This window comes from Dama dama, chromosome 16 (genome assembly GCF_033118175.1).
Source record: "Dama dama isolate Ldn47 chromosome 16, ASM3311817v1, whole genome shotgun sequence".
Classification (NCBI taxonomy): domain Eukaryota; kingdom Metazoa; phylum Chordata; class Mammalia; order Artiodactyla; family Cervidae; genus Dama; species Dama dama.
Window position 1 is genome coordinate 23,583,638 of NC_083696.1, and position 72,089 is coordinate 23,655,726.

A 72,089-nucleotide genomic window follows, 5' to 3' on the forward strand; every position below is an offset into this window, starting at 1 on the left:
CCTAGGCAATGAAGCCTCCATAGAAGAGTCAAAATGATGGGGTTCAGAGAGCTTCTGGGTTGGTGAACACGTGAGGTGTGGGAGAACGACAAGCGCGGGGAGTGTGTAGAAGCTCCATGCCCTCCCCCAAGCCTCATCCTGTGCCTCTCTTCCGTCTGGCTGTTCCCACGTTATACCCTTCTCTTAATAAACTGACAGTCTAGTCAGTAAAATGTTTGAGTTCTACGAACTGCTCCAGCAAATTAATCAGACCCAAGGAGCAGGTCATTGGAACCTCTGATCCACTGCCCCAAAGCTCGGGTGACAACTTGGACTTGGGGACTGGCATCTGAAGTGCAGAGGTGGTGGGCAAGTCTTGCAGGACTTAGCCCTTCGCCTGTGTGACCTGATGCTATCTTCAGGGAGGCAATGTCAGGATGGAGGTGCTTGGCAGTGCAGGAAACCCCCGTACACCTTCAGACACACACACACACACACATCAGAATTGGATGCAGAACCCCTTCAGATACTCAGATGATTGAAGGTGGCCACCTAGCTTTTCTGAGGGATGGATGAAGCAACAAAGGAGGAAGAAGGAAAACGACTAATATCCACCGATTAGCTAATACAATGCTTTGCAATTTTAGGTTTACAATTCTGACTAAGAAACATTTTACTTTTCAAAAAAATATATTATTTTATTGTTGTTATTTAAAATATTAAAAACATTTTAAAAATGCTAATAGAACAACTATAAAAAATTCCTGCATTCTAAATCAAAAGCAAATGTATCAGTGCATATATGCACTATACTTACTGTCTTATTCATCAATAAATATAAGAGGAACTCAAAAAAAAGAGAAATATGTTTCACATTGTACTGCATGTACATGATAGATACAACTGAAACAAAAGTTTAGTGAAAAAGCTTACTATGTTTGATAAAGAAAAATTTAAAAAAAGATTAATATCAAGTATGACTTTGAAACGATTTAAGTTCAAGTCCCCAATAAATCATTTAGAATCATGACTTACTGAATTGATTGTCCTTCCCTCTAACGGGTGGCAACTCAGATTTCCAAACCAATCCATAAACTTGTACCAGATGCTAGATGCCGGGCACGACTCATTTAACACCCACAAAACATTTTTGAGGAAGATATTAATAGATCCATTTTGCCAATGAAAAAACTGAAAGCTCAGTCGCATAAGTGACTTGGAGAAATTCTTTGCCCAATAAAAGACCATTCTTGTTCCACTCTCTCAGCTTTGCTGGCAGGAGTGGACATGTGCCCTGCTGGGGGTGGCAGGAGCTCCCTGGCACCGGGCTTGTACCAGGTATCTGCTGTCAGTCTCTTCCATGTCTAGACCCAAGAATGCTGTGCAGTCTTTGAGTAGCAACCTCTCCACGTCTCAGCTGGGAGCATCACTGATGGGTGATCCTTGATCACTGCTGATCCGAGGATTTGGCCAGAGCTTCTTCAGTGGCTTCTTTGGTTTGATTTTTGTTTTGAATCACTTTTTAAAGGGCAAGGTCTGGAGCATTGCAGGTTGTCCCTATTGTTTCAAATGGAATAGTCCCAGATTCAAGACTGGGTGGATCTTAGTCCTTCATTTCTCTGCAGAATCTACTCTTCCTGGAGTCTGCTAGGAACGGGCTCTGACCTAAAGCACTGCATCTTGCTCCTGAAAGAGTGTGCAAAATAAACCTACTCTCAGGAACTCTTTGCCTGGAATTTCTGCTTTTCAATCTGAAACCAAATTTAAGGAGTGAAGTCAAAATTATATCAGAGTCCCTTCCTTTCTTTTTCTATTCCCTCCAAAAATATCCGTCCGGATTCCAGCTGCTGCTGGTCCAGGGACCCGAATTGGAGAACCATAGATGTAGTTAGTGTTCCCCACATGAAACATCCCTAGGCTGATCTGAAGTCTATCTGGGGCTCTCTGCACTCCAGGGGAAGGGGGTTTGTGTAGAAAGATCACTGTGGTCAAGGTCAGCCTGCACTGAGATGTGTTTGAAGTTGCTATCTAATACCTCCATCCTTTTCTGAAGGCTGGTTCCCTCCCAAGAGCTGGAAGCTGGTGATTGGCAGGTCCCCAGAGTGTACCCACAAACCTGCTGATGTCCATCCCATCTGTCAGAGCATATGCTCTGAAACGCACAGGCCTCCCACCAGGAGCTCATTATTTACAAATCACTAAGCCAGCAGCCGGGAATGTCTTCTCTTGGCCGCTGCTCTCTGTGGCCAATACAAGCCTGACAGGTGCTACCAGCATCCCAGAGGTCCTTCTCTTCCTCCTCCAAGCCACTACCTGTGGGTGCTCACAGAGATGTCTGTGCACAAAGGCTCTCCTGGTCTAAGTCAATGCCTGGGAAATTTTGCACTTATACCTTTCTTTATGATAATTATTAGTTACAGTGAGGACTACTCCCCGGGCAAGATCAATGTTCTCTTTTAGTATCAAACACTGAAACGAAATGCCTTCAAATCAAGCCCAATCTGCCCATGTCTTCTGAGCACATTTGGATACATGCAGCTTCCCCTGTGGTCTGTGACACCAGAAGCCCAGGGCTCTGAGCTCTTGCTGATCCAGAGGGCATTCAGGAGCATCCCTGGGGAGTGCTGGTGAGCACACCACAGCTGTGGGTTTGGGGTACATCTTGGCCATCTTTGCTTTGGTTGGTTTGCTGGAACTAAGTGACGTGAACACTATTATTGCTATTTGAACACTATTACTATTTGAACAGGCAGAAAAAAAAAATCAACAAGAAGAAAGGACACAGGTTTTTTCTGTTTAATAGTCTAACAATGCTGTCCTGATTTGCCTGAGACAGAGCACAGATGATTTGTAAGCTGCCCTGTGTGCCTTTGGACCGACACAACATGTGTGTGCGCACATACACACACACAGAGCAAGACATCTCAGAGCTATTGAAAACCCTTATATCTCACTTTATATCAACCTTTACTCCTAAATCCTGCAGGCACAGTGCCTTTCTGACAGTAACTTTCCTCTGAACGAGAGGAGAAAATAGACCCGACTTTGCTCAATAGTTTTCTCCTTCAAGAGTCACCTTGAAGGAGAGGCAGATCTCTGCAATGAGCACTACCTGCTGTTTTTGCAGAACGTCTGACTCTAGCACTCTCTCTGAGCTGTGGCAGGCCTGCCTCTGTCTGGCTCCTGATCAGGGCAGAGAAATGGAGTGAGAGCAGGGTCTGTAGACAGGTGTCTGTCTTCAAAGAGAACCAACATGCTGAGCTGAACATGGGCAGCCTCAGGGCAGGGGAGGGAATGAAACGTCAGGAGCAGGGAGATCAGGCTCCTTTTCCACTAAAAATAATATCTAGAGTCTCATAAGAATTCTTCAGTGGCTGTAGATGTGTCCAAACTGGAGGGTCTCACCTACAGCCTGAGCCTGGGGAAAAGGAAACTGGATATGTAGAGACTATGAACGTGACTCAAATAATTAACGACCAAAGTCATGTTCCCTGGGAGCAGCATGGGGCAGGTCAGAGCCGTGGTGGGGCCCCTATTTCCAGCTTTGGCTCTGGTCCTGGCTGGGGAGTGAAGAAAGCTGAATCCACAGGGCTGAGAAGCTGGCATCTTTCACAATGGAAGGAACACTGGCATCAGAAGGCCTGTTCCGAGGTAAAAGGGCAACGTGTGGGTACAGTGGCCCTGGCCCAGAATGTGGGTGAGTGAGCAGGGCGCTCGTCTCCCAGGCACCCAAATAAACAAAGACAGCAAGACGGATGCTGAAGCCACCCCGGGGCAAGTTTCTCTGTGTTCCCGTCAGAGTGGGGTTCAGAGATGACACCTGGTTCTGCCAGAGCTGCAATCCCAGGGCTCCAGCCCCACCAGCCCGCAGGATGGCTACACGGGGGCTGACGGGGCTGGGAGCCTTCACATTTGCTCTGTATTTCACCTAGTCCTCGATGACACAATCAACAGAAAGACCCAGGGCTTATGGAGTGCAAGCCCAGCTCCTAGGTGGCTCATGAATAACAAGGACGAGAGCCAGGAGTCAGCCAGGATGAGGCACCTGAGCTGAAGTTCTGAGACGTCCAGTCACCGTCCACATGGAAACGGTGTCATTGACATTGGATCCAGAAACTGTGTTTGTGGCTTTAGTTTATAAAGCCTTCCTGGACATACTGTCTCAGTTAGTTTCCTGAGTTGGTAATGATAGGGGAGGCAATGTGCCCCATTTTACAGATGAGGAAACTTGGGCTTAGAAAGACTGGTAAGCAGTAGGTTAGGTCTTTTGGGGAAGGCACCAGACCCTCTCACTAGAGATCTGTGTGCGTCTATATCCTTCCATTGTTTCCAGGCTTTTGAGTCTGCAAACTCATTTTGTGTCTGCTGCTAAATCGCTTCAGTCGTGTCCGACTCTGTGCGACCCCATAGAAGGCAGCCCACCAGGCTCCGCCATCCCTGGGATTCTGCAAACATATTTTAATCAGGAAGAATTAAATATCAATTTCCCCTCACATCACCTTCTTATCACATGCCCCAGGCAAAGAAGATAAGGCCAGAGTTCTCATTACTTCAGAGGAAGTTCAGTGAAGTCATGATAACCCTGGCTACTAGCAGAGAGGGTGCCCAGGCCGAGGACAGCTGTGCAGAGACGGGAAAGAATAAGGCACGTTCACACACCACACCTGAGGCAGGCTGCTGTGAGCGAGCGGTCCCCTCCCTTATTCGGTCAGCAGGAATCTGTACAAACAGATTTAAAAGGCAGAACACAGTGCCCCTTGGCCAGGACGGATGGCAAAGGCCAAGGAACCTAGTGGAGCAAAACAGACAATGGAGGGAAGTTCATACAGAAAGAAGGTGCGGTTCCAGGAGGCACTGCCCCACAGCCGTGACCCAGAGGCAGCCCCCGAGGCCACGACGGGGGTGCGGTGGGGGTGTGCTGGGGTCTCCCCGCTGCTTGTTCCTGGTCAGCAGGTGAGTAGGACTGTCCCCGTGATCATCCCTCCTCCTCGGTGAGCAGCACAGAGTGTGGCCCGTCTGCCCCAAAACAGTCTTCTTTGGAGAGGCACCTCTGGGGCAGCTGGCCATCTAAAGCCGATGTGCTTCATGCACATGCAGACACACACACACACACACACACACACACACTTCACACACACACGTATATACTTCACATACACATATACATATATACGTACATACACACATGCACACACATACCTCACACACACACATACCTCACATAAACATACACACACACACATACATACCTCAACACATATATACACAACACACACATACATGCACACATATGCATCTCACACATCTCACACACACACATGTCACGTGTATACACACATGCATGCACACACATACATACCTCACATAGACAGACACATAAATACACCTCACATGCACATATACACACATATCTCACATACACGCATACATACCTACATACCTCACACACATGCATACACACATACATATACATACCTCACATACACACATACAGATAGAAAATACACACAAACCACACACATACTGCACAGACACATACACTTACATATATAAATACCCACACCCCAGACACACACACACATCACACATACATGCCTCACATATACAAGTACACACATACAGACAAAAAATACACATACCACAGGGACACACACTACAGACACGTATAATAACACATATAAAGACGCGGACATAGGACACATACACCTTACACACAGATGCACATGCATCACACACACCCAGACAGCACAGATACACACACCTACTCAAACAGTCAACTGTGAGTTTCTGCTGCCACCCAGAGGCTCAGCTTGGAAGAAGCAGATGGAAGAATGAAATCCCCTTGATATCTTAATTTACCAACGATCTCTGCATCCAAGAGCAACTGCTGATTTTTCCAAATCAAGAGCTAGAGGGGTTCCAGTTAGGGAAAGAATGTTATTTGGATAAGGAATCTGCCTCCTTGATTTAGTAAAATCAATTTCCCACTCTTTTGAGCTCTGAAAATCGTACATATGTGTGTGCTCGCATATGTACTTGTTTGTGAACGTGCGTGTGCACATGTGTACATGTGAGAGAAATCTGTACATTGTGTATACACATATATGTGTGTGTGAACATGTGTGATGTGTCATTTCTGAGAAGACATTCTTGTAGTAAGAATCCAAACCAGACATGATGCCAAAAGCCATGGGAGGTTTAGGACCAGAGGTCAGGGAGAAGAATGGGCAACTTGAAGTTGCAAATTCATGATGGGGTAGAACCCTCTGAGAGCTCGAGCTCATTAAATCACCTGGCTCAGGCTTCCAGACCAATCAGTTTGGAAACCCTTACCAATTTGTGTAAACAAAGCTCTTTCCGGAAAGCCTGAGCATGATTCTTCTCTCAGAATGATCATATCGTCCAGCCAGGGTAGAGGACCACGGTCTGTCTCAAGCGGCAGCTACCTTTCTTTCTGGAAAGGGCCAGACACCTATTGTCAGCTTTGAGAGCTATACTGTCTCTGTTGAAACCATTCAGCTCTGCCTTTGTATCCCGGAGGAAGTCACAGATGACTCATAACAAATAACCATTATCCACATGTATTCTAACAAATATTTAAGGAAACTGAAATTTGGCTTTCATGTATTTTTTATGTGTCATGAAATATTCTTTTTCTTTTAGTATTTTTAAAAATTTATTTAAAAATTCAAAAATAATTTTTAGCTCACAGACCATGCTCAAACAGGCTGCAATGAATTTGGGCCATGACCTGCAATTTGCCAACCTCCGATTTTTGTTACTGACTCTGGAGCAAAGCTCTACATCTACTGCAAATTGACACTGAAGTTTTCAGTACTGCAGAGCTTTCCTGATAGCTCAATTGGTAAAGAATCCGCCTGCAATGCAGGAGACCCTGGTTCGATTCTTGGGTTGAGAAGATTCCCTGGAGAAAGGAAAGGCTACCCACTCCAGTATTCTGGCCTTGAGAACTCCGTGAACTCCGTTCATGTGGTCGCAAAGAGTTGGACAAAACTGAGCGACTTTCACTACTGCAGAATACCAATGCCTCATAATATTATCAGAAAGGTTATTGATATTTTATGTATATGCAGGATCCATTCTTATTCTTGATGGCATATCTGATAAGCAACTATTTGTCTTTCCCCCAAGGGGAACAGTGAAGCTAAGTTCTAATTTAAGCTTCTTGATGACTTCATCCATTATTGGAAGCCGTCGACCATCCAGACAGCAGCATCCTTTAATCTAAGGCTCAGAGAAGGGATTAGAGTGACAATTTGAAGATGGGTTACTTGTGATCTTTCCTTTTCTTTTCTAGGCTAGGGTTGCTGCTTTGAAGACTTACAGATCAAGAACATTGTAGAGACGTATTTTGCGGCTCTTTGCCTTCTATGTGAAGTCTGCAGGTAATAAGAGCATAATGTCTAGAAATATTTACACACAGTTAATGTGTCAGACTATGAGGGATGGAGATGTGAGTATTTGCTTAAATTTGGAGTTTGAGAACCATGTACCTTGAGGTTTTTTTTTCTAGGTACTATTAGATTTTTCTGTTTGGGGATTTTAGTCAATTTTTAACAATGACAGTTAACTTCACCTTTCATTTAAACAACTCAAAAATGTGGACATAGTTTTTGGAATATAGTTTTCTTTAGCTGTCTCTGATCAATTCTGTTTTTTTCTCCTCCTCAAATTAGTGACACATTTTCTGGACTTTTGCTTATAATTCTTTTCTTGGTCAATTTGTATATCCTCATTAATTTTCACTACACCTCAGTATGCATAAAAGGAATAATGTTTCCATTTTCAGAGGGAACAAGAGAAGTTTGAGGCGCTACCAGGGAGCCTTATGAATCTGGCTACTGTTTTACCAGATGACCTCAGAGTTCCTTCCATCCCTAATATTTTAAAATTTCACAACTTTCTGAATGTGCTACTGCATTCTTCCATAAAAAGATGGATTGAAATTTTATCCCTTAAATTTATATCATTATAATTATGAAATGTAATTCCTTTCATGTAACTTTTTTTTAATAGTACTAGTTACAATAACACACCCTGATATCATTTCAAACTTGATTAGAAAGAACATTAGTGATACCACCGAAATCTCAGTCCTGAAGTCATGTTTCCATGTCTTTTCCCAAGAGTGCAATCTTTGTTGACCTCCTATGTTAGACTGAACTATGTCCCTCACACTTCCCAACCAATTAAAATATCTAATGTGACTGCATTTGGAGACAGAGCCTTTGAAGAAATAATTAAGGTTAAATTAGGTCTTAAGAGTGGGGCTCTGTCTGACAGGACTGGTGTCTGTGAGAAGAAACACCAGAGATTTCTCTATATGTCTGTGCAGCTAAGGGGCCATGTCAAAAGCATAGCAGGAAAGCAGATTTCTGCAAGCCAAGGAGAGAGACTTCACCAGAAACTCCTTTATTTCTGAGATTAATTTTAATACCATTCTTTATTTAACCCAGTATATCCAATACTTTTATTTTAATATAAAACCAATATAGAAATTGCTAGTGATATGTTTTACACTTTTACAGGAAGTCTTCAAAGTCTGATGTGTATTTTATACTAACAAAGCTTCTGATTTTGGACTAGATGCATTTCAATTGCTCAGTAGCCAAGTGTGAGTTATGGCACCATATTGGACAACAGGGATTCATGTCATAGTCCAAAGTTTGTTGTTCAATATGTTCCACCATGCTTGATTAATACTAAATAGATAATATGGGAATGATCAGTTAATTAGCTTACAGGTCATTACAGATAAGTGCTCAATGGCAGAAGTCTTTTGAAGGCACTGTATACTGGTTATGAATATGTCTTTATATTGTATTTCGTATTTCCTTTGACTCAAATATGGAAAAGGAAAGCAGAATGTAAAAGAAAAAGCAAACACTTTTCTTAAAATATTAGTGCTAACAAGTGTGGTAAATTAGATTTATTTTAGAAATATTCAGTCCTTTCGCTATACTTCCAAGAAAGAGTATACCTCCCTGTTCTATAATCAGTTTGGTCATGTGGCTTGGGATTTAGCACTCATGACAGAGTAGAGGCTTGTAGAATGGTTGCACAGTTGGGCTCTCACACGTGGGATAAACTCCCGGTTCGGGAACTGGATGTCAGACACATGGTACAGAGCTACCCCAGCTGACTCACCCAGTCAAGCCCAAGTCAATACACAAATGCCAAAGAAACTTAAAATTTTGTATGCTTCTGAAATTTGGGGGTCGTTTGTCATGCAGCATTATTGTGGCAATAACTAGCTGATAACTGTCAATTGAGGATTAGTCAAACAAAAGGTACACTCTGAAATGATATTATAGGTCATTGTGCAAACAGGTAAGTGTATTTTTGCGGTGGCAACAAAAACTTGTTTTTTCAGTGACTTAAAGCAGGCAGCATTTCTTTACTTCTCACTCCTGCGTTTGCAGGTAGGCTGTGCCGGTTCCCCGACAGGCTGCAGGTAGGCAGATATCTGATTCTTGTGCGTTTTCACACTGAAGAAAGAATCGGGGACCGCTATCTGGCACAGACAGCAGGACAACACAGAATGAGCCAAAACAAGCACGTGTGCTTATGTCTTTTGCACAGCCAGGAGACTCTAACTCCACTCTTCCACTCTCATCCCCATAAACCAAAGCAAGTCCTTCTTCCATCACTCATGGGACAAGGATATCCATCTTCCAGCGGCAGGTTGGGAGCGTGACAGAGGGAATAAATATTTTCTGAGCAATAGCAAAATCTCCCAACACAAGTCATATAACCATTTAGTTTGCAGCTTTTCAAGAACAGTTTGATTACCATAAATGATACATTATGATGCACATTATTCCATAATAATGATATTGATATCTAATACCACTTTCTAGGATCTTCACTGAAGTTCAACTAGTTCTCAGAAATTCTCTTAGAGTGACATGCACATAGAAGAAAAAGAATGAGTGAAAGCTGCAGTCACACTGTAAAAAGAGCTAGGAATATTGGAATGAATGATTATCATTTTCTGTATCCTGAGTCCATCTGGATGAACAAGCTTGCTTTCTGATGTATAACAAGGACATGTGGCCAGGGAAAGCTGTCTGTCATATCATCCCCTGAAAGCTGCTATCATCTTACTAGTCTCCAGTGACTTTTTTTGCGGGAAGAATGACCTCAGCTCTGCTGTTTTAGAGTGACTTGCACTCATTCGTCCTGATGCAACCTATGGCCTCCTTTTCTTTGAGGCAAGAACAGCTGTTGCACAGGGGCCATCAGCCTAGGAGCCTCACCTGTCATGTGCCTGGTGCCAGGGACCCTGTGGGAAAGGCAGGGCCGAGGGACAGGGGAAGAGAAATTATTTAGGAGGTAGGAGAGAACCCAGAAGAGTGATGACTAATATGATCCTCTGAACACGAAACCACATTTGTACTTCCCACAAACATGACTCAGTATTTCACCCAGCATAGCTCCTTACTGTGGTGTTGCCTCTCAGTTGAGTTGTAGTGGTAGTTTTAAAAAGTTCTCCTATTTTATTTAACATTTTAGTCAGATTTAATGATATTAAAGCTACAGAATATAACTTTGTCTCCTAAATTAGGATGTACCGCCTATTTTCCTGTTTTATGAGTATGTTCTCATTAATTAAAAAAATAATTTGAGAAAGGAGTACAAAATTCCTCCTTCCTTTTCTAGGTCTTCCACTGTAACACCTCTGTTTTAATTGTCTAAACAAGACTTTGTGATTTACAGGATTGATGAACATGGAACTTAGCACCAGAAACTACTATTATCTCCAAATGTATTCAATATTTCGACCCTCTTGCATCACTGTTTTGAGAAAGAGACCTTCAAATAAAACATGTGATATTACATGTGCTTTCATCATTATAACTAATTTAATTGTCAATGTATTTATTTAGAATTATGTGTTCTTAATATATGTATGTGTTACTTCTTTATGAAAGAGCTTCCTCTGAGATGCTTTGGGTAAAGTGGGTATTTTGACTTGGAAAACTGGTAAGGACATCATCTCAGTGCACATGTATCTTGTGAATTTAAAGAAAAGAAGAAGAGTTTTGCGATTGATCTACTGATTCATCTATTTATTTTGATTATGGTAAAAACAACTAAAATAAGATCTACCCATTTAACAGATGTTTAAGAGCATGATACAGTATTGTTAACCACATGCCCAGTGTTGCACAGTGGATGGCTAGGGCTCATTCATCTTGCATAACCGATATTTTATATCCATCGAACAGTAACAACCCATTCCCCCTCCTCCATTCCCTGGCAACCACTATGCTACTCTGCTTCTCATATAAGTGGACTCACAAAATACTCATCCTGTGTTTGGCTTATCCCACTTAGCACAAGGTCCTCTAGATTCATTCGTGTGGTCACATGTGGTAGAATTTCTTTCCTTTTTAAAACAGTAATTTTTCATTGTTTGTATCTCATCTTTTTTTTTTAATCCATTGTCAATCATGGAAACAGTTTATATCTATCAACAGATGAATGGATAAAAATTATATTCAGCTATTTATGTAGAAATTTTCCTTGGAATATCAGATGATGCTATTGCTTTCAGCAGGAATGAAAAATGAGAACCACGCCTATCAGAATCCCCAAATTCCAAATAACCGTGATTCCAGAAGCCTGGCCTTCCTCTGAGGTTGCTTTTATTCCCTTAAGGGACTCTGCAGCCATGTCCCAGTCTTGGCTGTTAATGGCATGACTCACCCAGTGAACACACCTGCTCCTTCTGGATTTGAGTCAGGAAACACTGGACATTCTTTTGAGGATTTGTATTTATAGGAAATGAAAACTGTCAAAGCAGGACTGTTGATTAGCAACGTAACATGAATCTCCCAGAAAACAAATTTAAAAGCAGAGTTCTTCAGTCTTCTCTTTCTCTTGAAATCAAAACAGCTTCATTTCCTGTCAGTCCAACAAACATCTCCAGGATGTAGAGTGATGCTCTATGGCATGCTGCTCAATGTTGTTATTTTTTTTCTCTGCTTGAAAGTGAAACTGAAAGTCGCTTAGTCGTGTCCGACTCTTTGCGACCCCATGGACTACCCAATTCATGGAATTCTCCAAGCCAGAATACTGGAGTGGGTAGCCTTTCCCTTCTCCACGGGATCTTCCAACTCAGGGATCAAACCCAGGTCTCCTGCATTGCAGGCACCTTCTTTACCAGTGAGCCACAGTTTCTCTGCTTAATATGTATCTATCTCAGTTCAGCCACAGAGCTACTACAGAGAATTTTGTTTGACAATAGAAATATCAGTATGAATGTTTTTGACTTTCTTCTTCTCTTCTCATTTTGGGCTCTGTGACTTGGTACAAACTTAAGACCTCAGCTACCATTTCAGCATTCAAATTGCTTACTAGACATAACCATTCAGTTTTAGCATAGTCACAAAAGTCCAAAACTTCACTCATCTTTTCATTTCTTTAAACTTGGTTCTTTCTCTGGAGTCTCTGGCTATATGAGTACTGTCCACTTCAGTTAGGCTTTTTGTCATCACCTCCTTCTCTTTTTCCACATTCTCACTAGTTGACTCTTTCATCTGGATCATCTGATGAAGTCTTTGGAACTGTTCTTCCAACATCCCTTTGTAGCAGAACCTGATTTCACACTGCCAAAATATTTGGGGCCTCCTGCCTGTTTCAGGCCACAGGAATTCTCCAAAGCCAAGCCAAAGGCTGTTCTGCCCTTCCACTGGTAGCCCGGACTCCACGACACACTCCAGCAGCATGTAGCCCAGGACTGTACAAATACCCTGGATCCCTCATTTCAAGGTGTGTGTTCCTCATCATTTCCATCATTCCAGGCTCGAGAATTCACTCCAGCTGCTCTCTGGATAGCTGGTTTTATCATACACTTTTTCTTCAGTTGCTTTCCTTCCCTTTTCTCCATCATTTCTCAACTGGTGACCTATATTCTCTGAGCTCTCGGAGGTGCATCTGCCTTCTCTCAGCCTTATGAAATGCTAGGGACTCTTTCTGCTGTATCTAAAAACTCATATTTTCAGGAAGTCTTACCCATCACTCAATGCTGAGTTTCTCACTCCTTCATTTTGTGCTGTATTCTCACCACATTTTCTGTATACCCCTACTTAATAATATGTTGTGATTTCATATTTACATCCTTCTCTCTTCTTAGACTGGACAGTGAATGAGGGCCAACCTTTGTCTAATTCTTTTCTTTTGCACCCAATAAAGTTTGGCACGTAAAGTACGGGGCATATAAATTCTGGAAAAATGACCAAATCTCCAAATCCAAAAATCCATTATTTTTACAGATTGCAGAGATTCACTTCTGTCTTGAGATCTGCCAAATGTTTCATTTTCTCTCTGTGTACCTTATTCTGATTATTTTTATTATAACAAAATATATATTCAGACAGCAAGAGATAGAAATGAAGTTTTATCATTTTTAATTTTATATTTATTATGACAACTTTTATTATTATATTGTCCCTTTATTCCTTACAGTTGCATTGCCGAATGGTATGAACATGCCACATCCTTTGTTATGGCACTTGCCAAAAGGTGAGAATCTTCAGTTATGCACTAGTGCAGGCCCCAAGCTAACTCTCTTTAAACTGGATTAAGAGCCTCCATGTAGGGTCTCAGGCTCATTCAGGACCCCGAGAGACGTCTTTACAGAAATACAAAGAACAAGCAAACATAATTCCAAGTGAAATCAGAGTTCCTAGCAGAGCATTCTAAAGCAGTCCACATTCTTATCATCTGCTGCCCATATGTTGTGAGATTTTGAAGTCCCATGTCCATTACCAGTAGCTGGTCAGTCCCAGGTGCTGAAGAGAAGGAGGGGCATTTGCAGGCCTATAAAGGAAATTTCCGTGCAGGCCTTCCAAGAGTGAAAGTCACTGAAGCTTCAGGAAAGAATGTTCTAAAGATATTTTCATCACATGTTTTTACATACTAATCCTAAGATTTTTAGAAACAATGAAAATTAATATTCTCTAAATCCTCTATTTTTCTAAACTTAAAAATACAATGCAATGTCCTTAGCTTGCTTGCACTCAATATTCCAGCAAATTTGGAAAACTCAGCAGTGGCCACAGAACTGGAAAATGTCAGTTTTCATTCCAATCCCAAAGAAAGGCAATGCCAAAGAATGCTCAAACTACTGCACAATTGCACTCATCACACACACTAGCAAAGTAATGCTCAAAATTCTCCAAGCCAGGCTTCAGCAGTATGTGAACCATGAACTTCCAGATGTTCAAGCTGGATTTAGAATAGGCAGAGGAACCAGAGATCAAATTGCCAATACCTGCTGAATCATCAAAAAAGCAAGAGAGTTCCAGAAAAACATTTACTTCCTCTTTATTGACTATGCTAAAGCCTTTGACTATTTGGATCACAATAAGCTGTGGAAAATTCTTAAAGAGATGGGAATACCAGACCACCTTACCTGCCTCCTGAGAAATCTGTATGCAGGTCAAGATGCAACAGTTAGAACTGGACATGGAACAACAGACTGATTCCAAATCGGGAAGGGAGTATGTCAAAGCTGTATATTGCCACCCTGCTTATTTAATTTATATGCAGAGTATATCATGAGAAATGCTGGGCTGGATGAAGCACAAGCTGTAATCAGGATTGCTGGGAGGAATATCAATAACCTCAGATAAGCAAATGACACCACCCTTATGGCAGAAAGTGAAGAAGAACTAAAGAGCCACTTGATGAAAGTGAAAGAGGAGAGTGAAAAAGTCAGCTTAAAACTCAACATTCAGAAAACTAAGATCATGGCATCTGGTCCCATCATTTCATGGCAAATAGATGGGGGAACAATGGAAACAATGAGAGACTTTATTTTGGGAGGCTCCAAAATCACTGCCGATGTTGACTGCATCCATGAAATTAAAAGACACTTGCTCCTTGGAAGAAAAGCTATGACCAAACTAGATAGCATATTAAAAAGCAGAGACATTACTTTGCAAACAAAGGTCCATCTAGTCAAAGCTATGGCTTTTCCAGTAGTCATGTATGGATATGAGAGTTGGACTATAAAGAAAGCTGAGAGCTGAAGAATTGAAGCTTTTGAACTGTAGTGTAGGAGAAGACTCTTGAGAATCCCTTGGACTGCAAGGAGATCCAACCAGTCAATCCTAATGGAAATCAGTCCTGAATATTCATTGGAAGAATTGATGTTGAAGCTGAAACTCCAGCACTTTGGTCACCTGATGTGAACAAGTGACTCATTGGAAAAGACCCTGATGCTGGAAAGATTGAAGGAGGGAGGAGAAGGGGATGACAGAGGATAAGATGGTTGGATGGCATCACCAACTCTATGGACATGAATTTGAGTAAGTTCTGGGAATTTGTGATGGGCAGGAAAGCCTGGTGTGCTGCAGTCCATGGGGTCGCAAAGATTCGGACATGACTGAGCAACTAAACTGACAGTTCTCAGCTTATTCTTTGTGACTGGATGCACCAGTTTAGGAAGACTTGAGATTGGGAAGCACATGTTGCATTGACTGCAAGGCCCATGGTAGGGAGGGTGGGGGGGAGAAGAGGACAGGATTAAGTAGATACCAGACAAAGCACGGTTTGGTAGGTAGGGGCAGGGCTCTGAGTGAGTGTGGGTTTCCCGTCTGCTGAAATAGTCTGAGGGTTCTTCATCTTGGGGTGATAGGCTCTCAGCTACACCTGAGGAGAGCTTGATGAATACAGGAAATTCAATACCCAGAGGCACACAGGACTGCCTATGTGCAAAAGGCATTTCCTGATAACTCTGATGTTGACAGATTTGTTTTAGAATGAAGCTGTTTTGCTGTCAAAATTTTAGTTCATTCAAAAAATTTGTGATCAAGATGGCAGAGTAGGAGGATTTGGGGCTTACCTCTTCTCAAGAACACATCAAAACTACAACTACATATAAAGGGACTGTCACTGATATTGACCTGGGAACTAGCAAAACAAGTCTTCTACAACCAGGACTGTAAAGAAAGATCCACACGGAGTCTGTTAGGAAGGGAGGAGAAGCAATGTGATTGGGGCCTGCACCACTAGCAGGCACATAAAAGAAGGGGATATCCCAGACTTGATTCTCCTTGGGGAGCCAGAGATTCAAACCACATACTAAGAACCTCAAGCTGGAGGTCCAACACCAAGAATACAAACCACTTTAGCCAGTTTGAAAATCAGTGGGGTTTACTGAAGGATGATACAAAGGAGAGACTCCAGCTCGAGAAGTAAGTCTTGCTTACTCCTGGTTACAGCGCGGAGGCAGCTTATTGAAACTGCCTGGGGCTCTGGCTGGCTTGCCAGGACTGGCTCCGCATGCCCCTAGGCTTGCACTGGGCCCCTTCTTCAGCCTATCTTGCTCCAGGGCTGCTCTTCCACCAGGGTGGAGGCTGAAGTAGTCATTGCCAGCAGGAATGTCCCTGTGCAGAGTTGGGAAGGGGCAGGGCCAGCTTAGCATGCAACATTGACCCAGATCCTAACCAAGGCATGCACAAAGGGGGAATAGGTAAAACTAAAACAGAAGTGCAGGCCCTAGTTCTCAAATCCCTACTTTGACTTCAACAAGGCAGAAACCATCATCACATATGTGGGAGAAATCCAACCCCCTAAGGGCTTCTGCTTCAGCCCACTGGGTCCTGACCCTTTCCCCAGTAGAGCAGTGACAGTCACTGAACCTAGGAGAAGCCCCAGTATGAAACTGACTCTGTCTCTAACCCCTTCAACTCCAGCCCTAGCTCCAGCCCTACCTCTCATCAAGGTGGTGACTGCCAGTGCTTCTCAGGGGAAGATGTAGCCTGTGCTCACTTCAGATTCAACTCTCCCACCAAAGTGACTGGGTGCATCCACACTGCCTGGGGGTGCTCTCATACAAAGACATGCATTCAAGATTGTGACAGGTAACTGCTTCACCCAATTTCATAAAGACAGAGGAAGCTAAACTAAATGAGAAAATAGGTGAGAATACATCTCAAATGAAAGAAAAAGGAAAGGACCCTTAAAAAACTCTGATGAAAAAGAGATAACCTACCAGATGGAGAGTTCAAAGCAATAGTAAGAAAAATGCTAACTGAATTGGGAAAAAGAGCAGATGAACACAGTGAAACTATTAACAGAGAATGAGAAATATGAAAAAGAACCAGTCATGTCAATGTATGGCAAAAACCACTACAATATTGTAAAGTAATTAGCCTCCAACTAATAAAAATAAATGGGGGGGAAAAAAAAGAATGAGTCAGAGATGAACAATGCAATAACTGAAATTAAAGAAAGAAAAACATCTAAGGGAATTATCAGCAGATTAGGTACTACAGAAGAATACAGAAACCATCTGGGGGACAGAAAATTAGAAATCACCCAATTAGAAGAGCAAAAAGAAAAATAAATTAAGAAATAAAAACAGTTTAAGGGATCTTTTGGACAATACCTAGGATATCTAATATTGGCATTATAGCCCTTCCAGAAGAAGATAAATAGAAAGGGGTAGAAAATGTATTTGATAAAATTATGGGTGAAAACTGACAAAATTTTAGGAAGGAAACATATCAAGGTACAGAAAGCACAGAGATTTCCAAATAAGATGACCCCAAAGAGACCCACAGCAAGACATATCATAATTAAAATGGCAAAAATTAAAGATAAAGAGAAACTCCTAAAAACAGGCTAGAAGGAAATGCCATAATGTATTTAATGTACTGAAAGAAAAAACCTACAGCACAGTATATTCTACTCAGCAAGGTTATTATTTAGAATTGAAGGAGATTCTTCAATTCTAATAATTCTTTTTTTTTTTACGAGAACTTTTAAGATCTAATAATTCTTAACAATTCTACTACACTCTATTCCCTTAGTATAGTAGAGAGAGGCAAGAATTCTCTTACAAATTTGCTTCTGCAGGTGACTGTAACCTGGAATGTATCTTCTGAGAGATAAAGATACTCAGATAAGCAAAAACTAAAAATGTTCAAAGTTCATCAATGGTAAACTGACTTTATGAGAAGTGTTAAAAGGGTCTTCTTTAAGTGAAAAAAAAAAAATCCTCCAATAGGAAATGACATCTTTCAAAATGCTTATGTCTCAGCCATCCTGAGAAGTTGATTCTGATAGCATTATCTGTAGCTCTACAAACAGCTCTGGTTTCTATATCTTGGTTGTCTCTGAAAAGCAGTCTTTTAACACACATATTCGGGATCTGAGAAAAATCAGATTATAGTTATTTTTCAAAATATGTTTCGGGGAAACAGTTTTCCTTCCTAAAGTTTTTATTAAAAAAAAAATTAAAGAAAAGGACTCCATTGTCAAATGAATTTGAATAATTTTATGTTTACCATGTCATTCTCTCAGAGATTCACACAATTCTCAGTTAAAGTAATTAATGTTAATATCATGGAATGTTACATTTCTCAAACCTGTCTGGATATGATTTTTTTTTTTATGTAACTTCTGTTGGCATGACTATTAATAGATAGAACCTACTTTGAAAATCGCTCAGCTGGACTCATTAGCCAGAAGGACCCTCCTGAGCTTTTCACCCCCGCTCCCATTCTCTGGTAGGGGGGAGACTACCCCAAATGAAGTTTCTTTATTTTTTCACTCTGATCCCAGGACTGGATGCAGCCATAACATTTCTGGCTCCAGTTTGTTTTGATTCAGTCTTTGCTGTTTTGATTCAAAGTGAGATTTGGCATGTCTTCAAAATGAATGCATTTATGGCAGAAAAGTAAAACAACGAAAGAACAAATAACCTTCCTATCATCCCTTAACACATTGCCAACCTAATGCAAATTTCTTGCTAGGGAGTGCAAACTTCTTAGGTACAAAGAGAAAAATCACTTTTAGGGTCTTCTCAGGCTTTGAGCTAATTTTCAAACACAGGGGAGGTTACTTTCAGGAATCTGTTTTTTTTTTTTTTTTTTCCCGAAGGTGAAACAGAGTTTCAATATACACTCAGCATTTTTCTAGCTATTGTAGAGTTTCTAGTGCCCTGGGTCTTATTTTCAGTAACCATGGAAATAACTTAAGTGATGGGACCCTGAGTGAGTGTGTGTACGAATAGCCAGATGGTGTGTCTTTGTACTAAGTAATGCAGCTGGAAATAAGACAGCACTATGCTGGGAACATCTATTATTTCTATCCTGAGTTTGGATGTACCAAATGGGAGACCAAAAGACTAATGTGTTTGGCTATTAGGGGTTTCATGCTATTGAAATGGCTTGCATTACGAGCAGATCTGATTCCCTGAGTATAGTGGAGAGAGGCAGGAATTTGCTTTCGTAAACTTGCTTCTGCAGGTGACTGTAACCTGGCGTGTTATTCCATCTGAATGCACCAAGTACGTCATAATCTTCTTAGAGCCAGATCAGGGTAAGATAGCATTAATGAATAACTAACTTTTACAATAGAACAGCATCCCTGAGCAGAGGAGGTGTGCTTGGCATCACCCCTGTCACTGTGGATCCTTTTCTTTCTCTCTGAGTACTAGGAGGCTCCCTCACCCCCCACTTCCTATCAGGTGTCATCAAAGCGGGCAGAACAAGGAGCCCCTGATGGCTGGAACTGAGTCTTTATGGCTGCCTCAACTGCAGGCTTGCTGTGCCCCACTCCTGCTAGTACAAGCCCTGTCAGGCAGGCTTCTCCTAACAACCACCCTCACTGGATAGCAGGTGAGGCCAACTAACCCCTCCTATTGTTTCCTTAGGCTACAGCTGTTAACCCTGGGGCACCCACTCTTCTAAGGCTTCCTTGGTAGATCAGTGGCAAAGAATCTGCCTTCAATTCAGGAAATACGGGTTTGATTCCTGGCTTGGGAAGATCCCCTGGAGAAGGAAATGGTAACCCTTTCCAGTATTCTTGCTTGGGAAAATCCCGTGGACAGAGGAGCCTAGTGGGCTACAGTCCATGGGGTCTCAAAGAGTCAGACGGGACTTAGCAACTTAACAGCAACAACCCACTCTTCTGCACTGATTTCCCCAAACCCTGCATTGATTACCCCAACACAGATGTGCTGAAAACATTTACACTTTCTTGTTTGATGTTGTTATCTCTTTCCTTCCTAGACCATATTATATACAAATGGTCAACATCCTTTCTCTGACACTCTCTCAATTGTTTCCTTTGTTCCCAGTTTCAAAGAGACCTGTGCAATTTCTGGTGTAATTATCTATCACAAAAATATGTCCATGCCTATGTTAGCTTTGATGTATACATGCATGCATGTATATGTTAGAGAGAAAAGGAGAGGGGAGCAGAGAAAGAGAGAGAATTCTGTATACATACTCATTGTGCACCACGCATTGCCGCTGATGTCAAAAGACGTAGAGAGATGTTGACAGGTCAAAGAGAAATTTTTAACATATCATGAAATCTGCATCATGCAAGATAATTATTAGCATTTCAACCAAATAAATGACACCTTCCTAAATCCAGTGAAAGGATTAGACAGGAAAATGCAAAAGCTGTAAAACAGTGATTTGGAGAGCTAAGAATAAAGAGGCTCACAAATGTTCTGTCTTTCTGGAAAAAAAAATCAACTGAAAGAAGAAGGAATTCAGCAAATCTTAAGCATCTCATTTAATTTGATATGCATGTACAATCTCTAGGAAATGAGCAAAATGACAAACGAAATCACTGAGCATAAGTTTTGCTTCATATGACATAGTTTAGAGAATTTCAGCTCTCTAGCCAGGTCAGCAAAAGTGTCTGGAATGTTCCAGAGGTTTGGATGTGTTCCCAGCAGCATACAAGTTCAGACAGCACACATTGTAAATGAAGTATTACATATTTAATGGGCACAGAGAAAATAAGGGAAAATATGGAGAGAGTTCCTGTTAGTCAATTCAACTGAGAGTGAGGAAATGGGCCTTTAAATGAACAACTGACATTGGTTTACTGTCTCCAGCTTTCAGATTGTCAGCGCCTCGTATTCTAGATCACTGCAAAGGCTCTGATGTTCTTTCTTTGCAGCACTAGAAAGATGATAGGATAACTTGTTCCCCTTCTTGACTCTGGGTTCCTTGAGAACATTCCCCGTGTTTTTGACTTATCAGTGAAAAAAACATTCCCCACAGTTTTTGACTTACCAGTGAAAAATGACATGCATGGAGATGTGTTGAACTGATAAATGCATACATGATTCCTTGTGCCAGGGTAGTTCAGATCAGTGGTTTAAGATGTGAAGTGAGGTATTAGTAGTAACCCAGAGTATTCTACAAATGGGTTCCTCATAGCTTAGATGTGTGAAGCCCACAGTAAAATCTACCCAATCATTCCGTGAATTGATCATTTGTTGGCCTTGAGGTATTGCATGCCTATTGATTCATCCAGGGTTATCTCGTGGCTCCCAATTATTCTGGCCTTCCATCATTTCCCAGCAGTGACTGAAAGGAGGTAAGGGGCCATAGCTTTAGTGAAGGCACTGGAGTAAAAGCGACTTTGAGATTGGGCATCAGTCATATCACTCGCGATGTACCTTAAGGAAGATCTGAAGCTAAAGACCTCACGGCTGATTATGTCTCCCAGTGGAAAGTAAGATTTCTATATGACAAACATCAAACTCTTGACCTAGCACTCAATATTATCCTAGATTCTGAGGAATATCCACAGCAGGTAATTGCATGCTTGGTATCTATCACACGCTCATCATTCTTCTTGCCAAGTCAGCTGTGCTGGCATTTGTGACCCTCCAGGCCTCTGCCAGTTCCTCTAGCTGAGGACTGAGTCTAGAATGACTGCCACATGCTCTCCCTGCTTCTGCCTCCTCAACCAGGGCTCCACCCTGGTTTCCACTTATTCACCCAAACACCTCCTCTGTGGATGGTACTGTAGGTACAATGTAGCCTAGTTTCTCAAAAGACACCATCATTAGAACTACTGACCCACATACTCCTAACAGAAAATTTGTATTGATTTCATTATGTTCTGTAGCCTCAGGTCTTACCCCACATCCAACCTTGTGGGCATTAGAGGTTTTTCCAGCTTCCCTAAGTCTCCCAATTGAGCCCTATAGAGACTGTGGTTAGAAAGACATCTGCCTCCTCTCAGTCAATCATTTACTTTAACATTCTAGCTGAAAATGATTTTTTCCTTAAGGATATTGTTTTAGCTTTGGCCATCTGAAGTGTAGCCACTTTTTCCACACTCCCTTACTCCCAAGACTGGAAGTGGAAAATCTGTCTTCTTGTTCCTTATTATGACTTCATGACTACCATTCCTCCTTCTTCACTAACCACTTCCCCCAACTTTGAAGCTCATTACCTAAAATCTTCTGCCCTTTTTGTAACTAAAGTGCTCCCTATTATTCCTGAGAAAGTTTAGTATCTGGCTTCCTGCTTTTCCTCCATCAGTTCTGTCACATATTTGGTGACCTCAACATTCATGTGGACCAACACACCCTATATCCAGTCCCCCCTTCATTCCTACACTTTCCTACTGATGCTCTTTTCTATCAAGTCACCTCAGAAGCTCACTCCCATGGTTAAATTCTAGAATTGATCATTGTCAACAGCAGCATTTCCCTCAAAGCCTTAATTGTGAGCATCTTATTCCCTCACCACCACCTCTTGGTATCCCAACCGATTTTCTCTAGTTCAACCATGGAGCCCTTCAAGCTATTAACTATCATATCACACCTCCATTTTCTTGATCTTGTACCCACTTCCCTCCTTTCCTGGTTTAAATATCCCTGTCTCACACAATTATTATTCCTTGTAGATAATCTCACTGTTCTTGTCCATTTCTCCCAATAGTATACCTGTTCTTGAAACCTAAGCTGTGGTTAAACAATCTGCTTAATTAATGGCAAAATGCAAGCAGTTGAACATGACCAGAGCAGAGCACACAGCCACGATATTTAGCAGTATTTCACTCTTTTCTCTCCAGTGTCAGATGGACTTTTCAACCTGTCTAGCCAGGTTGCCAGCAATCTGTCATCAGTCTTTTCTCTCCCTTTCTGAGACAACTTATTCTTCTCGCTCCCAAAATCTCCAAAACTCCCCTTCCTACTGTCTCTAAGCTTGCTTCTTTTATCTTTAAAAAATTGTGACCACATCCATCTTTGGGCACAAAAATATGCTATAATATATTCTATCAAATAAACCAATAAATAAGGATCCCTGAAGACCCCAATACTCTTGCTATTCTTCCAGCTATTTTTTCTAGGCCAGAATATTGAAGTGGGTAGACTTTCCGTTCTCCAGAAGATCTTCCTGACCCAGGAATCGAAGTAGGATCTCCTGCACTGCAGGTAGATTCTTTACCAACTGAGCTATGAGGGAAGCCCATAATATATCCCATCAAATAAATTAATAAATAGGGATCCCTGAAGTTCCCAATACCCTTGCTATTCTACCAGCTACTTTTCCATTAATTAACTCATGATTGTAGAAAAATAAAATTGAAAAACTCATCCTGTATTAATACAATTAGTCTTATTTATTTATTTTTGAATCAAACTTCTCAGGTGGTGCAGTGGGTACAACTGATATGGGTTTGATCTCTGGGTTGGGAAGATGCCCTGAAGAAGGAAATGGCAACACACTCCATATTCTTGCCTATAAAATTCCATGGACAGAGGAGCCTGGCAGGCTACAGCCCATGGGGTCACAAAGAGTGCCACAACTGAGCACACACAAATGAAAAACATTTTAAAAATCACCATCATATAAGAATTGATTTTGTTAAGTTCAAAATCTGGTCTTCACATTGTGCATTCTCTAAACAAAATGAGAATCTTTAATTGCTTTTACTACCCTCTAAATCTCCTGTTCCCTTGTGTCTTATTACTGCACAATGTTTTAATTTTACTCCTTCTTTAAGAAGAGAAAATTCTAGCCATGACTTTTCTTAGCTGTAATAATCTCATTAGTTCTATAAGCAGGTTTACAGCTGTTTTGCTTACTCATGTTTCTTCTGTCTGTCTAGATATTTCCCACGCCATTTTAAGAAAATGGTTCTGAATGGTAAATTACTTTGCATTTTTGAAAATGCCTGTGTTTTACCCCTATTATGGAATGATAACTTAGCTGGGTATAGATTTGATGCTCACCACTGCATTTCTGGGTGATTCCCGAAAGAAATCCCTAAAATAAGCTGCTTAGATTTCTCCGAATTCTGCATGTGTGCGTTCAGTTTCTCAGTCATGTCTGACTCGACTGCATGGACTGTAGCCCGCCAGGCCCCTCTGTTCATGGGATTCTCTAGGCAAGTATATTGGAGTGGATAGCCATTCCCTTCTCCAAGAGACCTTCGCTACCCAGGGATCAAACCTGAGTCTCCTGCATTGCAAGAGGATTCTTTACCATGTGAGGGAAGGCCCCGAATCCTGCACAGAGCCTCAGAATAAGGAAACTGGATTTTCCTAATCCTGAGCCCTGAGATTTTCTTCCAGACATGACGTTGGTGAACCAATCTGCCTCTTGCAAGCACTCAAAATCAAACTAACCCTTTTGCTACATATATTACATAACTTTCTTCTGGGTCTATAAAAGAAATCCTTTCAAATTTCCCTCTGGACCTTTCTCCAGATGACAGTTTAATTCCCAGTTATTGTCTGGTTCATTTGAATGTGGATTTGCCTATTATAATACTTTTACACTAAGGTGAGGGGGGCAATTATCAAATCAAAGTCAAATAAGAGGTAATGAAGATTTGTCAGATGTTCCTGTGTTCTAAGGTGGGGGTGGGGCTTAAAGAAATGGAAGCTCCTTCCCAATTCTGTCCAGCTTTTCTTGCGTTTTCCATCCTTTCCAAGATTGGACTTGTGCATGCTCAGTCGTGTCTGACTTCTTTCAACCTTTTGGACCATAACCCACTAGGCTCCTCTGTCCATGGGATTTTCCAGGCAAGAATAATGGAGTGGGTTGCCATTTCCTCCTCCACGGGATCTTCCTGACCCAGGGATTGAACCTGTGTTTCCTGCGTTGCAGGCGGATTGTTTATCTGCTGAGCCAGTGGGGGCCTTTATCCAAGATTAGGTTTTTCTGAATTTATGTATTTTAGCTATCAATTTTAAATATCTTATCGGGACGTATTTTCCTTTTTCTTGTTCAAAGATTTCCTTTCTGACTAATGCTTTCTGCTCAACACACAAAATTCTAGATTTCAAGTTGTGATTTTAAGACAGAAGTTATTTCATTGTCTTTGGGCATCTGTTACTACTAAGTTAAAAATATATCATCTAACTATCAGCTTTTTGTGGGTCTGTCTTCTCTGGTAATTTTCTAAGCTTTCTTTTTACCTTTTGATATTATTCAGTTTCATCCCAGTATGAATAGGCTAATTTCTAATGATTCTGTTATTTAGTTCTTCCTCCAATCTGGAAATTAATCAGCAAGCTTTTCATCCATGAGTTAATATTTTCAATTGTTTCTCTCTCTGCCCTGTGTTCTAGATAGGAGCTATTCAGTTCTTTCTTCTGATTTACTCCATTCTCTTCCAAAGAAAGAAAAAGTTGGGTAATGTCTGTCCTATCCTTCAAAAGCTTTTTAAAATGTCAGTGTCTGTATTGGGTTTCCTTGGTGGCTTAGATAGTAAAGAAGCCGCCTGCAATGGAGGACACCCAGGTTTGATCCCTGGAGAAGGAAGGGGCAATCCCTCCAGCATTCTTGCCTCTGGAGAATTCCATGGACAGAGGGGCCCGGCTACAGTCCATGAGGCTGCAAAGAGTCGGACACAACTGAGCGGCTAACACATCTGTCATTTCTAAGATTTCAAACTGTTGTTTGTTTGTTTCTTTTAATGTACAAGTTTCCCGTGTTTTCCTTCTAATTGCTTGTTTTTAAGTGCTGACCCACCTTCCTTTAGCTCTCCAAAGATATAAACATGGCAGCTATTTTAATATTTTGTACTACTTCATTAGTCAGGAGTGAACATTCTAATAGTTGTTTCCTTGGTTAGTATTAATTTCTGTTGTGTGCTCCCAACTTTAGTTGGGAGATGCATTTTGAAAAGCAAATTTTAGTTTTTTCTGCTTAATCACTATTGTAGCAGTTTTGCTATTACTTTCACTGTCCATGGCTTCACATGGGCCATAGTTATCACAGGCATACCTGGGGTTCCTTCCCTGGAGTTACATCATCAGTTTATAAAATCAGATTCCTAGGGTAGCCTGGCTTGTCCAGGTCCCGGCAGGATGCATGTGACTGCCAAGTAGCTGACTTACCCAGGTGTGGCTTTTACACCAGCCTCAGAAGCCCCTCATCACAGGGCTAGAGTTAAGCAGTAAGCCTGGCTCTGGTCCTCCAACACATACTGAGTGTAAGAGAATACCAGTCTGTTTCTACCTCGGAAGCCTACTGGCCTGTGGTTGCAGCCTTCAGTCCCAGGCCCCAAACTTCTGACTGTGTTTCTGACCCATTTCTGATCCATGAAGCTACACATGTTGGCTTTTGCCTTTTTTTTTTTCTCATTATTTTGATGGAGAGAGATAAAGTTCAGAGTTTGATCACACTGTGCCATTTGGAGGTGGTATTGGTTCCTCTGTTCAGCATGAATGAGAACTCCATAATAATGTGAGGAGGGGGATCTCAGGATTCCTTGGGTTGTTGATACCAAGGGTGGTTGTTGTTTAGTCGCTAAGTCGTGTCTGATTCTTTGTGACCCCATGAACTGCAGCAGGCCAGGCTTTCCTGGCCATCTCACTGACTTTGCTCAAAGTTAATACCAAGGGTTAAATTCTGATAAACAGCATAATTCTAACTAGTACCTCAGACACAGAGCAGGAAAGGACAAGAGGATGTACCAAGTTCAATGGGTCTGGCCCCCATGAGCTGAGAAAACCTCCATCACTGTCTCATTACAATAAATGAAGAGGGACTTGAGACATGAGAGTTCTTGCTGCCAGCACTGTGGTGTTTTGTCAGGGTGTGGACCTCCATTCTCATAGCTCACATAACTAGTAATCTGTGAGCTATAAAAATCAGTCCACAGAAAGAGCAACTGAGTTTCTTGTCGAATCTGGAAGACTCCTACTGATTAATGTGAAAGCTTTTTCCTGTTGCAGCTATGTGTAGGGGTTCAAAAATAGAACATATTCAGTTTTACATTGTTCAGACTATACACAAAAAATTCCCTTTAAGAATGTCTTTAACTGTGCGTTTTGGAGCAAACAATAAATGGCATATAAAAAGTATAATGTTTCCCAGGAAATCAATGTTGACGTATTTGTTATCAGTTGCTATTTACATCAGGTTAGACATCTATTTCTTTTTATTTGTGGTTATATAACAACTCGCGACAAAGCTGTTCTCTCATTCTGACTTAATTCTGGAGGTCTATATAAGAGATGCACCACCTCCCCATATGATCAAGGGCCTTGACTGGTGTGTCCTTCTCGTATAGCTGGGGCCATGCCAGGCCACAGGGTACCTGGACTTGTTGATTCTTCAGGATCATTTGTCTGGAAATGCTGAAGTCTTTCAAGTCTATACCTATAAATCAGATAGGACCTGTGCTGAGTGCCTTCTGCAGTCATAATGAACATGGAGAAGTGAACTGTGTACAAATCTATGTAATCTTGCTCATACACATCCTAATATGTGCAATTTGCTAATGTAGATCAAAGAACACAGAGGCCACTCATCTCAAAAGCAGGCCTGTGGAAGTAGATGCTTCTTCAGGCTTCTGCATCTAATAGAAAGATGGGTTGAGTTCAGAATGTTGAAGAATAGAGGGCACATTTGGGAGCAGTGAGGAGGTCAGTGTCACAGGGGAACTTCAGGAGGACAGAAAGTGTGATTTTGTGGCAAATCCAGAGGGATGACGTCGTTAAGAAAGTCCGGAAATCCAGGGAGAGGCAAAGGTTTGGTAGGATTTCATTCATGAGGATATTCAGGATGTGGTTTCAGAAGGAAAGAGGTTTGAGTACCATGTAATAAGAAGGCTGGAGGAGGAGGTGGGATGCGAAGGCCAGAGGAATGGATGGAGTAGTCCCTCTCTCCCAATGTCTCCTTGCTCATGATACCCCGGCCACCATCCTTCGTAGCCTCAGCCTCGGGTTGTTGGCCCATGCAGCAGTGGTAGAGTGCCTCTTCTCCTCCCAGAATTACCTTCCCAGAATTACACCTCCCACTCTCAGGTCACCATCTTAGAGCAGAGCTGCAATCCCTTCTCACTCTGTGGGTTCCTAGTCTTCCAGCTCACTTATCCTAATTAACTCCCCTAGCAGTTCCTAAGTCTCATTTGGGTTTCCGATGCATGGACTTACTGAAACCATGTAACCCAGTTTGGGACTTGAACCCATCGCCTTTGAACTAAGATCACACACTTGGTTTCAGGACTTAATGAAACTCAGGCTCTGATGTCTCATTGCAGAAAGAATTCAATGAGAGATAAAGCGATAGGTAAGCAGATTTATTTAGAGAGAAACACTCTCCACAGGCAGAGTGTTGGCTATCTCAGACAGTAAGAGCAATCTCAAAATATGGTGTGGTTAGTTTTTATGAGCTGGATAATTTCATAGACTGATGAGTGCAATGGTTATTCTAGCAATTTTGGGGAAGAGGTAGGGGTTTCCAGGAATTGGGTCACTGACCACTCTTTGATCCTTGATATTTGGCTTCAGAACTGTCATGTCACTGGTGGGTATGCCATTTAGTTTGTTGATGTGTTAAGTTGAGCTTATCCTAAGACTAAAGGTCTAGTGGAAGTCAGCTGGTCTGCCATCTTGCACCTATTTGGTTCTAATCAGTATATGTTGTGTCCTCAGGCTATGCCATTCTTTTTTAATTTTATTTAATTTTTAATTGGAGGAAAATCACTTTACAATGTTGTGTTGGTTTCTGCCATACAACAACATGAATAAATCATAACTATACATATGTCTCCTCCTTCTTGAGCCTTCCTCCCTCCCCCCATCCTACCCTTCCAGGTCATCACAGAGTTCTAGGCTTGGCTCCCTGTGTTATATAGCAACTTCTCACCAGCTATTTATTTTACATGTGGTAGTGTATATATGTTGATTCTATTTTCTCTGTTTGTCCCACTGTCTCCTTCTCCAGCTGTGTCTACAGTCCATTCTCTACTACATCATCTACATTCCTTCCCTGCAAATAGGTTCAATGATATCATTTTCCTAGATTCCACATATATGTGCTAATATGCAATATTTGCTTTTCTCTTTTTGACTTACTTCACCCTGTATAACAGTATCTAGTTTCATCCATCTCACTACAGCCGACTCAAATTAGTTATTTTTTATGGCTGAGTAATATTCCATTGTATATATGTACCATGTCTTCTTCATTAACCCATTTGTAGATAGACAGCTACAAAATGTTGCTTCCATGTCCTGGCTATTATAAATAGTGCTGCAATGAACAATAGGGTACATGTGTATGTAATTCTTTTAAATCTTGTGTCCTGCTCCCTTCCCTCTTGTTTCAATTCTACTTTCTTTATCATTCCACAAAGCCCCGCCAAAATATTCATCATTTCAATCACTTCTGAATAACACCTTGAATTCAGGTCCTTCACTCTTCTATGTACTGGTTGATGGTCCAGTTGTTCCAAACATGCATCCAATTAACCTGGGCTTGTGTGAAAAACCAAACCACTTTTAAATTCTTGACTGCAAATTTCAAGTTGAGTTCTCAGACTACTGAGCCATTCTATGGCAAACTCTAGTATGTGTACTATGCTGCTTTTATTTACTTATTTTTTAAACTTTAAAATATTTAAATTTATTTCAAGAATAATTTAATTCAACAATAAAAGGAGAGTTTCATCTATTACAATAGCTAATAGCTCAAGTGGAGATTTTCACATAACATGAATTACTGGTCTTGGTCCACATGCATTTGAGAAATTAACTGATTTATAAAACACATACCCCAAGTCTTCACTTCTCACATTTCTTTCTATATACAGCATCTTATCAGAGTACTCAAGCTATCAATGTCTTTTTTTTAAATTTTATTATTTATACTTGAAGTAATTTATATATAAGACCCTTTACTGCCCAGTTTTTCTAAGGCAAAATTATAAAACTAATCTTTTTTAAATTGCCTATACTTTAAAGCATAATATTATAAATACTTCATAAATGTAGCATTTTATTTGACTATGCTTTTTTGTAAGTTGTGTTTCTTCTTTGATTTTATTTTTTAACACTCACCTCAACCCTGATGGGATACAAAAAAGATAGCACACTATCCCTCTCCAAAAACAGTTATAACTGAAAATTCTAAAGATACTGTTTAAGTCAAGGTGACAGCAAAAATTCTGTTTCAAAAATGGATTCATAAGGTTTCTTTATACAAAAAAGAGGAGAGTGAAATGTTGCTCAAAAATTCAAGAGCTTCCAATTTATCTTACCCAGGAAATACAAACTCTTCAATGAATCTTCTTTATCTTGTCTTGAACCTGCTCTCTGCTCCAAACCAACTGCTTATTTCTCCTTAAACATATTCCACATTTTTAAACTTTTGCTTTATATTTTTTTTAATGCCCATTCTCTCCAAAATTCTCTTATTCTTTCGCCTGCCTTTAAAAATTCCATTCATTCTTCATGCTCATCTCAAAAACCACCTTTGCATCAAATCTTTATAAATCCTACAGATTCCAATGATCCTTCATGACACTTTATTAAGGTATCTCCCATGGTGAAGTTTATTCTGCATTGCTATGTAGTTTTTGTGAATTTATTGTAATAATGATAACAGGAACACCAGCCACAAGACTTGAAACTTAATGAAAGCTTACTACATGCTAGGAATTAACAAATATTATTTCTATTTTATAACTGAGAACTGAGGTTTTGAGTGAATGAGTAACCTGCCGTATCCAGGTCTGATTGATTCCAGAGGTTCAGTGAGCTCTTAACCACTCATTACAAAGTCATTTCTCACAGGTTATATGTTTTTACTTACTTCTGCATTTCTGCAATGTGGAGAGCAGTAGCTTTCAAAGAACAGAACTCAGTAAATAATTTATTCACTAAACTAGACTACAGTTAGAAAGAACAACTACTATTACAATTCATTACAACAGGGTATCCAAACACTTCCATTCTAACAGAACAATATTCTCCAAGTTTATACTAACACCACTAATCAGGATTTATGATTAAACAATTTTAATGTGAACATTAGGGGAAATAGCCTATCTATTGAAAATATGTGCATTTTTATCCCTAATATGTCTGTATACAGTCTGTTTTATAGAAGAAAAGGATATGTATTTTAATCATTCAATATGTATCTATAAGTATGTATACACACATATGCAAATGCATGCACATATAAAACTGTTATCTGGGCATGATAAAACACCAAATACATTATAAACAGTGAGAAGATAATACAGAAATAAATTAAGATATTTCATATCTAAAAGGACAGCAAACCTGATCTTTGGATTGTATCTTATCTCTGTGTGGATGTGCTCCTATATTTAATATACAGAGCAGGATCTTGCTGAACTGCGCCCACTGGAGTAGGCAACTATTTACCAATCCAGTCATATTCATAATCAAACATATATCCTTTTCAATCAAACAAGTCAATAAGAAGTTTTCTTAGGTAGTCATATTCTGGTTTTTCAAAAAACATCTAGCCTTCTTACATAACAAAGATACGTTGCCATTTTTGCTGGAAAATTTTCACATTACACTTCTATTGGTGTGGCTCATTTTGTATCTCCAATTTTCTGCTACCTCTCTTTTAATGTGGCAGCCTTTAAACCTTGCGAAGGAAGACTGCCTCTCAGAAAACACATGAACATGTGACCTAAAGCTTCTAACTCATCTCTTCTACTTTGTTCTTTCCCTAAATGCGTGTTTATGCTCATATATCTGCTCATATATCTAGCTGTCCCTGTAAGGCTTTTGTGTTCTTTGTATGGTATGTGTTTCTTTGTCTCCGGATCAATATATTCCTTTGCCAAACCAAAATCTATAATATGAATAACTTGCTGGGTTTTGTTTCCCGGACAGCCTGTTAAGAAGTTCTTGGGTTTTACATCTCTGTTTATCAAGTTCTTTGAATGGAAATATTCCATGTGAGAAATCAGTTGGATAGCTATCACGAGAACCATTTTAAGAGAAAATGTTCTGTCACACAAATCAAACAAATCTTCCAAAATAGGTCCCAGCAGTTCTATCACCATAGTGTTTTATTTACCACAAGGGCCAGAATAATAAACTTGAGGTATACCATCTCCAGATCCTAACAGATCATAGAAAGTGGAATAAAGTCAAATGTAGCTGTGATGCTCTGGATTTCATGAGCTCCAATTTAATGGCCACATATTCATTTGTATACAAATTTTTCCCTAATTGTAGTTCTCCAAAATTCCCACATCCAGTTTTTTTTCCAACTCTAAAGTTAGGTGCAACCATTAAAACTCCAGAGGGTGAAGAACTAGTTCCTTGAGTGTTAATGCTCTGCTGCTTTTAAAGTGACTTTCCACACCTCTAGGTTTCTAAGTTCTCAGACATCGCCTTCACCTGCCACTCCTCATTTTAGGCTCATGATCTTGCCTTTTTACCTACAAGTAACTCCCTCAACTCACTTGTCTTTTGGCTGCTCTAACCCTCAAATTGGGAGGCTTTTCTCAAGCAATTACTTCCTTTCCCCCCCTCCTTATCCCCCCACATTATCAATTTACCTTCCTCTGCTGTTTTAGATATCATTCATCTTAACAACAAACTCTCTGTTAACCTTCCTTTCTCTGCAGTTTCTGCCAACTCTGGTGTCTTTACCTGCATGCTGGGGGCATCTGGAAAAAAACAGAACTCTGATTTTCACCTCTCCTCACCTTTTCTTTTCCCAACCTTCTCATCTAGGCCTTCCCACCCACATCATCATACACCTCCTTGACTAAATCAGAAGCTTCGCATCACCTCTGTTTCCTACATTTACCTCAACCACCATCCATTTCGTCAGCATGTCTTCTCAATTCTCTGTTCAAATCATGTCCCAATTCTTCCCCTTTGTCTCCATGTTCACATTCACAGCCAAGCCATCAATGCCTCTCGGACTATAGCAATTAGTATTTCCACTTCTCTCTCTGCTTTTTCTGTTGTTTCTTACCTCTTCATTCAAAACACTGCAGCCAGGGAAAGGTATGTTAAGGATCAAGTGACTGGTGTAGATAAGGTGTACAGAGTGGGTATACATAGACCAGGTGAATGCAGACACATGAAAATGTAACTTTTTGTGCTCTCATTTGTCTTACTTGCCTTTCAAATCTTTCTAGCATGAGACTGAAGTAGAGATAGGAGGAGGGATACCTGTGGATATTCACGCTCATTTCATGGAGCATTTTCCTTGGTGGAAACATTCTGGATCCATCTTTGCTCAATTACTCTAATAAGAAAGGTAACTCTGCTTGTTTTTCCTGTGGTTTCACTAATAGCTGGCTTTCTTGTAGTGAATTATATAAAATATATGAACTTTGAAATGACAAACAATAGAAACAAATCTCAGCTCCTGCATCATCACCTGTGTTATTTGGGGCATGTTTCTAGCCCTCTTAATCACCCAGTCGTGTCCAACTCTTTGCGACCCCATGGACTGTAACCCACCAGGCTCCTCTGTCCATGGGAGTCTCCAAGCAAGAATACTGGACTGGGTAGCCATTCCTTTTACCAAGGGATCTTCTTGACCTAGGGATCCAACATGGGTCTCCTGCATTGCAGCAGATTCTTTACCAGTCTCAGCCACTTTTTTTGGTTGTTGTTTTTTTTTATCTATAACTGGTTAATGATTCTGCAGGATTATTCATTACAGAAGAAGAATAAAGCTCCTGGTTAAATCCCATCAACACAGTGGTCAAAGTTCTCTCCTCTTTCTATGGAATTTTGTGTTTAACAAGTGACATGAAAAATGTCATGACATGAAAAAAAAATTTCTTGGGAATTTAATTTCAAAACTCAGAGCTATTCTGACTATATTCTAGGGCTTTCAGGTTCTCTAGAAGGATATTAAGGAAATGAAAGTCCAGTGCATGAAATCCAGGAACCCCCATATTCTTTTTCAAGAGAGAATCCTGATTTTTCTTTTAATTAGATATAGGGGTTCTGCTTAATTAAAAAATATTAGTGTCAGTTTTTTTTAAAACTGGAGTATAGTTGTTTTGCAAAGTTGTATTCGTTTCGTCTATAAGACCTGTGTTACTTTCAGTAATTTGAAAACTATTCCTTTAATGCCAAAATAATAAATTTTAGTAGTAGAAATTTTAGACTTTTGGCACACTTCTGCAGGAATATTTTAGGAAAGAAGGGAGATAATTTCATTAATGATTGATTCCTTCAATGCATAATGAATAATGTGGTTCCTGATATCATTAAGTGCTTCCTAGGTGGCACTTGTGGTAAAGAACCTACCTGCCAAGGCAGGAGACATAAGAGAGGCAGGTTCGATTCCTGGGTCCAGGCGATCCCCTGGAGGAGGAAATGGCAACCCACTCCAGTATTCATTCCCAGAGAATTCCACAGACAGAAGAGTCTGGTGGGCTATGGTCCAAAGGGTCCCAAAGAGTCAGACATACTGGAGCAACTTAGGACGGACACATGCACGTTTGATATCAATATCAAATGATTCACAGCAATTTAAGAAACTTAATGCTGCCATATAAGAAGTTGGTTACTATCTTTATGTAAGGTTGGGTTTTTGAGTTGGGTTCCAACACAGACTTGGAGAGAACTCCAGGGCAAGCGGTTTATTTGGAAGCTGATCCCAGTTAGGCCTGGTAGGAGAGCGGGAAGTGAGATAGGCATGCGAGAAAAGCAGGAGGCCAGGACTCAGTTTTGTTGAGGACTTCAGGGAGATAAGGTGGAACAAGCTTAAAATGATCTACTCCAGATGAAGAAAAGATAATATTTATTCTCCAACGTCCATTACTTTGCTGAGGACTGATCAGAAAGGCATCAACTCCTTGGCTCTGCTTGTCTATTTCTCCTGAAGACAAAGGGGCAGTTCTCATATGTGCAGCTGCAGATGCTTTAGAAAAGACAGAGAGATACATAAAGTGGGTTAGGATAGTGACTATTTCATATAATTACATACATACCAAATGAGTGAAATATACGCTCATTCTTGAGGTCTGAATTTGGGTTGATTTAAGTTGGAATCTCCCCTTTATTGCTGCTAGCAATGTGACTTTAAGCTAGTTATTAGTTGTTCCAAATATGGGAGAAATAATACCATAGGAATTATTCACGGTTCCTCTGAAGGAACATGGCAAGTATTAGAGTTCATAGGTTCATAGGAAGTATTAGAATTAAGGTTTACAAAACTCCTGGGAGTGTTCCCGACATACAATAGGCATCAATCAGCATTAGGGTACATCACAAGGAATGAAAATGCTGTGTTTTATGATATGTTACTCTTCAAATTTACTAGGTAATTCAATCTTTTTTCCAAAATGGTTGAATTGATCTGCATCACCACCAGAGTTCCAGTTGCTCCACATCCTTTTTACTTTTGAGTCTTTATAATTTCAAAATTCATGTAGGTATATATTTGTATCACATTGGGGTTTTAATTTTCATCTCCTTGCAGATTAATAAGTTTCTTGGCCATTTGAATATTCATGTGACTTTTTTTTGGTGACTTTTTCCTCATGTGACTTGCTTTTTTATCTATTTGGTTGTCTTCCAATTGATTTTTAAAAGCTCTTTATATATTCTGAGTGCTATTTTGTTTTCATATGTTGCAAATATCTTCTGCTGTTTTGTGATCTGCCATTTTACTCTTACTGATGAAGAGGACTCGGTCCAGTAAGTCCCCTACATATGAATGAGTTCCATTCCAAGAGCATGTTTATACGTCTAATTTGTTTGTAAGTCCAACAAAGTTCGCCTAGGTACCCAACTAACATAATATAGTACTGTAATGTAATAAGTTTATAATATTTTTCTTATTAAGCTTTTGCTGATTTATTGTAATGCAATTGACTTTTTCTTCAGCATTCTAAGTACACATAAATTCTAATAATTTATTTGTAGGTTCCTCTTTTCTACTTACTAAGCATATAGATACAAATAATGTCTTCTAATTCTCATATTTTTGTAAGATATATTTTATTTTTAAATGCATTTTTTTATTTCTCTTGCCATGTTGCACTAGTAAGGACCTCAAGAACAATATCAAATTCAAGTGATCCTTGTTTCCTCTGGATCTCAAAAGAGCAAGATTGTTAACTTTTTATAGTTAAGTTTGATATTTGATGGAGGTATATACAGATGCCACTTATTAGATATGGACATATCCTTCTATTACTAGACTGCTGGGAAGTGTGTTTTTCTGCTTGTTTTTTTTTTATAATTTTTATATGCATTTTTTGCACCTATTAGGATGATGATTGGACTCCCCTGGAGGCTCAGTCACTAAAAGAATTCGCCTGCAATGCAGGAGATCTGAGTTCGATTCCTGGGTCGGGCAGATCCCCTGAAGAAGGAAATGGCTACCCACTCCAGTATTCTTGCCTGGAGAATCCCATGGACAGAGGAGCCTGGCAGGTGATGGTCCATAGGGTCTCAAGAAGTCAGACATGACTTAGCGACTGAACCACAGGATGATGATATTGATTCATTTCTTTCTTTCCACTAATGTGATGAGTTACATTGACCAACATATGCAGTCTTAGCATAACCTCAACTTTTTATGATTTCTATTGTTTTTAAATGTAACTGTATTTGGATTACCATTTTTTGCAGAGTATTTTTGCATTTATTTTATGAGGGGTATTGTTTTATAGTTTTCCTTTATTGTAATGTCTTTGTCAGAGTTAATATCAAGTTACACCGTTCTCATAAGAGAAATACAGGTGTAGTCTATTGTTTTCTGTTCTCTAGAAGAGGTTGTATAGTTCTGGTATAATTTCATCATTGAATTTTTAATACAGTTCATTGATAAGGTCATCTAGTTCTGAAATTTTTTTTTCTTGTGAAAAAGTTTTTAATTATTGATTCAGTTTCTCTTTTAGATATAAGACTGTTCAATTTTTGTTTCTTCTGTTAATTTGGACAATTAATATTTTATGGGGATTAATCAGTTTTATCTACCTTTTCAAATTCACTGGTATAAAGTTTGCATAAGGTCCACTCATCTTTTTATTATTGTTGTTTTGCTAGTTTTGGAGCTGGAGCTTTTTTAAAAAATATATTTATTTATTTGTATTTATTTTGGCCTGCACTGTGTTTTCCTTGCTTTGCAGGGGCTCTCTCCAGTTGCAGTGAGCAGGGGCTACTCTTCACTGTGGTGGGCAGGCTTCTTATTGCAGTGGCTTCTCTTGCTGCTGAGCACAAGCTCTAGGCCCATGAGCTTCAGTAGTTGCAGCATGTGGGCTCCGTAGTTGGAGTTGTGGCTCTCGATCTCTCGAGTGCGGGCTCAGGAGTTGTGGCATGTGGGATCTTCCTGGAGCAGACACTGAACCTGTGTCCCTGCTCTGAAAGGCTAATTCTTATCCGCCGTGCCACCAAGGACGTCCGACTCATCTCTTAAATGTACATAAAGGTCTGTAGCAGTATCCCATTTTTTATTTTTGATGATCATAACTTGTACATTATTTTCTGTCTCTTGATCATTCTTGCCCCCCTTTTCTTTGGGGCTTTGTTGATTCTACTGCTGTGTGTGCAGTTATTTCTTACATGGCTATTTTTTTGTTTGTGCCTTTCTAATTCTTATTTTCTACTATCTATTGCATTAATCTGAGTTTCTCTTTTTAACTCTGTGAGATATTAAACTCCTTGATTTCCAGTTTTTCCACTTTTTCAATTTATGCATGTGAGTTCAGCTTTAGCTGTGTCCCAAAAGATTTGTCATGTATTTTTATCATTGTTCAATTAAAAATATTTCTACTTTTCATTGTGATTATTTTCTTTTATAGGCTGTACCTGATGCTCCTGGCACTCATATTTCATCTCCCAATTTGCTCTGATTTCAGACTCAGCGCGGTGAATGTTGTTGTGGGGACATTCTCCCTCCTCAAGTAAGAACCAAGTATGTGTTCTAATTTCTGCTCCAGCTATCCTCAATTCTTTGGAAGACTTCATGACTTGTACACAAATTCAACTCCCAAATACAGAGAATTTGACAACTCCATGGCCTATTGGAACTGGTGTATGATGGTCCCAGCCTTCCCTCCTTCAGGAGAAAGTTTTGGGAGGCTTTTTATGTGCTTGTTGCAGGTCACTGAAAAATCAAGTCGTGATTGGACAAACCAGACACCTTTATATTATCGACTTCTCCAATTTTCCTGTCTGGATTTTTCCATTCTCTCACTTCTCCTTCCTGAGAACACTTCCTAAGTAAACTCTACGATGTTTTCATATCCAGCTTTGTGTTTATTTTTATTTTTAAATTCAAAACATAACTATTGTGCTACTTAATTTCCAAACAGAAATTAATTTATTAATTAAAAAAATATTTAAGTTATTTTATCCTGATCAGAGAAAACTCCCTCTAAGATTGCTCATTTTGAACCAGGTTTATACATTACTTATTTTAAAATAAATAAAATTAGTGTTTAAAAGAAATATATAATGCAGGTGATGTGGTATATGGTGGTGATTTCAATGGAAAGAGAAAAAGGATTAAAAATAGAAATGGTCAACAGCAGTTTCTCTCTTGGCCACTTTGCCATTTGGTTACTCAAGTGGGTTCTGACATCTTTGCAGCTAGTAAAGGCCTGGTGATACCTCTCACATTCCAGATGTACTCATCTTTTGGCGGCTTAGTGGAAACTGGAGTTCTAAATAAAGTAGGTATGCAGCATGCTGTGTGCAGAACTGTTTTTCTGCAGACCTTAATCTAAAGGAATTTTAGAAGATCATTTGTGGTCTCGTCCCATTCACAGCCAAAGACCAGATAAAGATTTGTGGCCAAAGTTTATATAGCAAGAGAGAGAATTTGTCTGTAATGTTCTATATTCTCATCCTTAAAAGAACCTAGTACGGCTCTTGGTGGCTTTGGTAGACAGCTGATTATAGATGAATTGGATACACAGTTTTCCAGATGAAGATGAAAATGTAGGTCCTTTACAAGGATAAAAGTACTGTCAAGTATACGAACATATGATGTGTTTTCATTTTCTTCCATAGTGTCTCTCTTATCTTATGATTTTTAAAAATTTGCTATTTAATATCATGCTAAGTAGAGAAATGGTTTCCCTGGTGGCTCAGATGGTAAAGCGTCTGCCTACAACGCGGGAGACCCAGGTTCGACCCCTGGGTCGGGAAGATCCCCTGGAGAAGGAAATGGCAACCCACTCCAGTATTCTTGCCTGGAGAATCTCACAGACGGAGGAGCCTGGTAGGCTACAGTCCATGGGGTCTCAAAGAGTCAGACACGACTGAGCAACTTCACTTTCACTTTAAGTAGAGAAAAATTAAAGTTTCAAATGATTAGCTTGAATTCTACCATTTACCTTTATAGAAAACTGGTACTGCCAGCATTAAGTATAGCTATTAGAACTTTAATCTGTATATAGAATCATTGAAAGCATACAACATTCATTTTGTAGCTTGTACACATATATTTTGCTCCTATAGTGAAAATCCTGCACACAATGAATTCTCTCCACGATATGCACACTTTATCAGCACTCTACCTTTGCTCACTGAAAAGTAAAGAAGCACTGAAGAAGGAATTGTGGGCTGTTCTTGTGTCTTTTCCTTCTTCTCTGAACATTTCTCCTAAATCACACTCCCTTATCACCCTGCAATTAGGTACAATTTACTCAAACTTCTGCCCTTGACTTTCATTTGTTATTTACCTGCAGAAACTGCAGGTGTAAAACAAACAAAAGCAAGCAACACTTCTCTGCCAGAGATCTCCAACATTCATTAGAAAACAGCTTTCCAAAAATATCTAACAGTTTACACTCTCAGCGGTATAGCGTCCAACTCTGAATTTGATGACATCACTTAATTTCTCATGACGTCCATTGTCTTATCTTCAGAATGAGATACATATTTATATCTAGATCTCTATCTAGATACAAATATGCACATAGATCTTGCATTAGTAACTGGAAAGATCATTTCTTAGAATTCTATCATACAAAAAAAAAATTCTATCATACAACAAAAATCTACATGTCTCTAGACATTCAGTTTTCACAGAGAACGCAGATGTACATGGGAGTTTTCCAGGCTGATAAAGTGGGAAAAGTATTCCCGGAAATAGCACATGGTTATTCCAGAAATCTGAAAAAATGTGAGATGGGGGTAAGGAATGAAGGGAGACCAAGCTGAACAGAAGGCAAAGGCTCGGTCATGACATGACCCTCTGTCATTGTGAGGAACTTGGAATTTGAGTGGATAAAAAACAAAACAAACAAACAAAAAACCAAGATCCAACGATAAGCTGGACAAAGGATTCATTTTAGCTTTTTGGGAAGGAAAAAGATATTTCAAGCAAATGGTAATCAAACCCAAAAATAAAAAGACCAGGGCTTCTCTGGTGGCTCAACAGTAAAGAATCTGCCTACAATGCGGTAACCGCAGGAGACGTGGGTTCGATCCCTGGGCCAGGGAGATCCCCTGGAGGAGGGTTCAGCAACCCATTCAAGTATTCTTGCCTGGAGGACACGAATGGACAAGAGGACAGAAGAGCCTGGCAGGCTACAGTCTATAGGGTTGCAAAGAGTCAGCAGGACTGAAGAGACTTAGCGTGGCATGACAGCTATACTTACACTAGGCAAAATGGACTTTAAGCTAAAATTGGTAAAAAGAAAGGTCATTATATAATGATAAATGTCAATGCACCAAGAAGATATAACAATTATAAGTAGTGATGCACCTAATATAGGAGCACCTAAATATATAAAGCAAATACTAACAGAACTGAAAGGAATTTCAGCTTTATTTTTCATGACAAGACACGTAAGGATTTTTCAGCAATGGAGTGACTTGGAAAGATTCATGTTAGAATGTATATTTGATCTTTTTAAGGGTCTCAGAGAATGCACAAAAGGAAACGCATGCAAGTAGAAGGGAAGAGAATGTATTTTGAGGAGATGAGAAGAGGTCAGTCTCCCCAGGAAAATCACCACTGGGATCCTTCAGGACAAGGCCTGAGGGCACAGCAGTTCAGCTAATAGTTGTTTAGGTCAGGGCAGACCTGAAGGCCAGTGGGGAACTGGCTGGTACAGACACTGGGTGGTGGGGAGTTTATGGTCATGGATGAAAAAGTGGAAGGAATTTAGTGTTAAAGAAGCCAAACTGAGATGAGTTATTTGAACAGAAATTGCATATAAACACTAGAGATGAAATTTTGCTTGAAATATAACATGTTTTCAGGCTTCATGTATTTGTATTCAGTTGTTGCCCACGTGGTCTTTCATCCTCTTCTGTTCTTTTTACTTCCTCTCTGTTCCCCTTACTCCCACTTCTTGGTTTTGTTCTTAAATATCGGTATTTCATTTTTTTAAAGAAAACAGATATTAAGTGCAGTTCCTCCTATGTCCACTAGGTGGAAGCAAAGTATGCAACTTAATTTTTCTGTAACCATTGTAACATTTATTTTCAATTAAAAATGTGTGCTTACACTAAATAGGCAAGTTATCTGATTACAAAAGTGAAAGATATATATTTTGAAATAAAAAAATTCAAAACTAAAATTTATAATTATGATTAAACCTCTATACTATATCCATAGCTTCTTTTATTTTTCTTTTAATTTGATGTATAAATATGCTTTGCACCTAATTGGGATTATACTGAAAATACTGTTAAGTTTCTAAATTTATTTTACTTGCCTTTGCATCATAGACATTTTCCCTTATTATTCTTTAAATTAAAATTTAGGATTATAATGGTTGCATATTTTATATATGTCTAACCCTAATTCTGGGAAGGATTGGGGGCAGGAGGAGAAGGGGGTGACAGAGGATGAGATGGCTGGATGGCATCACTGACTCGATGGACATGGGTTTGGGTAGACTCCGGGACTTGGTGATGGAGGGAGGCCTGGCGTGCTGCGATTCATGGGGTCGCAAAGAGTCGGACACGACTGAGCGACTGACCTGAACTGAACACCTCTATCTGGGCTTCCTAGGTGATGCTAGTGGTAAAGAATACAACAACCAATGCAGGAGACATGAGAGATGCGGGTTCGCTCCCTGAGTCGGGAAGATCCCCTGGAGGAGGGTATGGCAACCCACTCCAGTATTCTTACCTGGAGGATCCCCATGCACAGAGGAACCTGGTGGGCTTAGAGTCCATAGGGTCGCAAAGAGTTGGACACGACTGATGTGACTCGGCACACGCACACCTCTATCTGCAAGTGTAGGAAAAAGTGTTACAAATAACTTACACTCAGTGTAAGTGTCCACATCTCTGGTGTATCCAGGAATATATTCATAGAATTTGAATTCTGTGGTTAAGAGGAATGGATATTTTTAAGGCTTTTGATCTATGCATACACAGTTACTTACACACTTACCTAGTTACATAGTCACTGGTCATACCAGTACCTGAATGGGTCCCTCTCTTTGCCCCCTTGCCAAATGAGTATTTTTTTCATATTAAAGAATAATTATACTTATGAGTTTACTTCCAAAGTGTAATGATAAATCAGTTTGGTCAAATTCCCAAATGGAGGATGCTGTACATAATTAAATTGTTTTTCTTGATTATGAATTTGCCCAAGGTAAATAACTTGAGCAATTAAAAAAAAAAAGTCAGAAGAAGAGCAATGATCAGCAGATGGCACCCTACAATTAAAACTGTTCTTGTTTAGTCCCTAAGTCTTGTTCTTTTGTGACCCCATGAATGCAGCCCTGCCAGACTCCTCTGTCCATGGGATTTCCCAGGCAAGAATATTGGAGTGGGTTGGCATTTAAAGCAAATAAAAGATGGTGATATTTTTATCTTGCCACAATTTCTTTCTAAGAAATGACTTATTTTGATGTAAATATTTTATAAAAGGATTGTTAGGTGTGGAAAAAAACTGCTCAGTTAATAAAATGCAACATCTAGGGGCTTAACAGAAATCCATGTGAGTCTGGAAAATTGATACTGTTCATATTTTAGCACTCGTCTCTGTTTGTTTGCCAGTTTACTGAGGAATTTCAATACTTTACTTGTGAGGATCCCAAGACCAATAATGAGTCCAGGTCTTTATCTTTTCAGATTTTGTTTCCTTCATGAAGCACCATGACTCCAAGGCTTACACCTGTTCTTGGAAGAAAATCTGAGGTGTGTGCTTAAGTCATGTCTTCTCTGTAACAATGGCATCAAAACTCCAATTTCTCTTCTTATTGATGTAGCAGGGTCTAATAAAGTGAGTCAGTGCATTAGGAATCCTGGTAAACTCAATGAAGAAGTAGTGTCAATTGTATTGTTTTGGTAATTTGCGGGAAATTTTGGCATTGCTCCAAATGAATGGAAGCACGATGGAGAGAAGTTACATTACGAGGGCTTAAATAACTGAAAGGCGTCAACTTGCTGCCACCAAACTTCACAGTGATAGGAGTGTGTAGTGATGAAGTTCTGGGGAAAGTTGGCATGTATCCCTGGAGCTGGAAGGATGTACATAAACACAGTCTGTTGCCAACTTGTTGCCTGGAGATTGCTAAGGGTTAGAGGCTTTGAAGGATGGGGCTGGGGTATGTACTGGGAGAGAAGATGCCAGTCACACCTCTCTCTCCCATTCAGTTCTATGAAACCATCAGATAATGCAAGAGAGACACTTGGAAGTTTAACTCCGCCCAGCTGAACACACAAATGGGATTTCCAACTCAGAGAAGAGGTTAGGATGTTTGTGTCTCTGATCAAGCTAAGGAGAGCCAAGGCTGCCTCTCCGGGGGCATCCTAGCAGTGGAAGGTGGGTGTAAGACTGCCCTGCAGCAGAGGCTTGAATGCTACATGGAAGCAGAAGGAACTGGAATGGGGCCAGGCCACCTTTATACCACTAGTAGATGGGCGGTTCCCGGAGGCGGCACTGTCTTCTTCTGGGTTCTCTTGTGGTGCCTGACCTGAAAGAGCAAGAGAAGCAGGGGAGGCCACCCTGAGAGTAAATCAGGAACCTCATCCCCAAAACTCATACAGGACAGCAGTTAAGGCTGGGGGAAAAGAGTGTGGAGCAGCGCAGGAGGGCGGTATGGTGTCTTAGAAGTGAATAAAGTGTTTGTGTGTGTGTGTGTGTGTGTGTGTGTGTGTGTGTGTGTGTGTGTGTGTGTGAGTCACCCAGTCATGTTCAGTTCTTGGCAACCCCATGGACTATGGCCTGCCAGGTTCCTCTGTCCATGGGATTCTCCAGGCAAGAATACTGGAGCAGGTTGCCAATCCCTCCTGAAGGGGATCTTCCTGACCCAAGGATCAAACCGGGTCTCCTGCATTGCAGACATTCTTTACCACCTGAGTCACCTGCAAAGCCCAGAAATGGATAATACTCCATCTTAAATCATGCAGTAAGATATCTCCAAAACACAAAAATTGTAGAAAACCTGAAGATCCCAAGATATCAATAATGGACAACCTGCCTAGTAAAGATAGGCAGTTTGATAAAGTTTTGGGTTGGCCAAAAGGTTCCTTCGTTTTTCTCTATAAGATGGCTATAGTAGCCCTTAGTTGTCTTTAACATCATTGGAAACAATTTGTTATTGTACTGTGACAGCTGTCATATCAGCATGCATTTAAAGGCTAATATCAAAATTGGTGAATTTCTATGTAGCCGTTTTGATATTGAATAAAAAAGCAACATTTTCAGCGTATTATGTTTTAGTATTTCAAGAGAGCTAAAAGTGCAAATGAGATGCAAAAAAAGATTTGTGCCGTGTGTGGATGCTGGGAGCCGGAACACGAGATCCCACCCATGACAAGGTCATGAGGAGAAGACCTGACAAGGAAGGCAGATCAGGACCTCAGGGATTTCGAAAAGCTGCCCCGGCGCTCACCTTAAAGATAATCTCTGTCTTTCTGATGCTTGCTATATTAGACTACTCCCTAATTTCTGTGACACTGGTAGAAGGCCTTCCCCGATCTCTCTCCAAACAGAATCAACCTAGAACTTTAATCAATATGTCCCCTGGACGGTGGTATCCTATAACATTATCCAGGATGAAAGGAGTGTTTCAATTGAGACCCCTTTGCTGGCATTCTGGCCTGCTTGGCAAATGCGTACTAATGCACACGACTGCTCACAACACCTTAATCATACACAGCATAAAGAACCTGATCACACAAAGGCCCTAATAGGCACAGAGCCCTTCGGGGGTGAGGAAACCTTATTAGGGAACACAAAAATATTATTCTAAAAGTGGTTATAGTTAAAGATTTAGAAAAACAAGAGTTTAGAATTGTTAATTTTAACCAGGAATGATAAACAGGGGCTGCCTCACCGGAGCTGCCGAGTCTTTGTGTGGTAAACCTTTTAGATAAATGTAACTGATAACTTCTGCAAAAGGACTGACCTTTGTGTTCATTAAAGAATAGATTACGGAAAACAGCTTTGCATTCACCTAGGTCATAAAATGTCAATAGGCCCCAAGGCCAGAAGATAATGTACAAGGCCCTCATAAACAAAGAAGTATGCAGAAAACTCCCTGGTTTCGTGAAGAACAAGCTGATGTAATGTTAAACTATCTTCCCCTTAGAAATGTACTAATTTAGGGTATAAAAGCCACGGTAAAACATAAAGCATTGCCAGACCCTGCCAGACTCTGCTGCACCCCCCGTCTGGTCACTCTTCCTCTCTCTCTCTCTCTCTTTCTCTCGCCGACGCCCTTCATCCTGAGGGTATCCCCTGGATCCTGCCGAGGCTGGACCCTGGCATGTGGAGAAGGTGCTGTGACCGACCCAATGTGCTAAAGTGGTTTGTGAAGTTTTGTGCTGGAGATTTCTCACTGGACAATGCCCCAGGGTTGGGTAGGCCAGTGAAGTTGATGCAATCAGAGGCATCAGTTGAGAACAATCAATTTTATACCATATGGGAGATAGCTGGCATATTCAAAATATCCAAATCAAGTGCTGAAAATCATTTGTACCTGCTTGGTTATGTTAATTGCTTTGATGTTTGGGTTCCATATAAGTTAAGCAAAAATAAAACCCTTTCAACCATATTCCTGCAAGCAATTCGCTGCTTAAATATAATGAAAACACTCTGTTTTTAAAACAAATTGTGATGGGTGATTACAAGTAGGTGATGGGTGAGTGTATATATATATATACATATATACATATATATATATATAATGTATATATGGAAGTATTCATAGGGAAAGCAAAATGAACCACCACCAACCATGCCAAAGGCTGGGCTTCATCCAAAAAAGGTGATGTTGTGTATATGGAGGGATTAGAAGGGAGTCCACTGTTATGAGCTCCTTCTGGAAAACCATATGATTAATTCTAACAATTACTGCTCCAAATTAGACCAACTGAAAGCAGTACTCAATGAAAAACATCCAGAATTAGTCAGCAGAAAACTAGTAATCTTCCATCAGGATAAAACAAGACCACATGTTTCTTTGATGACCAGGCAAAAACTGTTACATCTTGGCTGTAGTTCTGAAGTTTTGATTCATCTGCTGTATAATAGGCATTGCACCTTTGGATTTTCTTTATTTTTGTCTTTACAAAATTCTCTTTACGAAAAAATATTCAATTCCCTGGAAGTCCATAAAAAACACATGGAACACTTATTTGCTGAAAAAGATAAAAGTTTTGGGAAGACGGAATTATAAAGTTGCCAAATAAATGGCAGAAAGTGGTGGAACAAAACAGTGAATACATACACTCTTCAACAAAATTCTTAGTGAAAATGAAAAATGTGTCTTTCATTTTTACTTAAAAAAATAAAGGAACGTTTTTGTCAACCCAATATATTTAAAAATGATTATTGAAACCATCAAAAATATAAGTTTCCTGCTTGTAGTCCAAAGAAGCAATATATGCCTCAAGAAACTGGTTAAGTCTGTAAATTAAGGAAACTGATCAATGCATTTCTATATTTGAGTTTTTTTAATTTACAAACTCAGTTTACATGCTCACAAAATGTTTGCCTATTAGGTCCATAAATAGTATTGGTATAGGCATTACAGTGCAGTATATAGTACAATACAGTATACAGTGTAGAATGTATAATGTGTTCGTCTCAGCTTATCAACAGTGATCTTCTTGGCTAAGAATTCCTGGGGCATTCATTTGTGTCTGTATTACTTTTGGTAAAGACCCACAGACACTTTCCCAACCATAGCCAACATTCTGGCTGGACTGGTCCCTGTAACTATTTTTTAAGCTTTCTCTTTTAAAATTGAAGCATAGTAGATTTACAATGCTGTGTTAGTTTCAGGCATGCAGCAAAATGATTCAGGTATATATATATATATATAAATAAATAATATATATTAAAATATATATGTATACTTTTCAGGTTCTTTTCTGTTACACATTATTACAGAATATTGAGTAAGTTTCCTTGTCCTTGCTGTTTACCCATTTTATATCTCTAGTAGTGTATTTATGTCAGGCCCAAACCCATAATTTATCTCTCCCTCACCTCCTTTCCCATTAGCAATCATAAGTTTGTTTTCTGTGTCTGTGGATATACTCCTGTTCTGTAAATAATTTCAATTGTGTCATAATTTAGATCCCACCTATAGTGATATATGATGCTTGTCTTTCTCTGACTCACTTCACTTAGTATGATAGCTTCTAGGTCCATCCATGATGCTGCAAATGGCATTACTTCATTCTTTCATGAGTGAATAATATTCCACTGTATGTATGTACCACATCCTCTTTATCCATTGATCTGTAGATAAACATTTGGTTGCCTTTATGTCTTGGCTATTGTAAATAGTGCTGCAATGAACTTCAGATTCATTGCATGAATGAAAAAGTGTATGCATCTTTTTTAATTAGATTTTTCCTGGTCCTTGTAATTCTTATTATGCACCTCAGGAACAACTGTTAGCAAACTTTGGGGGCGAAATCATAAGATTATTACTGACAGGTCTGAATGTAGCAAACCTGAGGGCCACACAGCAAGGACACAGTAGAGAATGAGGTAGTGTGTGCCTGGAGTTCTACCTTTATTAGGATTGAGGGTGAGGTGCCTAGGGTTCAGCAGGTTCATTTTTTATTGTCAAATTTATTTTTAAAAATTCTTTATTTAATTTATTTATTTATTTTACTTTACAATATTGTATTGGTTTTGCCACACATTGACTTGAATCTGCCATGGGTGTACATGTGTTCCCCATCCTGAATCCCCCTCCCACCTACCTCCCCATCACATCCCTCTGGGTCATCCCAGTGCACCAGCACTGAGCACCATGTATCATGCATCAAACCTGGACCAGCAATTCGTTTCACATATGATAATTTATATGTTTCAATGCCATTCTCCCATATCATCCCACCCTGGCCCTCTCCCAGAGTCCAAAAGACTGTTCTATACATCCGTGCCTCTTTTGCTGTCTTGCATACAGGGTTATTGTTACCATCTTTCTAAATTCCATACACATGCATTAGTATACTGTATTGGTGTTTTTCTTTCTGGCTTACTTCACTCTGTATAATGGGCTCCAGTTTCATCCACCTCATTAAAACTGATTCAAATGCATTCTTTTTAATGGCTGAGTAATATTCCATTGTGTATATGTACCACAACTTTCTTATCCATTCATCTGCTAATGGACATCTAGGTTGTTTCCATGTCCTGGCTATTATATACAGGGCTGCAATGAACATTGGGGTACATGTGTCTCTTTCAATTCTGGTTTCCTCAGTGTGTATGCCCAGCAGTGGGATTGCTGGGTCATATGGCAGTTCTATTTCCATTTTTTTAAGGAATCTCCACACTGTTCTCCATAGTGGCTGTACTAGTTTGCATTCCCACCAACAGTGTAAGAGGGTTCCCTTTTCTCCACACCCTTTCCAGCATTTGTTGCTTGTAAACTTTTGGATAGCAGCCATTCTGACTGGCGTGAAATGGTACCTCATTGTAGTTTTGATTTGTATTTCTCTGATAATGAGTGATGTTGAGCATCTTTGTGTTTGTTAGCCATCTGCATGTCTTCTTTGGAGAAATGTCTGTTTAGTTCTTTGGCCCACTTTTTGATTGGGTCATTTATTTTTTTGGAATTGAGATGCAGGAGTAAAACTCTCACTGTTCACAGATTACATGATCCTCTATGTAGAAAACCCTAAAGATTCTACCAGAAAATTACTAGAGCTAATCAATGAATATAGTAAAGTTGCAGGATATAAAATTAACACACAGAAATCCCTTGCATTCCTATATACTAACAATGAGAAAACAGAAAAAGAAATTAAGGAAAAAATTCCATTCACCATTGTAACAAAAAGAATAAAATACTTAGGAATATATCTACCTAAAGAAACAAAAGACCTATACATAGAAAACTATGAAACACTTTGTGAAAGAAATCAAAGAGGACACAAATAGATGGAGAAATATACCATCAGAAGAATCAATATAGTGAAAATGATATACTATCCAAAGCAATCTGTAGATTCAATGCAATCCCTATCAAGTTACCAATGGTATTTTTCAGAGAACTAGAACAAATAATTTCACAATTTGTATGGAAATACAAAACCCCTCGAATAGCCAAAGCAATCTTGAGAAAGAAGAACGGAACTGGAAGAATCAATCTGCCTGACTTCAGTCTCTACTACAAAGCCACAGTGATCAGGACAGTACGGTACTGGCACAAAGACAGAAATATAAACCAATAGAACAAAACAGAAAGCACTGAGATAAATCCACACACCTATGGACACCTTATCTTTGACAAAGGAGGCAAGAATATACAATGGAGAAAAGACAATCTCTTTAACAAGTGGTGCTGGGAAAACTGGTCATCCACTTGTAAAAGAATGAAACTATTAACACCTTCTAACACCATACACAAAAATAAACTCAAAATGGATTAAAGATCTAAATGTAAGACCAGAAACTATTAAACTCCTAGAGGAAAACATAGGCAAAACAATCTCCAACATAAACCACAGCAGGATCCTCTATGACCCACCTCCCAGAATATTGGAAATAAAAGCAAAAATAAGCAAATGGGACCTAATTAAAATTAAAAGTTTCTGCACAACAAAGGAAGCTATAAGCATGGTGAAAAGGCAGCCTTCAGAATGTGAGAAAATAATAGCAAATGAAGCAACAGACAAATAATTAATCTCAAAAATATTGTCAAATTTAAAACATATGAGCAAGAATTAAAGTGTAGGAAAGGAAAAGTAGGATCACTCAGGTGGTCAGTTATCCATGTCACCCAGGGCTTTCTACAAGGAGAATTTCATGGGTGGGGTAGTATAGTCTGGCTCATTACCTAGTTGTGTAGCTGGCAATGTGTTTATTCAATATGAATGTCTTTGAAGTAGATAACTGGGTAATCAAATGCTTAATTTCAAGCACTTACATTATAATTAAAAAAAAGCTTATTGTCAGACACCCATACTACAGGTATGTAATACAGAATATATAATACTGTAGTAATATTCATTTAGTAATTGAAAGAATCAGATATATTAGCCTATGTGATATTCATTTTAATAAACTTATATTGATGGATAACATACACACAGAAAAGTACACTAATCACAAATATGGAGACCTATGAACTATCACAAAATGCTTGAAGCTGTGTAAATCCCACTCAAGACATGAACATTAGCAGAGCTCCAACAGCTGTCAAACCCATTATATGTCTTCCAAAACATAGCAACCATATTGGCTTTTAACACCATAGATTAGTTTAGTTCACTTTAAAGATTGTATACATTGAATTTTTCACAAGCAGTTTTTCATACATTTCTGTTTTGTGCCATATTAGGTGTGTGGGTAACACTCAAAATCCTTCAAGGTAGGCTTCAGCAGTAGGTGAATTGAGAATTTCCAGATGTACAAGCTGGATTTAGAAAAGGCAGAGGAACTAGAGATCAAATTGCAAACATCCACTGGTTCACAGAGAAAGTAAGAGAACTCCAAAAGATATCTTCCTCTGCTTCATTGACTACAAGAAAGCCTTTGACTGTGTGGATCACAACAAACTGGAAAATTCTTAAAGAGATAGGAATACCAGACCACCTTACCTGTCTCCTGAGAAATCTGTATGCAGGTTAAAAAGTAACAGTTAAAACCAGACACGAAACAACAGATTGATTTAAAATTGGGGAAGGAGTATGACAAGGCTGTATATTTTCACCGTGCTTATTTAACTTACATACAAGTACATCATGCAAAATGCCTGGTTGAATGAATCACAAGCTGGAATCAAAATTGCTGGCAGAATTATCAATAACCTCAGATATGTAGATGATATCACTCTAATGGCAGAAAGTGAAGAAGAACTAAATAGCCTGTTGATGAAGGTGAAAGAGGAGAGTGAAAAAACTGGCTTAAAACTCAACATTCAAAAAACTAAGATTATGGCATCTAATCCTGTTACTTCATGGCAAATAGAAGGGGAAAGGTGGAAACAGTTACAGATTTTATTTTCTTGGGCTCCAAAATCACTGCAGGTGGTGATTGCAGCCATGAAATTAAAAGATGCTTGTTCCTTGGAAGAAAAGCTATGACAAACCTAGACAGTATATTAAAAAGCAGAGACCTCCCTTTGCATACAAAGGTCTGTATACTCAAAGCTGCAGTTTTTCCAGTAATCTTGTATGGATGTGAGATTGGACCATAAAGAAGGCTGAGTCTCCTGAGCCTTTTCAGAAGGCTGAAAAATTGATGATTTCCTATTGTGGTGCTGGGGAAGACCCTTGAGAGTCCCTTGGACAGTCAGGAAATCAAACCACTCAATCCAAAAGGAAATCAATCCTAAATATTCATTGGAAGGACTGATGCTGAAGCTCCAATATTTTGTCCACCTGATGTGAAGAGCCACTCATTGGAAAAGACCCTGATGCTGGGAAAGATTGAGGGCAGGAGGGGAAGGAGGCAACAGAGGATGAAATGGTTGGATGGCATCACTGACTCAATGAACCTGAGTTTAAGCAAACTCTGCGACACAGTGAAGGACAGGGAAGCCTGGTGTGCTGTAGTCCATGGAATCACAGAGCTGGATACAACTTAGTGACTAAACTGCAAACAAATGTTTGTAGGATTCATCAAGATTTGCTTATTGACATTGCTTTGTTAATTCTATGACAATATACAATCTTACTTATCCATTCCACAACTGATAACTTATTTTCAGTTAATGAATACTATAAATAATGTTACTCTGAGCATTCCTATACATGTTCTTGGTTTACATATACTAGGTCTTATACCTAGAAGAATTTCTGAGTCATAGGTTTAAGTGTTGTTATAATTTTCCCAAAATACAAAGTGAGTTCCAGTAGCTCCAAATCCCTGCTAGCATGTAGAATTGATACTGAATGGGTATCTTTAAAATACTTTTGTTTAGTTTTTACAGTTTTGTTCCATAGGAAATTAGTGATAAACAAGCTAGTCTATCATCACTGGGTCAAACTACTTCCATGTAGATTTAACATTTTAAGAAAATTTAAAGATTCTTGTAATCAAAATTGATTGTTGAGAGGAAGCTAGTTTCTTAAATACCTGTATTAATTTACTAATCAGAAAATCAAATTATTGTTAGTTAAAACACTATTAATTTTATGGATAGAATCATAAGATGAAATTGTCCTTAAAGACTTGTGAAGAAATACAAGCAAATATCAATGTTTATTTCCATAATGAAATACATTTTAAATTCAGTGTAAAGGGCTCTGAGATACTTTTCAGTGCAGAAATTATTCCTCTTCCCTCCCAGACTTTGAACTCCTATGATGAGCATATGATCAATTTTTATCTATCTATCCATCTATCTATCTATTCATCCATTCATTGGTCTATCTGCATCTGGTTCCATCCTCAGAGATTCTGACTTCTTAACTCTGTAGTCTATAATAGGAACAAAATGCCTGCAAGCATGATTCTTTCAAAAAGCACTTTTACTCAGTGAAAGAACAAAAAATTAGAAATGAAAAATGTGAATTGCAAGAATTTTGCATTTTTATACTCTGATAGTTGCTGTGTGATCCAATTAGTTGATTTCCAAGGCAGTACAATAATGGACTTGTGGTCTTATAAGGAACATTTTGGGCATCCCTGGTGGTTTGTACAATAAAGAATCTGCCTGCAATGCAGGAGACCCAGGTTCAATCCCTGGGTTGGGGAGATCTCCTGGAGAAGGGAATGCCAACACACTCCAGTATTCTTGTCTGAAAATTCCTTGGACAGGGGAGCCTGGCAAGATACCGTCCTTGGAGTTGCAGAGTTGGACACGACTGAGCTTCTAACACACACACACACACACACACACACACACACAGAGAACATTTTTTAGCAAGTGGTGGACAAAGTCAATCAGCTTGACTTTAAAACATTTTTTCAAGTTATTCTTCTGGTGTATTTCCCCTATTCTAATTATATAAATTATTTTTTATAAGTTGAATATGATTGTTCAGAAAATATTATGATCTAGAAGTTATTTAACAAAATATTTGATTTTAGTCAAACTCACTGATGGAAAGTATGCTTGAAATCCAATTATAAACGATGATCACCTACGTTGATAAGGGGCTTTACAGATGGCTCAGTGGCAAAGAACCTGCCTGCCAATGCAGGAGTCACAGGTTTGATCCCTCAGTCAGGAAGATCCTCAGAGAAGAGAATGGACAACCCAACTCCCAGTATTCTTGCCTGGAAAATCCCACGGATAAAGGAGCCTGGTGGGCTACAGTCCATGGGGTCATACAGTGAGACATTGGGGTCGCAGAGTGAGACATGACTGAGCATACACACACACACACACACACACATGTTGATGAGATTATATTCTTAACAATTACTAAGTGAAAGACACATCATAAACTAGAAAATGATCTTTTTTTTACCTTTTTTTTTGTGCTATTTTTACTGAAGTATAATTGCTGTATAAGATTATATAAATTACAGGTATACAATATAGTGATTCACAGTTTTAAAGGTTCTACTTTTTCATCAGTCAGTCAGTCACTCAGTCGTGTCTGACTCTTTGCTACCCCTTGAACTGCAGCACACCAGGCCTCCCTATCCATCACCAAATTCTGAAGCTTGCTCAAACTCATTTCCATCGAGTTGGTGATGCCATCCAACCATCTCATCCTCTGTCATCCCCTTCTCCTCCTGCCTTCAATCTTTCCTAGCATCAGGGCCTTTTCCATTGAGTCAGTTCTTTGTATCAGGTGGCCAAAGTATTGGAGTTTCAGCTTCAGCATTAGTCCTTCCAATGAATATTCAGGACTGAATTCCTTTAGGATGGACTGGTTGGATCTCCTTGCAGTCCAAGGGATTCTCAAGAGTCTTCTCCAACACCACAGTTCAAAAGTGTCAATTCTTTGGTGCTCAGCTTTCTTTATAGTGCAACTCTCATATCCATACATGACTACTGGAAAAACCATAGCTTTGACTACATGGACATTTGTTGGCAAAGGAATGTCTCTGCTTTTTAATATGCTGTCTAGGTTAGTCATAACTTTTCTTCCAAGGAGCAAGCATCTTTTAATTTCATGGTGGCTGTCACCATCTGCAGTGATTTTGGAGCCCCCAAAAATAAAGTCTGTCACTGTTTTCATTGTTTCCCCATATATTTGCCATGAAGTGATGGGAGTGGATGCCATGATCTTAATTTTTTGAATGTTGAGCTTTAAGACAGCTTTTTCACTCTCTTCTTTCAGTTTTATCAAGAGGATCTTTAGTTCTTCTTCTGTAATACATTAATAGCATTGTTGATTGTAATCACCATGCTGAATATTAGATCTTCAGAACTTATTCATCTTATAGTTGAGAATCTGTGCACCTTGACAAACATCTCCCCATCTCCCCCATTCCTCATCTTCTGGAAATCACCATTTCTAATATTTATTTTTGTAAGTTTGGCTTTAAAATTTTTTTTTCTATATAAGTGAGAACCATGTAGTATTTGTCTTTCTCTGTTTTACTTAGTATAATACCCTGAAGGCTAATCCATGTTGCTGCAAAAGGAAGGATTTCTTTCTTTTTGTGGTTGAATAATATTTCATTGCATATATATGCTCTAAATTTTCTTTATTTGTTCATCTATCACCTAGGTTGTTTATAAGTCTTGGCTACTATGAATAATGCTGCAATGAATATGGGTATATAGATATCTTTTCAAGATAGTGTTTTTATCTGCTTCAGATATATATACAGAAGTGTGATTGCTGGATCATATGGGAGTTCTATTTTCATTATTTTGAGTAACCTCCTTATAGCTTTCCATAGTAACTGCACCAATACACATTCCCTCCAATAGTGTACAAGTGTTCCCTTTTATCCACATTCTCACCAACACTTGTTTCTTACTAAGAGACATTCTAACGTGTATAAGATGATATTTGGGGATTTTGATTTGCATTTCCCTGATTATTAGTGACTTTCATGTACCTGTTGGCCATTTTTATATCTTCTTTGGAAAAACGTCTATTAAACTACTTTGCCTGTTTGAAAATCATGTTGTTTGGATATTCACTTATTTGTTTGCTATTGAGTTGTATGAGTTCCCTGTATATCTTGTATATTAATCCCTTATTGGATGGCTTGCAAATATTCCCCCTTGTTTGTAGGTTGCTTTTTTATTTTGTTGATTATTTTGTTGTGGAGAAAGCTTTTAAATTTGATGTAGTCCATTTGTTTACTTCTTGCTTTTGCTGGTTGAGCTTTAGGTATCATATCCAAAAATTCTTTGACAACACTAATATAAAGGAGTTTTTCCATATGTTTTCTTCTAGGATATTTACAGTTTCAGGTCTTACATTTAGTTTCTTAATCCATTTTGAGTTAATTTTTATGAGTAATGTAAGATAGGGGTCCAATTTTGTCACAGTTCTGTATCACAATTTTCTTGGAGATAGGTACTTCACAAGACAAAATCTTTCCAGCCTTTCCCATAATCCTGTCAGGTTTCTGTTGAGGATTCCCTCATTTTTATACAGGATACCACTCTTCTCACATTGCCCTGATCTCAGAGTGCAATGTCAGTCTTTGTCTCCTGGCTGTCAGCCATCATGTATAGTGAAGTTTTAGGTCATATTGACTAGGAGCAGTGATCTCGACCACACTCAAATATTTCTGCCCACTCCTTCCTGCCCACTGTCTGCTGATCCTGGCAGAGCCCACAGCTGAGATCTAATTCTTCCCGTACATCCTATTCCTTCTAAAAGACAGTTTATAGTTGATTATGGAAGAACAAATATGTCCATAGCTCTGCATTATCCATTGAGCTAAACCTGTACTAATCATCTCACACCACAGTGGTGTGGTCACTCACCTAGAGCCAGACATCCTGGAATGTGAAGTCAAGTGGTCCTTAGGAAGGATTACTATGAACAAAGCTAGTGGAGGTGATAGAATTCCAGCTGAGCTATTTCAAACCCTGAAAGATGATGCTATTAAGGTGTTGCACTTAATATTCCAGCAAATTTGGAAAGCTCAGCAGTGGCCATAGGACTGGAAAATGTGTTTTCATTCCAATCACAAAGAAGGGCAATGCCAAAGTTCAAACTACTGGACAGTTGTGCTAATTTCACATGCTAGCAAGGTAATGTTCAAAATCCTTCAAGCTATGCTTCAACAGTTTGTGAACTGGGAACTTCCAGATGTACAAGCTGAGTTTAGAAAAGGCAGAGGAACCAGAGATCAAGTTGTTAACATATATTGGATCATAGAAAATGCAAGGGAATTCTAAAAAAAAAAATCTACTTCTGCTCTATTGACTATGTCATAGCCTTTGACTGTGTGGATCACAAAAAACTGTGGAAAATTCTTAAAGAGGTGGGAATACCAGACCACCTTACCTGCCTCCTGAGAAACCTGTGTGCAGGTCAAGAAGCAACAATTAGAACTGGTCATGGAAAAATGGACTGGTTCAAAATTGGGAAAGAAGGACATCAAGGCTGTATATTGTCACCTTGCTTATTTAACTTGAATGCAGAGTACATCATAAAAAATGCTGAGCTGGATGAAGCACAAGCTGGAATCAAGATTGCTGGAAGAAATATCAATAACCTCAGATATGTAGGTGATACTACTATAATGGCAGAAAGTAAAGAGGAACTAAAGAGCCTTCTGATGAGGGTGAAAGAGGAGAGTGAAAAAACTGGCTTGAAACTCAACATTCAAAAAACTAAGATCATGGCACCTGGTCCTGTTACTTCATGGCAAATAGAAGGGGAAAAATGGAAACAGTGACAGATTTTATTTTCTTGGGCTCCAAAATCACTGTGGATGGTGACTGCAGCCATAAAATTAAAAGCACTTGCTCCTTGGAAGAAAAGCTATGACAAATCTAGACAAATCTAGTGTATTAAAATATAGAGACCTCACTTTGCCAACAAAGGTCCTTATAGTCAAAGCTATGGTTTGTCAGTAGCCATGTACGGATGTGAAAGTTGGACCATAAAGAAGGTTGAGTGCCAAAGAATTGATGCTTTTGAACTGTGGTGTTGGAGAAGACTCTAGAGAGTCTCTTGGACAGCAAAGAGGTCAAACAAGTCAATCCTAATGGAAATCAGTCCTGAATATTCATTGGAAATACTGATGCTGAAGCTGAAGTTTCAATACCTTGGCCACCTAATGCAAAGAGCCAACTCATTGGAAAAGACCCTGATGATGGGAAATATTGAGGACAAGAGGATAAGGGGGAAGCAGAGGATGAGATGGTTGAATGGCATCACTGACTCAATAGACATTACTTTGAGCAAATTCAGGGAGATAGTGAAGGACAGGGAAGACTGGCATGCTGTGGTCCATGGGGTCACAAAGAGTTGGACATGACTTAGCAACTGAACAACAACAGTCATCCCTTAATCATACTTCAACCCTTGCCCTCGTGTAGGGTGTTGGGAATGCATGATAGGAGAAAGGAGGTGGTAGGGATAGAAAAGGATAATTATATAGGTATCTGTAGAGTGCTAGTAGAAACAGATAAAGAGGGAAACATAGGAATCATTGGGAGACCATTGTAAATTAATTATCACTTAGGAAATTATCAGAACATTATGGAATGAAGCAGGCTTGCCTACCTCTAAAGCCATAAGTTAAAGCAGGAGTTATGTCCCAGGTCATTAGGTGAAAGAAAAATGTCACCACCCTTCTACTAATGTGAATAAGTGCTATGATAGTCCTAATTTGACCTCATAGGGTCAGACACTCGCCTGCCTGATATGAAGGAGGAGCTAGGGATGTAAGCCTGACATCTGCTGAAAGAAGGAGGTCTTTTCTCTTCATCCATTTTCCTTTGGCTATAAAACTGTAGCCCACTTAATCCTCTGGGCAGAGTTCCCTCACCTGCCCATTGCATCTCTTACAAACATCTTATATTAATAAATTTACTTTATGACTACCACTTTGTCTCTTACTGAATTCCTTCTGCACTGAGACACAAAGAACCTGAGCTTCATTAAATCATGAAATTAAGTGTGTGATCTTAGCTGGAAGACCAAGGGTTTTGGCTGGGTTTGAGTCCCAGCACAATCTAAGGTGAATGGTTTTGGCAGAAAACATTTTCTTGAGTAGGGGAAGTATTCTCCTAGGATCAATCTGGCTTTTTGGCTGAAGATGTTCTGCAATGTGACACCTCACTGGCAGGAGATGAGGTCTGGACTGTCACTTTCTTAACATTATTTTTATTTTTTTACTGACCTTCTACCTCCTTCATTTCTCTTTCTTCCCTTCCTAGGATCCTAAGGGCAAGCAGAAAGCCTGTTACACAGAAACGTATATAATATCAATTCACCAAAAAGTTGGTTTTTAGTTTTTTTAAACCATTTAAAAATTAGGTACAATGGATTATGTGCTGCCTCAGATATACTTCTATAGATATAGATAAGACCTCAAGCTATGGATATGACTGTATTCATTACTGGAAAAAGAGTTTGAAAACCAAATCCCAATGCATATAGGTGGGGGCAGGGAGAAGGGGTCTATGTTATTACTTTCCTAAACTTGTTTTGGGAGCTGGTTGGCTAGTGAGGAGATAGGAGGCATTGTCCTAGCTGGGAGTGGCTGTGCTTTTAAGTGCTTCCGTGAATTCTGGTCTGCTTTGACATGGCTACCAGCTCACTTCCCTGCAGTTATGTGTCCTATGCACTGAGCCCATGTTCTGTTGCTATGGGGGCTGCTGCAGGAAAACATCAAGGAATGTGACTGCTCCTATGTTTGACAGAGTTCAACATGGCTAACTGTGTGGAAAATCCCAGCCACATGGATGTTCTTTGAACATCTATACACACAAAAAGGATCTACAGTCTTTTCTGCATTTACATTTTATTGGACTTATTTTTATCTTGGTTTAGTAAACTAAGCTGTGATTTGATGTAAAACATTTATGGATTATAAAAGTATATGGCATGTTCTTTTCCTTCAAAGAAGCTCTATACAGAAAAACAAACTTCCCACCTTTGTGTGTGAAAAATAACCATGCTTCAGCCTTATTTTCTAGTGTTTTCCTCTGTCACTTCCATTCTTATCCCACCAGCCACCCTGCACTTTTTACAGCAGTCATGCGGACCTTACGGATTGTTGGAGCACACAGCTGCATTTTCCCAACCACAAGCTATAGCTGTTAGGGGAAGCACACTGACTGAAACTGCCCACCATGGCCAGGCACCATAATAGCCATTTGCAGGAGGTGCTGGTAAGGAACACGGAACTAATAAGCCACCATCAACTGGAAGAGTCCACGAACGGTCAAAAGGAAACACCACATGTCCAACCACCTCCCAGAATCCTTCTTGCTGACATCCATCTTGGCTGATCAAGGCTTGCACCACCAGGAAGGACTCTGAGTCAGAATGACTGGCTGAAGACAACCTGGAAACTAATCATTTCAGTTCTGTTCAGTTCAGTTACTCAGTTGTGTCCGACTCTTTGCGACCCCATGAACCGCAGCACGCCAGGCCTCTCTGTCCATCACTAACTCCTGGAATCCACCCAAACCCATGTCCATTGAGTTGGTGATGTCATACAACCATCTCATCCTCTGTCATCCCCTTCTGCCCTCAATCATTCCCAGCATCAGGGTTTTTTTCTAATGAGTCAGCTCTTCACATCAGGTGGCCAAAGTATTGTAAAAGCCAAGACTGCCAGCCACATAGTAGAGCAGTTCTCCTGGGTTCCCTTACCTCCCTGCTCTCCGCCCGGGCGCCCTTTCCCAATAAACTCTCTTGCTTTGTCAGCACGTGTGTCTCCTCAGGAAATTCACTTCTGAGTATTAGATAAGAGTACAGTTTCGGGTCCTGGAAGGGGTCTCCCTTCCTGCAACATAGGTACACAATTTGTGGAATGCCCTTTGTGCTCTTTGAACACTGCGTAGGACCCAGCACAACTCCCATGTGAAGTCTTCTTGACAGCCTTTGTCAGAAGGAAGATTTACTTGTACTGTTCTGTTCAAAACTCACTTTCCATCAATGAACATGGCCTGCCTTGCAATATGTAATGCATGCACTCTGTGCTCTTTGGCAGATATTCCTGGAGAAATGCATTTTGCTCGGTATATTTATTCTGCACAGAATGTGCATGCATGCCTGTGTGCTCAGTTGCTAAATCATGTTCTGACTCTAATATGCCAGACTCCTCTGTCCATGGGATTTTCCTGGTAAGAATCCTGGAGTGGGTTGCCATTTCCTCCTCTAGGGGATCTTCCCTACCCAGGGATCAAACCCATGTCTCTTGCATTGGCAAACATATTCTTTACCACTGAGCCACTGGGAATCCACCATCCTGCACAGAATACCTTCCATATAATAGTAATTTTTGTGGTGATTAAGGAAATTAACACAACACTCTAGGGAGACATGTTTCAATGTGTCACCTATACATATAGGAATATGTATAGGTGGATGGCCAGAGGAGACTGAAGGGAGAGGGATGCTCACTGAGGCATGCTCATTGAGGGATGCTCATCAGAGAATTGCTCTGGTCCTAGGGGGAAGACCCACAAACAGGATGGCAGGTCTTCCAAGTGCTCTCCCAACTGAAAAGAGCCACCACTGCAGAGTGTCTCAAAATGACAGCTATAGCTGGCATTAGAATCCACTAAGAAACTCATTATAATGCAAATTCCTGGGATTCCATTATGGACCTGCCACTTTCAGTTTAGCACATCTCTCTGGGTGTGTGAGAGAGATAAATTTCTGCTACACTTAACAAGAATTTCTGCCACACTTATGCAAGAATATGGATGATGATGACAGCCAGAGGCCAGAGGAATGCTCACCTTCATCAAATGGAAGTTAATCAAAATCTCTGGATACGTGTGTGCTCAGTCACTTCAATTGTGTCCCACTCTTTGCGACCCTATGGACTGTAGCCTGCCGGGCTCCTCTGTCCATGGGATTCTCCTGGCAAGAATAGTGGAGTGGGTTGCCATGCCCCTCCTCCAGAGGATCTTCCTCATCCAGGGATCAAACCCCTGTCTCCTTTGTCTCCTGCATTGCAGGGAGATTCTTTACTCACTGAGCCACCTGGGAAGCCCAATCTCTGGATAAGAATTTCAAATTTAAAAAGAAATTCCTTGTTATCTTAACCAATAGACAGGATATAAATAGATATCCTTCTTTGATTGCTGAGGCAACTGTAGCACAAGGTCAAATACGAAATTGAACATAAAACTAAGGGCAGCACTTACTTGACGTTGGCTGGTTTGCAGACTTAACTGCAGCAGAAATTCTTCTCTCTCACACAGCCAGAGAGATGTGCTACATCTAATGTGGCAGATCCAGAATGGAATCCCAGGAATTTGCATTGTAATGAGTTTCTTAGTGGATTCTAATGCCAGCTATAGCTGTCACTTTGAAACACTCTGCAGTGGTGGCTCTTTTCAGTTGGGAGAGCACTTGGAAGGCCTGCCATCCTGTTTGTGGGTCATCCCCCTATGACCAGATCAATTTTCTTGATGAGCATCCTTCAATGAGCATGCCTCATAAGCATCCCTCTCCCTTCAGTCCCCTCTGGCCAATAGGACACGAAAAGCCATTGAGCATGCAGGTTATCCAGGAGAGAAGGGGTTGAACTCCTGCCGTGCATGTTAAGACGTCACCTTTGGGGTTTCCCTGTATATGTGTCTTTTCCACTGAGTCTTCAACCTCCTAAAATGTAGCCTCTGTTTCCCTGAACATGTTAGTTGCTCAGTCGTGTCCGACTCTTTGTAACCCTCTGGAATGTAGTCCACCAGGCTCCTCTGTCCATGGAATTCTTTAGGCAAGAGTATTGGAGTGGGTAGTTATTTCTTTCTCCAGGAGACCTCCCCAACCCAGGGATCAAACCTGTATCTCCTGCACTGCATACAGATTCTTTACCATCTATGCAATCATTTCTCTGTTCCTATAATAGCTCTTGAATGCCTCCTGACTCCTGACTTTGTTCATTTCTTAACCTGGTCCTCTTATCTATCCATGATATCTGCCAGTGCTTGCACATCTCACCAGACACCAGAACTAAGGTTCATAGAATTTGCTGCATTGTAGCATGGCCCTGACTCTCAGAGCCAACCCTTTTCACCCTACATAAGCACAACCTTCTGACAGTATAAACGTCTCATAGGCCTCATTCCAACCTCACCACTAGTAGACAAACATGCTTCAGATTTGAGTTATCATGATTATGTTCCTGGAACTTTATGGTAATAAAATAGATATGCAAATAAACTTGAGTTGAATGACATTTGCTGAATGTCTGGGGAAATTCTCATTACATAAATGACCAAGATATTGATTCAAAAAAGAGGAAATGCTGGTTATGGTCTCTTGGGATGATCTTAGCAAAAACTGAACCATCAAAAAGTCACAAAATAAAATATACATATAACCACAGATGCATAGAGACATGGTGAGAAATATCTATATTACTCAGGGTTGATTTCATCTAACAATACTGATGAGAAACAGTAGAATTCAAGGGGAGGATAAGAAGAAAGGCAAGTAGTTTGGATGATATTTATATATTTTTCCCTATAGACCAGCCATGTTTTTGCTTCTTTTTCAATATTTTTTGTTTTCCTTTAAAACCGCTGGCAATTGATAGACCTGTACTGCAGGCAAAACTACACAATGAGAATTATCTTTATATTGATTTGTTAGCTGATAATAGACAACATTTTAATTATTGGCCATCACCAATGGGTGAGTGAATGATAATCACTCAGTCATGTCCAACTCTTTGTGACTCCATGAACTTCAATGCGCCAGGCCACCCTTTTAGAAGGCAGAGAGTCAAAGAATTGATGTGGTACTGGAGAAGATGCCTGAGAGTCCCTTGGACAGGAAGGAGATCAAACCAGTCAGTCTTAAGGGAAATCAACCCTGAATACTCATTGAAAGGACAAATATTGAAGTCAAAGCTCTAGTATTTTGGTCACTGGATGGGAACAGTTGACTCATTGTTCCTGATGCTGGCAAAGATTGAGGGTAAAAGGAGAAGAGGGCATCAGAGGATTAGATGGCTGGATGGCATCACCAATTCAGTGGACATGAACTTGGGCACATTCCGAGGGATGATGAAAGACAGGGAGGCCTGGCATGCTGCAGTCCATGGGGTCACAAAGAGTCGGACACAGCTGTGAGACTCAAAAACAACATAGCCATCACAGGAAGTTCCTTCATAACCATCCCATGAGCTTCTTCTTTTATTTGTACCTACATGGATGCCATATCACCCTGTAAAATCAGGGAAGAAAAAAGAGAGGCAAAAATTTTAAGCAGTGGAGAAGCTGGTATCTGGTGATGATCTATGTTCATTAATAGACTCATCACGAATATAGATGATATTTGATATACTGAAGTTGCAACATCAGTAAAATACTACATTTGACAATCTGTGATGGGCAATGCAAATCTACCTGTAGGCCAAGTTCCCCTGTGCCTTCACAACAGTTTAATATATTTAAATGGCCCAGAGGGAACAGGAAATAGCTATGGTTTCCTGTTTGACTCAGAATTACACCTTCTTCTAAAAATGCTGGTGCCAAGTTTTCCTATTTCCTCATATTTCAGTATGCCTGTCTTGATCATTTTATCAAAATACTTTTATGTCTAACTCAACATTCTCCTTTATTTATTGTTCCTTTTTCTTTATTGAAACAGGCACACATACAGATCTAGCATTTATTGTCACCTTCCAAGTAATTTAAATGCACAGTCTGTAAATGAATGCTTTATAAATTCAAAAGTGTAATAGGCAATGAGAACTGCTGGAAATCCTAACAGAAAAGAATCATTGATTATGCCATAATGTTATTGGAATTGGATGTAGGAGTTTTAACTCTTTACAGAAATAAAGGAACTAACCTTTATATCATACCACAGAGCTCTCAGAAGCTCTCCTCTTTACACAGATGTAGGTACTGAAGTACAGATACAATTGGGGTGAGGATCTCACTATTGTTTTTATCAAATCTTATGTAAACTATACAAATTGTCCTATAATTTTGGTTTATCTTCTACTATTTTTTTCAAATGGTCCACTATAGAAATGACATGCTAATAATGTTCCTAGGAAACTTATTTAATCGCCAATTATTTCATTTTGATTTCCTAACAAATTGAGCAAAAGTTGTATCTTTATGTTGTTGGTAAACAAAACAGAATGAGTATGGATAAAATATTTTTATGGTAAATTTTGAGGCACAATTTGTAAATGAGATATTTAAAGTAGGAAATATTATGCACATAAGAAATGGGAGATAGTTGTTAAGTATTGACTGAAATGTTCTTTTCCCTGACTCCCTTTTGTCAAAACCTTCATGCAGACAGAAGGGGATATCACCCCTACTGGTTGTCTCAACAGATTCAGATAAAAATTTGGAATCCATTTGAAATCTAATGTACAAGTATAGTGAAGAAGGACTTAAGATCTATATGTTTTTATATACACCTCCCCGCCCCCTTCCAAGCACATTAACTCCAAAACCTCAGAATGTCTCTAATGGAGACATTAACCCAGCTTCAACAAGAAGAGGTTGAGTGAAGCCTGAAGCCCTCCCTCAGCCCCCGTCTGTGGGGTGCCCGGTCCTCAGCAAGGAGCACTGTGCCCCATGACTAGCCTCAGCTATATCTGAGAAAGGAACTGAAATGAAATCAAAGGATCCATGAAACCTTTGGAAAGAACGTCTCTCTTTTCACTACAGACCTCAAGAGAGATCTTCTCCTTTCAAGGATGGGGGATAAAAGGGTAAAAAAGAAACAATTCTAAGACTGAAGATCTATTTTAAAATGGTACACATTACCAGAAAAAAACACCAGGTAACACAGTATACAAGTAATAAAAACACAGTGCTCATCATGGCTACACCTTTAGCTCTCTGTGCTTCCTATTCAGGAAATACCTATCAAACATCATAAATACCCATAGCGTATGGCTTATTGGAGAAGGAAATGGCAACCCACTCCAGTATTCTTGCTTGGAGAATTCCATGGACAGTGGAGCTGGGCAGGCTACTGTCCATGGGATTGCAAAGAGTTGGACACATCTGAGTGACTAAACAACAAATACGGCTCCTAGACCAACCTGTGCCCTTGCAGAGATGTGCAAACACCTGAAGGTGGTAGTGTTGCTCTTCCTCACATTGCTCCATTGCTTCTATCGGTTGTGATGGTGGGCAGACACCAGAAGTGGCTTTAATCATCACTTTTGGGATTTTCATCGGCATCACTGAAGTGGAGTGGGTTTCATCCCATTACACTTAGTTTTTTTTCCCCCACATCATTTACTTTTTCTGCAAAAGCCAACCCTTCTACTCTCAAGCTCAGTTGATGACTGGTGATCCACTAAGACTCCTCATTGTACAAACCCTAGTTCCAGTCCTTCCCATCTTGAGACTCTCACAACAGAATGAACCCACCAAGCCTGAAATGAGGTGGGGGCACAATCCTTACCAGTTGCAGTGAAAATCAAGGTTGCAGTCAAATCAGGAAAAAGTAGAGAAGGCTTGAGTGTGACACAAATAGTATGTTTTAACATGAAAAGTCTCCAGAGCCTCAAGGACATTTATCAGAATATTATATATGAAAAATGCTGATATTATGCAATAATGGTGGCGATATTTCAAAGGGTAAATAAATAGTGCATATTGATGGGAATTACCTTTTACTGTGCATCCTGACACTGCTCCTTCTCTCTGTGTTTGGGCCTACCTCCTCAGTTCCTTGTGATTTTTTTGACTAGTATTTCCATTTACTGTCTAACCGGAATTCTTGTCTGATTTTCTATTTTCCCCTGGAGATAGGAAACAAAGGTAAGCTGGGGATAGGTAATAAAAATTCTCTGATGGTCCTTTCAATAATTTTAACCTGTAGTCAAGGTAACACCTATGTGTTTCTAGCAAGAAGAGGCCCTGATTAAAAGGCAGTGCAGGTCACCTTCGAGCAAGGATGCAGATTCTTACCTGACCTCTCTTTGCGATGCACCTGCCCAGGGGAAAGGGTGTTTAGGCACCTTTGGGGGACTCCGCAGCAAAACACATCACTTTGGCTCCTCATCTCACTGCTATTTTCTAGCCAAGGAAAACTGCATTGCTGTCCACAGTGCTGTCCATGTTATGAACTCCAGAGTCTCTCTGACACTGCATAGGCCTAAGGTTTAATAAGACACAAAGCCATGTCAGTAGCTTCCTACAAGTAAGTCTGCACTATGACTTCTGTGGTCTGAGGAACTGCTGCCATTGCAAACTTCCTCCTTCCCGAAAAAGAAAGAAAAAAGCATTTTAAAATTGTGACTGTGTCAGTATAAAGACAAATATGGGCATGCATGCTAGATCACTTCAGTCCTGTCCGACTCTGCGACCCCATGACTGTAGCCCGCCAGGCTCCTCTGTTCATGTGATTCTCCAGGCAAGAATACTGGAGTGGGTTGCCATGCCCTCCTCCAGGGGATCTTCTTGACCCAGGGATCAAACTCGCATCTCTTGTGTCTCCTGGATTGCAGGCAGATTCTTTACCACTGAACCACTGGGGAAACCAAAGACAAATATATTGTAGGTTAAATTCATTGCTACATTATCATCATTTTTCTTCATATTTTCAAAGAAGTGATAATTACACATATAACATGTTGTTCAGTTCAGTCCATTTCAGTTCAGTCACTGATTTGTGTCCAACTCTTTGCGGCCCCATGAACTGCAGCACGCCAGGCCTCCCTGTCTGTCACCAACTCCTAGAGCCTACCCAAACTCATGTCCATTGAGTCGGTGATGCCATCCAACCATCTCATCCTCTGTCATCCCTTTCTCCTCCTGCCCTCAATCTTTCCCAGCATCAGGGTGTTTTCAAATGAGTCATTTAACATATTGATGGGTCCCTAAGAATACTGTTGGCCCTACTTCTTGTGCTTCCTGGGTTTGAAGGGTTAGAAAGCCACTTTCCATGCTCCCTTGCAGCCCGCTTCCTCTCTGTTGGCATTTTACGTCTTCACCTTGCCATCCGTTCACACACCTTACTCCTTAATAGGTGATATATCTGGTCTAGTCAGAAGGCATACAGGCCTATATTCAAGATTCAACAATTTTTCTAACATGCACACACGCACACACACACACACACACACACACACACACACACACTCACATAGCACGTGTTGCATTGAATAGACAGGTGCCTGCGATGTCAACTGTTGCTGGCCCAACAAGATATTCCTGGGCCCTGTTTATCACAAACCATTATGTTCTCCTTGCTGCTGCTACCCTTTTATTATTTCCTACTGTAAATCATCTCCAGTCAGGCTTCCTTTCCCAGATGTGCTAGGCTGGAGCCATTTCTTCCTGGTTTCTAATTTCCCCATGCACTTTTCTAAATTCAAGTATTTAGTTGATTTACAATGTCACTCTAGTTTCTGCTCTATAACTAAGTAAATCAGTTATACATATACATACATTCACTCTTTTTTATATTCTTTTCCATATAGGTAATTTCCCATATAGATAGAGCAGCAGTCCCAAACATTTTGGGACCAGGGACTGGTTTCATAGAAGACTGTTTTTATACAGACAGGGCATGGGGATGGTTTCAGGATGATTCTGGCTCAGTAGGATTTGCACTCCTATGAGACTCTAATGCCATCATTATCTGACAGGAGGCAGAGTTCAGGCAGTAATGAGAGCAATGGAAGGTGGCTATAAATACAGATGAAGTTTCACTTGCCACCTCCTGCTGTACAGTTATTGGTCCATGGCCTAGGGGTTGGAAACCCATGATACAGAGTATTAAGCAGAGTCCCTGTGCTAGAGAGTAGGTCCTTATTAGTTATCTATTTTATACATAGTAGTGTGTATATGTCAGACCCAATCTCCCAATTTATCCCTCTCCCATTCCCCCCTGACAGCCATAAGTTTGTTCCTTAAATCTGTGACTCCATTCCTGTTCTGTAAATAAGTTCATTTGTGCCAATTTTTTTAGATTCCACATATAAGCAACATCTTATAACATTTGTCTTTTTCTGTCTGATTTACTTCACTCAGTATGACAATCTCTAGCTCCATCCGTGTTGTTGCAAATGGCATTATTTAATCCTTTTTCACGACTGAGTAATGTTCCAATGTATATATGTACCACATATCTTTATCTCTGCCTCTGTTGATGGACATTTAAGTCACTTCCATGTCCTGATTATGTAAATAGTGTTGCAGCGAACATTGAGATGCATGTATCTTTTCAAATTATGGTGTTCTGGTTATATGCCCAGAAATGGGGCTGCTAGATCTCTATTTTTAGTTTTTTAAGAAACCTCTGTGCTATTCTTTGGCTTCCCAGGTGGCACAGTGGTAAAAAATCTGCTTGCCAATGGAGGAGTTGCAAGAGATGTGAGTTCAATCACTAGGTCTGGAACATCCTGTGGGGTAGTAAATGGCAATTCACTCTGGTATTCTTGCTTAGAAAATTCCATGGTCAGAGGAGCCTGGTGGGCTACAGTCCATGGGGTTGCAAGGAGTTGGACATGACTGAGCACACATACATGCATACTGTTCTCTGTAATGGCTGTACCAGTTTATATTGCCATCAGCAGTGCAAAAGCGTTCCCTTTTCTCCACACCCTCTCCAGAATTTATTGTTTGTAGGCTTTTGATGATGTACATTCTGATTAGTGTGAGGTAATACCTCATTGTGGTTTTGATTTGCATTTCTCTAATAATTAGTGATGCTGAGCATCTTTTCATCTGCTTTTGGCCACCTGTATGTCTTCTTTAGAGCTGGAGGAATCAGGCTCCCTGACCTCAGACTACACTACAAAGCTACAGTCATCAAAACTGTATGATGCTGGCACAAAAACAGAAATATAAATCAATGGGACAGGATAGGAAGTCCAGAAATAAATCCACACACCTGTGATAACATAATATTCAACATAAGAGGCAAGAATATACGATGGATGAAAGACCGACTGTCTTCAATAAGTGGTGCTGGGAAAACTGGACAATTACATGTAAAAGGATGAAGTTAAAACATTCCCTAACACTATACACAAAAATAAACTCAAAATAGTTTAAAGATCTAAATATAAGTCTGGATATTATAAAACTCTTAGAGAAAAACACAGATAGAGCACTCTCTGACATAAATCACAGCAAGATCTTTTTGGAGTCATTTTCTAGGTTTATGTAAATAAAAACAAAAATAAATAAATGGAACCTAATTAAACTTAAAAACTTTTGCACAGCAAAGGAAACCATAAACAAAATGAAAAGAGAATCCACCAAGTGGGAGAAAATATTTGCAAATGAATTGACAGACAAGGGATTAATCTCCAAAATATACAAACACCTCAAGCAGCTCAATATTAAAAAACAGACAACTCAAGTAAAAAATGGGCAGAAAATCTAAATAAACATTTTTCCTATACATTTTTTAACCAGGCCAGAGTGCTCTCACCCTTTCTCCCTACTCTTCCAGCCACCTTTATCCATTTATTTACTTCCTTGTAACTATTTTTTTTTGTCATGCTGTTATCTCCTGTATTTATCTCCTATCTCTTACCAATTTGCAGTCAGTCAAACTTCCCTCAGAGGAGTAGATCAAAGTTGGGCAACACATAAAATTGAATGCAATATTGCCAGGTCTTTGCTCTTATTTTTTATTTTTGCATAGAGAAATGTTCCATAATTATGGAAGGAAAAAACCATAGAGACTACTGTTGATCCATTATGCCTCCTATCCCCATTGATTTTAGGAGTATGCCATGAGGGTAGAGTAATCAGATAGTGGGGGTCTTATAAAATGATCTGCCCCCTCCCTGTTTTTTAGAGATCCGTTCTTTTCATGAAAAACCCCAAATTAAATACTACTGCTGATTATCAACCTTTAAAAAAAAAAAACTTAATGCACACATATTTAGCAAGATCAATTTGGTGCTATATTTTACTTACAAAAAAGCAATTTTTGTCTAATTATGTTAATTTCACATATTTGTTATAATCAATGCTTTTATTAACTTCCCACGCTCAAAAGACGTTAAAGGCATCATTAAAATTAAGAGAAGTCCACTTTACAAAGAACATTTGCAACAAAAAACCCTTGTGTAAAATCCCAAAGTCAGTTTAAGATACATATTTTGCCACTTTTGGTATGTTTATTCTCTTTTTTCAGAAATAGTAGAAAACAGATTGATTCATTGCACACCATGTTCATGAAACAGGAAGTTTCATTTCATAATTCTAATTTACCCATGAGAATTGTGGGTGGGTAAGGGGATTTTCACTGTTAGGACAACACAAATGGCAGTTTCTAACATTTTTCTTTTTAAAAAAGCTATGTTGACATGTAATTGAAATATAATAAAGTGTGTGGATTTAAAGAGTATAATTTGATGAGCTTTAATATATGTATATACCTGTGAAAACATCAGCACAATCAAGAAGATGAAGATATCCATTAGTTCATTCCCAGGAGTCTCCTGCTCCCTTTTTTCCATGCCTCTCTTCATGCCATGACTCCCACCTAGCTCTAGGCAACTACTCACCTACATCTGTCACTGCATCTTTTGTGTTTATTAGAATTTTATATAAATGGAACCATACAATATGTATTCTTTTTTTCTTTTTTGCCTGACTTTCTTCTCTGTTTTTAATTATTTTGATATGCATTCATGTCATAGAACTATCATTAGCCCATTCCTTTTTTATTTCAGGGTATTGCTACATTGTTTGTTTATCCATTCATCTTTTGACTATTAAATTCAGCTGCTGTGAAAATTCATGCTTAGGTATTAGTATAGAGATATGTTTAGTTTCTTGTAGACATTTAGGAGGATACATTTATCTTTTTAAGATAAATGTCAGGTAGTGTTCCAAAATAATTGTACAATTTTGCATTCTTATCAGCAGTATATGAGAAGTTCAGTTGCTCTATATTTTTTCCAATATATGGTATGGTCAGTCTTTGAAATTTTAGCCATCCTAATAGGTGTGGAGTAGATGCTCATTGAGGTTTTCATTTGCATTTTCCTAATGGCTAATGATGCTGAACATTTGTTCATGTTTCTTTTTTAATGAAGCATCTGTTCAAATAGTTTGCTCATTTAAAAATTTTAGCTATTTATTTATTTATTGTGCTTTGAAAGTTCTTTATGAATTCTGGATGCAAGCCGTTTAACTCCTATATGTTTGCAACTATTTTCTACAAATCTGTAACATTTTTTTATTACCTTAATAAAGTCTTTTAAAGAGCAGTAGCTTTTACTTCTGATGAAGTCCAATTTGTCAATTTTGTGTGTGTGTATCATACTTGCAGAGTGAGATCTAAAAAACCTTTGCCTAAGTCAGTGTTAAAAATTTTACCCTATGTTTTTGTCTATCAGCTTTATAATTTTAGTTTTATATTTAGGTATGCAATCTAATTGGGGCTATTTTTTTGTATATGGTGCAAAGTATGGATCAGTGTGGATTTTTTGTTTAGTTTGGTTTATTTATTTTTGTGTATGGATACCAATTTTTTTCAGCACCATTTGTGGAAAAGACTATCCTTTCACCACTGAAGAAACTTTGCACCATAGTACAAAGGAAAAAAAAAAAAAAAGGAAAAGAAAAACTGTTGCCTATATATGTGTGTTGAAAAAGGAAATGGCAACCCCTCTAGTGTTCTTGTCTGGGAAATCCCATGGATGGAGCACTGGTGGGCTCCTATAGCC

At 39.6% G+C, this 72,089-nt stretch overlaps 1 pseudogene; it reads right to left on the reverse strand.

Moving 5' to 3' along the window:
• Window positions 1-9,397: 9,397 nt before the first annotated feature.
• LOC133071341 (casein kinase I-like) lies at window positions 9,398-32,342 on the reverse strand (annotated as a pseudogene).
• Between the last annotated feature and the right edge of the window lie 39,747 nt (window positions 32,343-72,089).